The sequence below is a fragment of the Ahaetulla prasina genome, chromosome 7 (genome assembly GCF_028640845.1).
Source record: "Ahaetulla prasina isolate Xishuangbanna chromosome 7, ASM2864084v1, whole genome shotgun sequence".
Taxonomy (NCBI): Eukaryota; Metazoa; Chordata; class Lepidosauria; order Squamata; family Colubridae; genus Ahaetulla; species Ahaetulla prasina.
In genome coordinates this window covers 56331825-56403913 of record NC_080545.1, presented here as the reverse complement: position 1 = coordinate 56403913, position 72089 = coordinate 56331825, and the positions used below count along the sequence as shown (strand labels likewise).

The 72089-nt window shown below is 38.2% G+C and overlaps 1 protein-coding gene across 1 annotated transcript; it reads right to left on the bottom strand.

The window, feature by feature from the left end:
- Positions 1–36570: 36570 nt before the first annotated feature.
- On the bottom strand, positions 36571–71161 carry ALX1 (ALX homeobox 1). Its single transcript, XM_058190956.1, has 4 exons — positions 70713–71161; positions 64739–65043; positions 46309–46437; positions 36571–37124 (listed from the first exon to the last, which is right to left on the bottom strand). Exons 1-4 carry the CDS (start codon positions 70933–70935, stop codon positions 36810–36812), a joined length of 972 nt encoding a protein of 323 aa, XP_058046939.1. The 5' UTR covers positions 70936–71161; the 3' UTR covers positions 36571–36809.
- Positions 71162–72089: the final 928 nt, after the last annotated feature.

The following is a 72089-nucleotide window of genomic DNA, read 5'->3' as shown; positions in this document are numbered from 1 at the left end:
AATAAAATCTGAAACACAATTGCATTCAAGACTTTCCTCCAAGAAAAAAACTTTGCTTTGGATATACTTATCATTAAATATTGCGTTATTAGTATGCAGCCCAACACACTAACATTTGCTTATCGTTCTTTCTATAAGAACTTATGGAGAGTAAGTAACCATGAATGCTAAAATTGTCTCTTTCATGATGTGAAACTGCTCAGAATATACTTTTTGTTCATTAACTGGACAAAATGTGTAAGTTTAAGAAAGTAGACAGAACATGTCTAAAGATTGGGGCAATATTAAAACTTATAAAATAAATAAGTTCCTTACTATAAAGTAGCATGAATCTTGCACGGATGTTATAATGGTTTATAATTAATGGTTAATCATTAAATGTTCCAGGATCATCCTCAGATGCATTGATCAATGAGGTTTAAAACAGTTTAAGGTTTATTATCTGGACTGAATTAACTCAAGATTGCTTTTCATAAGATTGACAGTAAACAGTACTCATCTGTGTTACTTTTGAAAATATTAAATGAAGAACACTATCTCTTTTTCATGAAATGGACTCACATTTTGTCCTGTTGTCCTGTTGCCAAATACTGAATGCTGTTACACATACATACACAAATCACATATGGTGTGTGTATGTATACACACATACAAACATACACTCACAGATAGAAAGATTTTAGCTGAGAGTGATGTCATGCATTGGCTTAAAAATATTTTCCTTTATAAACTGTATTTCACATTGCCCCTGGTAAACAATAAAGTTTTCCATCTTTTGTGAAGGGCGCTGTAGGTTTCAAAGAGCTGTTCATAAGCCACACTTCATCTATCATGTTCAGCTACAACATGATATATATTAAAAATGCAACCTGATAGTAGACAGAACTGCTAGTTTCTCAGCCATAGCTGTACTGATGCTGGCACAAAAATTCAGACTGATAAGGTATTATGTATTACAGAAAAAAAAAACATTAAGCAAGACTGTTAACTGGCTTTCTCATTGATTTAAACTGTGTCACAGAGAATGAAATGCCATTGCATATATTATAACAAAACTAGAAACTTGAACACAGATAGATCAAGAGGTAGAGTGACACTTTTTCCACCATTAGATGTTCTCTTAGATCCGGGATATCAAACTCAAGGCCTGGGGGGCAGGCCCAGACCGCGGGGTGCTTAGATATGGCCCGTGGGGCTGCCCTGGAAACTGTGAAGGACCAGTCTGCACTGCCTCTGCCAGTGAAACAGAGCTCAGGAGGGCCATGGGCTGCCCTCCTGAGCTCTGTTTTCACTGCCAGAGAGTTGCAGGAGGCCATTGCAGCCAAAAAATGGAGCTCAGGGGCCCATTTTCACTGGCAGAGTGCTTGGGCCACCACAGGTGTCCCCGAAATGAGTGACATCAAGCTGCCCATGCTCACCTTGCCCACGCTGACCTCAGCTCCCATGCGGCCCTCAATGAAATCAAGTTTGACACCCCTGTCTTTCATGAACAAATATAAAGTTGTTTCTAAAATGACTGAGTCAGCACTTTTGAAATGATAGCTTTATGAAACATCTTTGTTTCTTTTTTTATATTTATTAAACATCTCTCAAAGTCTTCAGAAATAAAGCATTTTCAAATGCAACCATTGGACTGTCCAGATATCTAGTAAAAGAAAGCAGAATCTACTTAAAAAGTCTTAGAAATTGTGACAAGATTGTGGCCAAAAACTGCAGGTGCATTGAAGAGGTAATCAAAAGACCGATCTTGAATAAATGAAATTAATTTTCTTCTATATGCACTTCCACCAGGAGAGTTGAATATACGCTAGGAGTGAAATCCAGCATCCTTTTTCATCCTTTTTAAGGAAATGTAAGAAATTATGAACTCAGTGAATCCTTGCATCATGGAGTTGTAAAGTCATGAATCCTTGAATCGTGGAGTCGGGTAGCAAGAAAACAACCACGCTCAGAGAGCACAAGGACTCCACAATTCAAACCTGAGCTACATACATTTTCTTCTAGTAAGCCTTGAATCCTCAGGCACTAACAAGGTTTTTCACAGCAGATGGATTCATATAACCCTTCTATTTTATCTTTAAATTGCTATTAATGCTTTAAATTTATAATCTGCCTAGAAAATGCAGGTTATTGGGTAGGTCAATACAGTGCAATACACTGAATACAAGAAAACAGCTTAATATTCATGAAAACATGTAATATTATATTCTTAATATTCTTTCATCATATCTATAACCATGATTAAGGAGCTGGTTTAGACATTTTAGACCACTTTGCCAACTAGTTTCATTTCCTTCAAATGCATCAAAATTATTTGAATTATTCTTAGCTGGTAGGCAGCTGGTAGGAAAGAAGGCAAATATTAGCATCAATTAATATATATTGTATCAGTTTAACAAGATATATTATGGAGCCATGGACATTATTTGTTAAATCAGCTACAATTTTGTATCCTAGGATCTTCTTCATCAACCAAATGAGACTGTTGAAGTGGTGTAACATCTTTCATATTATCTATGGCCAGTCTGCTTAAGTACTCACATTTATTTCTACTTAAACCTTCAGTGAGTTTTTAAAAGAACTGTTGTAATCTCTAGTTTTTGACTGAGTGATGCAATATCCAGTCCAGTCGCTGTGTGTGTATAGACTTTTTATTGCTATGTTAAGACAGAACCATTGTGCAGGTAGTCAAACGTATCTTTTTATGGAAAAAAGATAAAATACAAGTATCATCCAAAATATGACATATGCTAAATAAATAAAGCTTACTAAGAAGACAAGTTGCAAATCAGTTTTTAAATGTGTGAACAGCCTTTCCCTATTTCCCCGAATAAAATTTATACTTTGATTCTGCTTATGCAAAATATGATTGCAGAGATAAAGAACAAATTGGCTGTTAAATTTCTGCATGTTGCCTTGGGCTGAACATGCTTATAGCTCAGATTTCCTAAAAATGCAGAATATGGATCACTTTAAAAAAATCATCCCAGAATGCAAAGCTAGAAAAGAAGTTGCCATTTACACACAAGCTTCTGTTCACAAAATATCCTTCATATCCATTTGAGAATTATTTACACATCTTCTCTGCTCAAAACTGGCTCCATTTTGTTGACCATATTGTCTCCTACAATGTCAGTTATCTAAGATTTGATAATGGTGGGGAGAGAGATCATTCCCCTCTGCCTTTTGCAGCAGCAGCCAGAAAGAGATGGAAAATTGAAAGGCAACAACTTAGAAGATATTAAAGACTACTTCAGCTTTAATTGCAATAATACAAGAGCAACCAACAGATTTAAACTTCATGTTAACCGCTTTAATCTAGATTGCAGAAAATACGACTTCTGTAACAGAATCATCAGTGCTTGGAATACTTTACCTGACTCTGTGGTCTCTTCCCATAATCCTAAAAGCTTTAACCAAAAACTTTCTACTATTGACCTCACCCCATTCCTAAGAAGACCATAAGGGGCGTGCATAAGCGCACAAACGTGCCTACCGTTCCTGTCGTTTTTCTTTTCTTCTTCATATATATATATATATATATATATATATATATATATATATATATATATATATATATATATATATATATATATATACACCTCCTAATTACTCATATATATGTTTATATTCTATATAATCTTTTTATATGATGTTGTTACAAAATAAATAAATTAATAAATAAAATAAATAAGATGTTGGTGCATAACAGCAATGAGGAATCATGGGTAGTATGGGAGATCAAGTTCAAAGGCTCTGAAAAAAGCAACATTTAACTAAGAAAAAGGAAGGGAGGGAGGGAGGGAGGGAGGGAGGGAGGGAGAGAAGGAAGGAGGGAGGGAGGGAGAGAAGGAAGGAAGGAAGGAAGGAAGGAAGGAAGGAAGGAAGGAAGGAAGTATTGCTTTATTGGGAGTGAGGATCATATAATGACACAAAAGAGTAAAAATAGCCATTAAAACATCTGCAAACAGCTCTGGGGAAGAGACAAAGGAAGGAGTAAAAGCAAGGAAGCCTCCTCCTCCTCCTCCACATGCCAGATGACCTATCCTCTGAAATGTTCATTTATATGTGTACTGCTCTTTCATTGACTCTTGACCACTAAAGTAGAGATAACCAGATTCCAGCCCATCTCTTTTTAAAACAAAGATATGTTGAAAACTATGATTCTGATGAAGTTTTGTGTCTCCAATTACTTCAACCCCTACTATTAATTATTTGGTTTGTTTTTTTCTTAACTAGTACTATAAAATATCCATCTCCTGGATCATAGCATTGAAGCATTTGCTTTAGTTTGAAGACTTTTTTGTCTGTGTTTCTGTATGTGTGTGTGTATGAAATAGGGAAAGTCACACTTAGTCCTTATTTAAATCCTAAACTGCAGAATCAAGCAGTACATATTCATCCATTAAGGTTATGAGTCTGTATGTATGGTTCCTTAAGCAAATAAACACTTAATGTTTCAAGCCAACCAAAGCATTTCGAAGTTAGCTTGAAATGTTCTGACTAGAGAATTTCAGCAGCCAACCTCTGAAATCTACCTAGGAACTTCTTGCCAATTGAAGAAGAGGGAAACATAGAGAAGTTTCAATAAAGGACAATATTTGTAGCTCAGGGTTGAAATGAAGGGTTCTTGGAGCTCTCTGAGCTTGCTCGTTTTCTTGGAGACATTTCATTCGAGACAATGATGAATCCGCATATAGACGAGAGGTCGAACGACTAGCCTTGTGGTGCAACCAAAACAATCTGGAACTGAACACACTCAAAACCGTAGAAATGGTGGTAGACTTTAGGAAAAACCCTTCCATACTTCCACCTCTCACAATACTTGACAACACAGTATCAACAGTAGAAACCTTCAAATTTCTAGGTTCTATCATATCGCAAGATCTCAAATGGACAGCTAACATCAAAAACATCATTAAAAAAGGACAACAAAGAATGTTCTTTCTGCGCCAACTCAGTAAGCTCAAACTGCCCAAGGAGCTGCTGATCCAATTCTACAGAGGAATTATTGAGTCTGTCATTTGCACCTCTATAACTGTCTGGTTCGGTTCTGCAACCCAACAAGAAAAACACAGACTTCAGAGGATAATTAGAACTGCAGAAAAAATAATTGCTACCAACTTGCCTTCCATTGAGGACCTGTATACTGCACGAATCAAGAAGAGGGCCGTGAAAATATTTGCAGATCCCTCGCATCCTGGACATAAACTGTTTCAACTCCTACCCTCAAAACGACGCTATAGAGCACTGCACACCAGAACAACTAGACACAAGAACAGTTTTTTCCCAAAGGCCATCACTCTGCTAAACAAATAATTCCCTCAACACTGTCAGACTATTTACTGAATCTGCACTACTATTAATCGTCTCATAGTTTCCATCACCAATCTCTTTCCACTTATGACTGTATGACTATAACTTGTTGCTGGCAATCCTTATGATTTATATTGATATATTGATTATCAATTGTGTTGTAAATGTTGTACCTTGATGAACGTATCTTTTCTTTTATGTACACTGAGAGCATATGCACCAAGACAAATTCCTTGTGTGTCCAATCACACTTGGCCAATAAAATTCTATTCTATTCTATTCTATTCTATTCTATTCTATTCTATTCTATTCTATTCTATTCTATTCTATTCTATTCTATTACCCTAACTAGGTAACATCATCAGTGCTTGTAAGGAGTGCTGTTTGCTGTCAGTTTATGTTCTGGTGTTTTACCTGGCTGTATGAGTGGGTGTGGTCTTGGATATTCTTTGGTTGGCTTGTTTACTGATGGTTCTCTGGCAGTTTCTTGATCTGGGTATTGTTTACTTGATTGTTGGTCTGAGGTTAACCTTGGAGTTAATCTGTGTTGATCTGGGTGCTGATTACTGGTAGAGAGATGCAGGAGTCATTTTGTTCCCTTTTGAGCTGGTTGGTGGTCTCTTTTGAGTAGTCTATAGATGTTGTTAATGTCTATGTATCTACTGGTGGCTGATTTGCCAGAGTGCCAGGCTTCTAGAAATTCCCTGGCATTTTTGGACCTGGCCTGGTCTACAATTGTCACATTTCCCCAATTGAAACTATGGGATATGTTGTGAAATTAAATAATTTTTGTCATGTCTTCTGACTGCCAGTTGGTGTTCATGGATGCCTTCTGCCAGTCTTCTGCCTGTTTGTCCTACATAGTGGTTGTTGCAGTTCTTACACTGTATTTTATAGATGACTCCTGGGTTTTTTTTCTGGGGTTGCTGGGTCTTTTGATTTGCTTAGGATGTTTTGAAGGGCTTTCATTGGCTTGTGTGCTATGCTGATTCCATGTGGTCATAGTAGTCTGTTGGTGGTTTCTGAGATATTCTTGATGTACGGCAGTGAAATTCTTTTTAGAGTTTGTGTTGGTTGTGCTATATTGGGTTGAGTGCAGTGGTGGGTTACTGACCAGTTCTTAAGAACCGCTGGCAAAAATCTGGCCAAGTTCGCAGAACCGGTAACGATGCCCAGCTGGCCACGCCCCCAAACCGGTTCCCTTGGCTGAAGAGGTTGTTAAAAACAAAAGGTTTTAAAAGGCTCCTCTGGCGATCCCAGCTGAATTGCCTCATCACCAGAACCTTTAAAAAACATGTTTTCTACAAGCTCTTCAGCCGAAGAGCTTGTAGAAAAAATCTTTTTAAGAGGTTCTGGGCAAGCCTCATGGGATCATCAGAGGAGCCTTTTAAAATCTTTTTTCCCTCTGGCGATCCCAGATGACTTTCCTGATCCTCACAGACTTTTAAAATCACTTTTTTACAACCTCTTACAACAGTCCCCACCCATGCCCACCCAATCTCCCCCACTTACCTAATTACTGTTCCTTTCAGGCTGCAAAGTCATGCTTTCCTTCAGCTTCTGCAATCAGTTGCATCAGCTAGCAACTGAATCTGCCTGCCTGCAATCCATCTCATCGGTAAGCAACTCAATCTGCCTGTCTCAATTGGGTAAGTAAACTATTAAAAATAGTTAATTGGGTTTTTTTTAAGGAGTTGGGTTTTTAGACAGCAATTAAAAGTTAAGGAAGTTTTAAATTTAGCTGCTTTTATCTAAAATGAGTCTCCAACCTCAATAACTTTAAGGCTTGTGGACTTAAACTCCCAGAGTTCCTCAGGCAGCTTTCCTGGCTGAGGAACTCTGGGAGTTGAAGTCCACAAACCTTAAAGTTACTAAAGTTGAAGACTTCTGATCTAAAAAATATAAATAAAATAAAATAATAAAATGAAATGAAATATTTGTGAAGCTTTCTGAGTTTTGGTGTGTTTCTGTAGTGTTTCACTCTAACTATACAAACACACAATATTTCACAAAGCTGTATGTGGCATTTTGTGTGTATGTATGACTTAGTTGTATTGTGTTGTGTGTGTGTGTAAAGTGTGAAAGTTTGTTTTTGAGCTTTTTGTGGCTGTGTGAGGTTCCTGCTTGTTGCAGGGGCTATTTTGGGTGAAGTGCAACTGCTTTTACATTGTGTATGAGTTAGATGTGTTGTGTTGTGTGGGTGTAAAGTGTGAAAGTTGGTTTTTGGTACCTCTTATTGTTTTGTATACTTTGTTTATTATTTTTATTATTTATTGTTATTGGTCACGCCCACCCAGTCACATGACTGCCAAGCCACTCTCACCCAGTCACATGACCATTAAGCCACACCCAGGGTCACATGACCATCAAGCCACACCCACAGAACCGGTAGTAAAAAAAATTAGAACCCACCCCTGGTTGAGCAATCAGGAATTTTTGATAAACTTGTGTGGGTATCAGTTTTGTTGGATAAACTGAGTAAGCTGGACAGGCATCTAGTAAAGTTACTAAAATTGCATCATATACTTTTAGGTTTTACATGGAGCAAGGAGTTGCACTACAGAGTTTCATTCTTTTTTCTAACTCCATTAGTATGTGAGTTCATTAAAATGCAGTCATTGTATGGCTTAAATTTTAAATTTTAAATTTTAAATTACATAAATTTTATCGATTTTAAATTTTTTACTAATTTTAAATGGGGTTTTGGTTTTTATAAATTTTTAAAGTTCTAGGCTAATTATAATAAGTTTTTTAACTTGCATTTTAAATTGTATACTGTAGTGTCTGTATTTTATTGTTGCCTGTACACTGCCCTGAGTCCTTCGGGAGAAGGGCGGTATAAAAATCAAATAAATAATAATAATTTAAAAAAAAAATTGTCTCTAAGAGACTTGACAATGTAAGTATGGCAGAATGAAGAAGGCTAGAATTATTAATTATTATAACTAATTGCATATTCATATCCAAAAGTGGAATACTCCAGTGGTGAAATTCTTCTTTTTTACTATTGGTTCTGTGGGCGTGGCTTGGTGGGCATGGCTTGGTGGGCGTGGCAGGGGAAGGATATTGCAAAATCTCCATTCCCATCCCACTCTGGGGCTAGCCAGAAGTGGTATTTGCCGGTTCTCTGAACTACTCAAAATTTTCACTACCAGTTCTCCAGAAGCTGTCAGAACCTGCTGAACTTCACCCCTGGTATACTCAAAGATATGCTATTTGGAGGGCATGAAAATGGTAGATATAACAGGACGTCACTTGAGCTTGTGACTTCTATTGGCATCCAATTTAGCTGCTGATGGAACCACTGTGTTGTATTAAGTACAACTTTATTTTGATCTAACAAGGCCAATACTGTAATGGTAAAGTCTGAATATTTTTGCTTTAAACTGCTTAGCATACTTATGAATCTATGAGTCATAATGCAGCAATGTAGATCTGCAGCAGATATTTTCCCCACAGCCTTTTTGTCTTAGTGGGACTGCCCTTGATAATGTGACCCATTAATGAATTAAAACATAAATCTGCTGAAGAGCTATGAACAGTTGCAGTGTGGTCCTTTTGTAACTGCTTGAGAAATTCTCTTTTGGTCATGTTCCAGCCCTAATTGTTGACGGAGAGTCAATAATCTCATTTTGTGGTCACACAGCAGAGTTCATAGTCTATCTTTTCTACAGACTTCACAGATGGTCTACTGTACATAAGACTTTCTGAAGTTTGACATTAGAGTGGGCTGCTTATTTACAACATACCAGCAACAAAGAATTAGGATCACTTCCTTCTACTGCTACCCTCTACACTGAGCCTGGTATTTTAAAAATCAATGAATATATAACATTCCTATGGAATAACTGAAGGTCAAACTCCACCCTACAGCAAAATTTTCATTTTTTATTAAAGTACTTATGATTATGATGTTACCTGTGTTAGAATTCTACTTTAGTTTTCTTTTGTAGAGGGAAAACCTAGGTTCAAGATCTATATTTCACATATTGTGGCTCAATTTTAAAATATAAGAAAGATAATCAAGGAATAAGTATACTCAAAATCTTAGATCAATGACAAATTGCAGATTAATACTGGCAGATTCTTCAGCTAGGACAACAGTTCTTCAACCCTGGATTAATCATTAAGAAAAAACAGGCACCTGCTTAGAGAACCAAGAAAATAAAGGGTTTCACAATGTTTCCTTGCCCCCTCCCCAGCTATCATGTCCTTAACTCTTTCATTGCCACACTCCATTTTACTTGAACATTTTCTAATTGTTCTTATCTGCCATGTTTGACTTTAATCTGCAGTGTTAAAAAATTATTTTATTTGGAATGGCAAGAGAGTAAAATTTTAAAAGTTGGATTGAAAATGATGTCAGATATAATAATACAGTTGCTTTCATCTCATGGTGTGAGATTTTCATTTCTATTGAGGGACACCATTACTGGCTGCTCATAGGTCATCATTTGGCATTCATTTGTTCCTGGATATCTTGTCCATAAATAGAATTATTTTCATGTAACATATAAATTCAATCCATTTTTTACTTTTCCTGCTATGGACATGGGGTGAAGGAGAAAACCATAATCTTTGGTACATAATCTTTGATACTCATTAGTAAAGTAAAAAAATTGCAGCAATAAGTAAAAATATATAAATATTTATATACAAATATATAACTATTAAGGATTATGTCAGGCATTAGCTGGGAACAAGATGCATTGAATAGCAGTAGCATTCAAATTTAGCCCACAAGTCCCATGCACTTCAGCATTCCTGCAATGCCCCTATTGGCATTCCAACTATTTGCAATTTGTCATTCTGAATATTTCTTTAACAATGCAATAAAACAATTTAATATTATGTATTTCGAGCAGTTATTTACTTGCATAATGATTAACTAAGATACAAGAATAAACCATTTTAAATGTATGAGAATTAAGTTAATTGTATTGAAGTAGTTATAATTAACTTAAATCCCATACATTTAAAATGGAAGTACATTGAGTTCAACAAGCCTACCCTAAAACAGAATAGCAGCTGGATACAACCCAATGCAAGGTAGCTACAGACATTACTATTTCTCTTCTAACTTAGTACTTAATAGAAAGTATCCCCCCTCCCCAAAAAAAGAGTTTATTTATAAATTGCTTTGGTCCACTTGACAAGGTCAAATCCATTCTTTTAATGATGAATCTCATCTGTTCTGGTGCAGAAAGAAATGTTTTCTTTCACTTCTACGTGTTGTAAGAGCTCATTCATCTCTGTATGTCCTATAAGAAAATCTAGCTACATCAGAGGGAAAAAGGAGTAACCAAAAGGGCAACTGATGGCCAGGAAGATATATTAAATTCACTTTCCTGAGACAGACAGTCAAATGGTAACAAGTGATAGAAAACAGGGCTATATTTCAGCATGATGTGTGTTCTCTCCCTTATAATTAACCCCCCTTGTGGGCCATCTGCATTTAATGAGTCCAAACTACTTTGTAACTGCAGATTTTGTTCCCTTCTTCTCCTTCTTCTTCACAGCCCTTATTTATTTGAGAGGAGGCCCAGTGACACCCTCAAAACATACAGCCCTGCCAAAGGAATTTGAAAGAAAGAGCAAATGAATGAGCCAGTGTTGTTTTAAACATTTAGTAGTATAAATAGGAAGTGTGGATAAATACAGAGGTTTAAGTGGCTCTCTGAGTAGCTTTGTTATATCCTTTGCTGACAGTCCAGAGGAGAATTAGGTCAATTAATGTATATAATATTTCATGCTGACTTTCAACCCAAAGACTCAGGGGATATAGAAATTGATTATTTGAAAAACTGATATTCTTCATTGAAATAGTTTTTTGGGTATGTTTGTTTTTTAATTTGGAGATTCTACCTCCGGTAAATGCATACTAATTAATAAACAATAACAGGAATAGAAAATATGGCTGTAAATTTCAATTAAGTTGCAAGATTTAATTCAACAATTTAGTAAGTTATATGATTGAATGATTAGAATTTAAAAAAGCAAGAGAGGAACAATATTGATGCTTTTAAACTTTGATTTTTTATGAAGATTCCTGAAATCTTGTATATAGCCAAGAAAACAAACAGATGTATCATCAAATAAATCAGCCCAGGCACAAATGACGTGACTCAAAGTATCCTGCTTTGGACAAATTATAGAAAGACCTACCGATCTGGAGAATGCTGTAATGCTGGGAAAGGTAGAAGGAAAGAGAAGAAAAGGACAACTAGCAGCAAGATGGATTTAGTTACAATGATGAGGTGAGTATCATTGGAAGACCTGAACAACCAGGTTATGGATAGATTGTCATGAAGAAAATCTATCTATGTGGTCCCTAATTTGATAGCAAATAAACTATCAATCAAATGATTGAATTATATGAGAATAAATGGATTATTCCATTTATTCTCATATTTATTATGATAAATAATAAATATACATTTATTATGGGCGTGCATAAGAGCACAAACGTGCCTACTGTTCCTGTCCTATTATTTCCTTTCATTATATCCAATTAATATAGTTATTACATACTTATGCTTATATATATGCTTATATATTGTATAGTTATTTCATGCTTATGCTTATATATACTTTGTGACAAAATAAATAAAATAAATAGATTATAACAATGCTATACTAAAATATATATTTTATGCTAATCCTGACTATTAAATGTGTTATAGCAGGCTTTCACCCAAGCCTTGTATAACATTTATATTTCATACAATGCTGCACTCTGATTTGTAAAGTTGTTATTTGCCCAGTTCAGTGAATCTATATTTTTAGGACATGATTTTTATTGCTTTATTAATACTATTGGGAAGATATCCTATTCAATAATGTCCTCTTTACACCATGAATTGTGTTGAGAATGAGGAAAAAACCAGTATTCAATCTGCAAAAATCTTAAGTTTCTACACAGGAGATAACAGTCATACTTCATTATACAGATAGAATATATAAAAGGCAGTACAGTAATTGAAATTACAAACCTCTGAGCTGACAGATGCTAAAACATTCACATAATTGATTGCAGAGCAATACTTTCTGTAAATTTTATAACATCATCACCTACAAAAAAATACCATGGTGGTTGGACAATCAAGGAAATACCAACAGTATCAAGACCTGAGGTTTCTAATTAGATGTCCAATTAACTTTTCACCATTAGGATATATGCAGTGAACCAGCGAGGCACCAAGAAAATCTAAATTCAAAATTCTCATAGAGAAAGCTCAGTCTATGACTTAGTTCACACAGTGCATCATCATTATTATTATTATTATTATTATTTAAATTTGTATACCGCCCTTCTCCCGAAGGACTCAGGGCAGTTCACAGCCAAGTAAAAAATGAATACATTGTAGATACAATTAAAATACTAATAAAAAACTTATTTGAATTGGCCACAATTAAAATTTAAAGGTAAAACCCATTAAAAACCCATAACTTAAGAAAACTAACCCAGTCCAGCGCAGATAAATAAGTAAGTTTTGAGCTCGCGGCGAAAGGTTCAGAGGTCCGGAAGTTGACGAAGTCCTGGGGGGAGTTCGTTCCAGAGGGCGGGAGCCCCCACAGAGAAGGCCCTTCCCCTGGGTGTCGCCAGACGACACTGTCGCGCCGACGGCACCCTGAGGAGTCCCTCTCTGTGAGAGCGCACGGGTCGGTGAGAGGTATTCGGTCGCAGCAGGCGGTCCCGTAAGTAACCCGGCCCTATGCCATGGAGCGCTTTAAAGACGTTCACCAACACCTTGAAGCGCACCCGGAAGGCCACAGGTAGCCAGTGCAGCCTGCGCAGGATAGGTGTCACTCGGGAGCCACGAGGGGCTCCCTCTATCACCAATCATTGTAGTTCGGTTTAGGCTTCCTATATCGTGTGAATTTGGATTATCATTTTTAAATTATAGTTTAATATGTAGTCTATTGAGTACACTCAGCTTTCTGCAGTTTTCAGTAAAGTATGGTTAACGTTCATTTTTTTATAATGAAACTAAGCCCAAATTTCACGTATCTCATCAAATTGTAGTACATACGTTCCCTTGAGCTCCTAGAGAAATGCAGGATACAAATACAAGAAGCTTCTTTACCTATCCCAGTCTTTTTGTCTCCGTTTGTGTTGTTCCTAAATTATAGATTAACTTCTGCAGTTGAAATGTTACTTCTCATGTTCTGACTAACTACATTTTGAAGCTTAGTTACTAGTAGAAAATTCTACAGGAGTCTGGAACATCTGGCCACAGCAGATATAAAGGACAATGTGCTTTCCAAGGAGTAATTAGTTCTACTCTAACAGGCAGAAACAATTGAACAGAATGTCCTTCATCAAGGCAAAACTTTATGTGTTTCTTTTTCAAAGTCAAAGGGAAAGATTTCCATTATCATCTCAGCTTTCCTCCCATAAAGTACATACTCAATTGATGTTTCCTAAAAGGCCAGTGAAAGTAATATAGGCATATGCTTTATGTGTGAGCAAATTGGAGGAAAGGAAGGTCAAACTGCATACTTGTTTTGCAAATCTAACAGGATTTTGGCATTGCAATTGGCATTCCTGGCCCCAAGTGATGGCTTTCATGAGAAATGTGTGGGCCAAACTGTCATCAGTGTAGCTCTATGGCTGCTCACATTTTTCACCCGCTTCAGTTATCAGAATATTGTATCTTTATAGAAAGTAGCATCCTGGATTATGCAGTATTAACAATGCATTAAAAGTCAGTCTCATTTGCTTTCTGCTGGAAAATACAAGCCTTAAACTGCTATCTTCCAAAACATATTTAGCTAAATGTCACAAACCATCCAGACATTTACAATTTTAATTCTATCATCACTACCGTCAAAAGAATGGAAGAAAATCATATTTTTACAAGTCAATCATCACTATTTAAATAGATATCCTGAAACAAGCAAGCACTGCAAAATTGATGAAATTGTGTTATTTATTCTAGTTAAAAATCATGAAATCCTCATCTCTTTTACTGTATTTTTTTTTTTAAAAATCGTCACTGGAGGACCTTGTGATAGATTTGTTAGTATTGCTTGCATTATATTCTGATTTATAGGAAATTTGTTTTGAAGAGTAAAATATTTTTAAATAAATGTATTTTGTTAAAATGCCACTAGATGCATTGGCTGCATTATTTTAAAGTGTAAACAGCCACCATTACATTCAAACAAGATGAGGTTGGTCTCATGATGAAAAAAATATCACTGTTCTTGCAGTCAGGCAAGTGTAAGGAGACTGATAAAATTGGGTTGTTTTGCAGGAGAATATTTTAGCAAAATTGTTTTGCTCTATTTTCTTGGGGTTGATGAAAATTAACAGTGGGAATGAGTCCAGTCCAAGTCCGTCTTTCATGGGTTTTGCAATCCCATTTATTTCTGTAACACAAACATGAAAAAAATGTGCTACTAAAATTTAGCCATTTGATTGCTAAATTTTGGCAACCTGTTCTGGAGTGCTTTGAAAACCAAAACTAGGTTTTACAAAGACTCCACTTTGACTTTGGGAAATAAGTTGCCTATCCTCATTCACAGAAATGAAAATTTTTTGAATAAATGAATAAATGTTGTTCCCTTTTCCCATTTTCTCTTAGCAACTGCCTGTGAGGTAGATCAGGATGAGAGATGCTGACTGGCCCAAAGTTATTCAGGGACCATCTCTGGCTAAGCTTGGACTATTTATTTATTTATTTATTTGTCACAACAGTATGTATAAGCATAAGCATGAAATAACTATACGATATATAAGCATATATATAAGTATAAGCAGTGGTGGGATTCAGCCAGTTCGCACCATTTCGGGAGAACCGGTTGTTAACTGTCTGAGCAGTTTGGCAAACTGGTTGTTGGAAGAAATCATTAGGCCAGAGAACCGGCTGTTAAACTACTTGAATCCCATCACTGAGTATAAGCATGTAATAACTATACGAATTGGATACAATCATAGGGAACATTAGGACAGGAATGGTAGGCATGCTGGTGCTCTTATGCATGCCCCTTACAGACCTCTTAGGAATGGGGTGAGGTCAATAGTAGATAGTCTTTGGTTAAAGCTTTGGGGATTTTGGGAAGAGACTACAGAGTCAGGTAGTGCATTCCAGGCATTAAAAACTCTGTTACTGAAGTCATATGTTCTGCAATCAAGATTGGAATGGTTAACATTAAACTTTAATTTTTGGTTCACATTAATCTATTGTGTGCTCGTGTATCGTTGTGATTGAAGCTGAAGTAGTCTTCGACAGGAAGGACATTGTAACAGATGATTCTATGAGTTAAACTCAGGTCATGTCGAAGGTGGCGTAGTTCTGAATTTTCTAAACCCAGGATTTCAAGTCTGGTGGCATAAGGTATTTTGTTGTATTCAGAGGAGTGGAGAATTCTTCTTGTAAAATATTTCTGGACACGTTCAATTGTATTGATGTCAGAGATGTGGTATGAGTTCCAGACAGTCGAGCTGTATTCAAGAATTGGTCTAGCAAATGTTTTATATGCTCTGGTTAGTAGTGTAGTGTTTTTGGAGAAGAAGCTACACAAGATTAGGTTTACAAGTCTTAAAGCCTTTTTTGCGATGTAGTTGCAGTGGGCTTTGGCACTTAGATCATTTGATATGAAAACTCAAAGGTCTTTAATGGGGTGAGGGTCATCTACAAGGTAATGTCCATCGAGCTTGTATTTAGTGTTCTGATTCTTTTTTCCAATGTGTAAGACAGCATTTGCTGGTTGAGTTTTGGAATTGCCAAATTTTTTACCATTCCGACACAAAGTCAAGGTCTTTTTGAAGGGTAGCCGTATTGTTGGTAGTGTTAAATAGTTTAACATCATCAGCGAAGAGAACACAATTATAATATGGTCACAGAGGTCGTTAATCTATAATATGAAGAGTGTTGGTCCTAGAATGCTGCCTTGGGGGATACCGCTATTGACAGGAAAAGGATTTGATAGGGCACTACCTATTTTGACCATTTGTTGTCTGTTTGACAGGAACGCTGTTATCCAATTATGGAGGGGTCCGGAAATGCCGTAGGATTTTAGTTTTAGAAGAAGCTTGTCATGTACCACTGAGTCAAAAGCTTTACAGAAGTCTATGTAAATTGCATCTATTGCTTTGCCCTGATCAAGATTTGTAGTCCATATGTTTTTGCAGTGAAGAAGTTGTAAATTTCATAATATTTTTTTTCTGAAACCAAATTGTTTATTAGAGAGTAGGTGGTTTGTTTCTAGGTGGAGGGTAATGGATTGGTTGATGAGTCACCTGGATCCTAATTGAACATCTAAACCATATTACTATATAGGCACCATAATGGGAGGGTGGGAGGAAAAAATCAAGTGTACAATGTTTTCAGTGTTTATGGGGAAGTAAGAGCCAATGAAATGGTAGGGTTTATATTTGACACAGAACAAACAAGGTTTTATTTCAGACTGAAAATCTCTACACACTTATCTAAATAGCTTATCTTTAAATAGATCTAAATAGGATTACACAATAATAGTGTGATTTATCATCATCCTCATCCTGAAAAAGCAGAAGTCCCATCCTGAATCAATGGGATTATACATTATATTAACTGTCAACTTTAGGCAAAACTTTAATGTTTTCCAGTGGGCTTTGCTATAGCCTAAACATCTTTCATATATTCAGCGTCCTGGTAACAAGCACTTTGAAACAAAAATCCAGCAGTGCAAATTAGGCCTTGCCATTATAACAAGGATCATTATTGCATTCCTATCTGAGATGACAGGCAGGCTAGCAATTGACAGAAAATGAGCATGTAAGCACTTTGTGACCTGATTCACACAAGCAGCTATTCACATGAAATAACCCTTCAGTGATTGCATGGTAAATTATCACCCTATGATTTTGCATTTAAGAATTGACCATTTTCAGGTTTGGAACAGGCTTGGACAGCCAGGAACTTCTGAGCCTTTTTTTCTGCAGTCCCTGGAGCTCTCCTGACCATAATCGTTTCCCTTGCTTCAAATGCGTTTTGAAGCAAGGGAAACACAAAAATAGGGATGTAAACCCAAGAATATATTCTATGTAGCAGAATAAAACAAAGAAAGTCTTCCCCAAGAAAAACAGAATAAAGAAGCCCTGTTGTTTTACACCATTTGCTCACCATGTCCCTCAGAATCTTCCAAATTACTTATTTGTTTCCTGATTGCTTATTTGTACCCTATGACTATCATTAAATGTTGTACCTTATGATTCTTGATGAATGTATCTTTTCTTTTATATAAACTGAGAGCATATGCACCAAGACAAATTCCTTGTGTGTCCAATCACAGTTGGCCAATAAAAAAATCTATTCTATTTTATCAAAGTCTTCAACCACATAAAAATTCCCCCATCCTGAATGAGGCCCGCTTTCAATATCAAAGTTCCCAGATAATGAACAAGACTTAAGCACATATTGTATCAGTGATTTGATTCAAAAAATGTGATTCTTGTCTTATGACTCTTTAAGGTCATAAAGACTAATCTAACATAACTCTGCAATCTAATGGCTTCAAATTGACATGGGTTATCTGGTTCCCCATTCATCATGTGGAAAGCTGCCTTGATAGACTTTCATTCATTGCAGCTATGGAGCTGTGTGCAGAGGCATGACAACTTTAAAGCGGTGTCTGCATCTCATCACGCTTCTGCTCCAGCAAGATCGTGAATACCTGCTTGTCTAACTGCATGAGGGTATGCCTGCAATATGTAACCAGAATAATTTCCACCATAAACATAGTGAGGGAAAGTTTAATTTAAACACAGTCTTTCCAATTAGTTAGAAATGGCAGGAAATTTGCATCTACACCCTCTTCCCCTCAGATGAAGTAATTTTACACAATGGTTGATTAACTGCAAAATCTCCATTACTGCTGTATATTGGTAGGAATTTTGCTGTTTAGAGCTTATCAAGATTGCTTTGTACTTCATCATCGTAAATAATACTAACAATAAGTAACATTTTCTGGGAATGACCAGAGGGTATTCTGTCTTTAAAACACTAGAGGCATTGGGAAAGAAATCTTGCCCTCCTGTTAATAGTACTGATAAAAATTATCTGAAAATATACTTTGAACAAGATTCTGTGGAAATTTTCAAAAAAAATGAAAAACATTTGCTAATTAAGTGCAAAATGCTTGTATTTTCTTTTATTTCCCTCAATGCAGGAGAAAATTCTCACCCATGAATTCATAGAAATATTTGGATTTATAACTCAGTAGCACCACTTTATAGTAATAATTTACTCCCTTGTAATATGAAAACATAATCATTACTAAATTCTGACTTTACTATTTTTTTTAAAAAGTAATTTTATCTGCTACTAATCTTGAAGGGCTTTTTTTCAACCCCCACCTTTTTCAAAGTAATTGTAGACATGCTTTGGGAAGAAATAAGATGGCAATTAGCAAATGATTTCAAAAAGAATGCCAATATTGAATTTAAAATGGCAAGTAAGGACAGTACATTTTTCCTCATAAATAAGTGATTGTATAAAAACTCATTTAAAGTGCATTATCAGTAAGTAATTTTTAATATTATTTTGAACTTTTTCTTCATGAAGAAGATGACTGAATAATCAGTAATTCTTTAGACAGAACATAACTTTCAAGTTCCCAGTTGGAATACCAATTTAAGAAGCACATTTTTCTGCCCATGGTAAATATTTATAAGCTCACATTTGAACAACTTCCAGTATATAAATGGGACCTGAAATATTAAATATTAATCATATAATAATTAAATATGAATATAGTCCTCAAAGGTCTATCACAACACTTAAGAAGTTTTTGGAGTCCTTGCTCTTAAAAACACAGCATATGGATATTTTTTCCAAGTCAGTTTTAAGGGTTCCATACATGATTCTGACTGCCCATTTATTCCCTCAGTCCTCCAGCCCTAAGCCATTCTAAAGCTTCAACCAAATTTCATTTCATTTCATTTCATTTCATTTCATTTCCTTTCCTTTCCTTTCCTTTTCTTTCCTTTCCTTTCCCTTCCCTTTCTTTCCCTTCCCTTCCTTTCCCATCTCCCTTTCTCTTCAGTAGGAATAAAAGCATACATCAAAGAAGATAAGGAAATTCTTTGTTTTGCTCGGTATAGCCATCATTCTGAGGAGAATTCTCTGACTGAAAGGTTCATTACTAGGTTTTGAAGAAGAAACCTCATAGAAATTTCTAAAGGCAATGTAATCTATAAATTGCCCAAATCAAATCAAATCAAACCTTTATTGTCAATGCACAACATGTGTACAATGAAATTGAACGAGCCTCCCTTGGTGCACACACACACACCCGAAACACGAAATACATCTCAATAACTCAATAAATGAAAGAAATAGAATCCCTAAACCCAAATAACACACATTCCCATATACCTATATGTATGTAACATTATATTATATTACATCGGTATGAATGTGTTGCATGTTGCACTGGCCCTGCAAGTCTATCATATTAAACCTAATTGTGGTGTTATGTTGCATTCAGAAGTCTGACAGCCCATGGATAAAAGCTATTTTTCAGCCTGTTCGCTATGCTTCTATATTTTTTTATTTATTTTTATTTTGTCGTATCAGTATATATAGGCATTAACATGAAATGTTAATATAATATATAAGCATATATATGAGCATAAGTATGTAATAACTATATTAATTGGATATTTAATGCGTTGGTTCCGTCCCAGGCACCTGATGGACCCGGAGAGGTTCCGGACGGAGCTTGGGCCGTTTCCTGAGGATCTGGCCCACGGCACGACTGAAGAACTAGTTGCGGCCTGGGAACGGGCCGCAACTGGGGCTTTGGACCGTGTCGTGCCTTTGCGGCCTCTGACCCGGCATAGATCTCAATTGGCTCCCTGGTTTTCCGAGGAGCTGAGGGAGATGAAATGCCGGAGAAGACGCCTAGAGAGTGCCTGGAGATCCAGCCGTTCTGAGTCTGACCGGACACTAGTTAGGTCCTTTATCAGGACCTACCCAGTGGCATTGAGGGAGGCGAAACGTTCTTACGTTTCCACCCTCATTGCATCGGCAGATAACCGCCCGGCCGCCTTGTTTCGGGTGACCCGTTCCCTCCTTCATCAGGAGGTTCGGGATGACCCTTTGCAAGGACGTGCTGAGGAGTTTAACGGTTATCTATACGATAAAATCGTTCAGCTTCGGAATAGTTTGGACCAAGACTGCGATGATCCAACCGAGATGACGGAGACGCGTCTTGTTGAGGTTACTTGGGATGAGTTTGATTCTGTGGCTCCCGAGGACGTGGACAGGTTGCTGGGGAGGTTACATGCAACTACATGTTTACTGGATCCGTGCCCTTCCTGGTTAGTGCTGGCTGCTCAGGAAGTGACACGAGGCTGGCTCCAGGGGATTATAAATGCTTCTTTGTTGGAAGGGGTTTTCCCCGCCGCCTTGAAAGAGGCGGTGGTGAGACCCCTCCTTAAGAAGTCTTCCCTGGACCCAGCTATTTTGGGGAATTACCGGCCAGTCTCCAACCTTCGCTTTGTGGCGAAGGTTGTAGAGAGTGTGGTTGCATGGCAGCTCCCTCGGCACCTGGACGAAGCTGTCTATCTAGACCCGTTCCAGTCCGGCTTCCAACCCGGTTATAACACAGAGATGGCTTTGGTTGCGTTGGTGGATGACCTCTGGAGGGCCAGGGATAGGGGTTGCTCCTCTGCCTTGGTCCTATTAGATCTCTCAGCGGCTTTTGATACCATCGACCATGGTATCCTGCTGCGCCGGTTGGAAGGGATTGGGAGTGGGAGGCACCGCTTATCGATGGTTCTCCTCCTATCTCTCTGACCGGTCGCAGACGATGTTGACAGGAGGGCAGAGGTCGTCCGTGAGGCGCCTCACTTGTGGGGTGCCTCAGGGGTCGATTCTCTCGCCTACCCTGTTCAACATCTATATGAAGCCGCTGGGCGAGGTCATCAGTGGTTTCGGGGTGAGTTATCATCTGTACGCTGACGACACTCAGCTGTACTTTTCCACCCTGGACCACCCCAATGAAGCTATCGAAGTGCTGTCCCGAAGTGCTGCACCCGCAGCTGACTGTTGGGGGCGAGTTAGTGGCCCCAAAGGAGGTGGTTCGCAACTTGGGCGTCCTCTTGGATGGACAGCTGTCCTTTGATGAACATCTGGCGGCCGTCTCCAGGAGGGCCTTTTATCAAGTTCGCTTGGTCCGCCAGTTGCGTCCCTTCCTTGATCGGGATGCCTTATGCATAGTCACTCACGCTCTGGTTACGTCTCGGTTGGATTATTGCAATGCTCTCTACATGGGGCTGCCCTTGAGGTGCACCCGGAGGCTACAGTTAGTCCAGAATGCGGCTGTGCGAGTTGTAACGGGAGCCGCTCGTGGCTCCCATGTAACATCACTGCTCCGCAGTCTGCACTGGCTTCCTGTGGTCTTTCGGATGCGCTTTAAGATTTTGGTTACCACCTTTAAAGCGCTCCATGGCTTAGGACCCAGGTACTTACGGGACCGCCTGGTGTTACCTTATGCCTCCCACCGACCGGTACGCTCTCACAGAGAAGGTCTCCTCAGGGTGCCGTCCGCCAAACAATGTCGGCTGGCGGCCCCCAGGAGTAGGGCCTTCTCTGTTGGAGCAGCGACGCTCTGGAATGAACTTCCCCCTGGCCTACGCCAAGTGCCTGATCTTCGGACCTTTCGCCGTGAGCTAAAAACATACTTATTTATTCAAGCTGGACTGGCATAATGGTTTTTTAACATTTTAAATTGGGTTTTATTGTGGTGGGGTTTTAAATTTTTTAAATTTTAAATTTAAACTTTTATACATTGGCCTTTTTGTAATATGCTTTATTTTAATTGGGATTTTAATTGTATATATATTGTGTTTTATTTAGGCTGTACACCGCCCTGAGTCATTCGGAAGAAGGGCGGTATAAAAATTTGAAAAATAAATAAATAAATAAATAAATATAATGAAAAGAAACAATAGGACAGGAACGGTAGGCACTTTTGTGCTCTTATGCACACCCCTTGTATCTCCTTATATCTCCTGCTCGATGGTAGGAGAGTAAAGAAGTGCTGACCAGGGTGTGAATCATCCCTGAGGATTTTCCTCACTCTGTTGAGGTGGGGGTCCTGGCAATTTTGTCTAGTGGTGTCAGGGGACTGCCGTTAATTTTTTGTGAAACATATATATACTACTGCAGTGAATTAGGATGAACCATTCTCAATGCAAATCTACCACCTGAAACAATTTATGTGCTTCTCAACAATATTCTTCCCTAGTATACTGTATTATACAGCACTTCTCTGACCATATGTTCAGTTCTTCAAGCCAATGGACATAGATAAGGTTCACTGCAATCATTGATTCATCAAAGCACTATCCTTATTATTTATGGTCTTGGGCTAATTGTTTCAAAAACATTTTATTTATTTATTTATTTATTATTTAGATTTTTATACCGCCCTTCTCCCAAAGGACTCAGGGCGGTGTACAGCCAGATTAAAACAATTCAATATACAAAATTAAAACAACAGTTAAAATACATATTCTATAAGTGGCCGAGAATTAAAACCGTTGAATTGACCCATACTAAAATACCCCCATTAAAATTATTAAAAATTTAAAAATTTAAAAATCAAGCCAGTCCCACTTAGATAAACAGATACGTTTTCAGTTCACGGCGAAAGGTCCGAAGGTCAGGTAATTGGCGCAAACCAGGGGGAAGTTCGTTCCAGAGGGTAGGTGCTCCAACAGAGAAGGTGTTGTGACCCAGGTTCCTGGACCTGGACTCCTGGACTCGGATGATTCAGAAAGTGAGGGAGAAGACCTGGCCAGCCCTGCTTCTCTTGAGCCCTTTCCCTCCCTGGCACCCATTCAAAGGGAGGAGGAGGGGCCGGCAAAGCCTGATTCCCTGGAGCCTTCTTCTGATTTGGCAACGCCCCAAGAACAGTTTTGGAGTGATGCAAGACTACGCAGGCGTGAATGGCGTGCGCAGCAGCGGAAGAGTTGGGACAAAGCCAAGTCATAATTGTCATGCAGTGACATCTGCAGAGACTATAAATAGGAGGCGGGACTTCCTGGTTTTTTGTCTTGGACAAAGCAATGAATTGGCGCGAGCTAACTGTCTCAATGGAGGGAAGAATATATTCGTGAGTAATTCTGGCCTTATCTATAATTTCCTCGTTATCTCCAGAAACTTGGCAGGCCCGTGGGTAGACGTGGCCAGGACATGTATCTATGTAAATAAAAGGAGAAAAGAAGGCCTCTGACTGACTCTTTGCTGGGAGTATTAGGGGGAGGGAAACAGAACAGAAGGCCCTTCCCCTAGGGGCCGCCAGCCGACATTGCTTGGCGGACGGCACCCTGAGAAGACCCTCTCTGTGTGAGCGTACGGGTCGGTGGGAGGCATAAGGTAACAGCAGGCGGTCCCATAAGTACCCGGGCCCTAATTATGAATGATAAATACTATAACTTAGCCAATTTCTACTGAAGTAAGTTGTTTTGAGATAGCTCTATAGGTTTTTGTAATTTTTAACCAACTATAGGCAAGAAAGACTATCTCAATGTGTTGAACATGGTAGTGATAGTATGCCTTCGAAATGAGCAAATATGCTTCAAGCTTGACTATTTTAATTCAGACAAGAGCCATTCTAACATTAAGATCTGCACCATAAGCATGCAGATTTTCTTTAGATTTGCAGTATAGTGAATTGTATAGTTTATTCTGTTTTTAGAAAAACAAATTTCTCTCTAAAGAGTGAGCTTCTCCCCACAAAAATCCTTCAATAAAACAAGTTCACCATATTTTAATCTGTTTTTGTTTTTTATATATATTGTTTTTATTATATATAGTGTACAGTATATGTATGTATGTACTGCAACATTCATAAGGCCTTCTTTAAAGTTTAGAATGTCTTTAAATTATTGTGAATGCTGTGCATTAGCGTTTTCTAAAATGCAGTAGCAAATGACAGATAAATATTTAAAGAAAAATGAAAATTATTGACCATTATTTTTAGGTGGAAATGACTTTTCTGATATTTGCTTACTTGGAAATGATTATTTTTATTTATTTATTTATTTATTGTTTATATTTATATACCGCCCTATCTCCCAAAGGACTCAGGGCGGTTTACAGGCATTTAAAAGCAAATAAATACAATCTAAAAACAATTAAAAAACTTATTCAAAAAGCCTAATAATTAAAAATATAAAAAATAAAACCCAAGTTAAAACCCATAAATTAAAATCTAGCTCAGTCCTGCGCAATTAAATAAGTATGTTTTAAGCTCGCGGCGGAAGGTCCGAAGGTCCGGAAGCTGACGAAGTCCTGGGGGCAGTTCATTCCAGAGGGTGGGAGCCCCCACAGAGAAGGCCCTTCCCCTGGGCGTCGCCAGGCGACATTGCCTCGCTGGCGGGACCCTGAGGGGTCCCCCTCTGTGAGGCGCACGGGTTGGTGAGAGGTATTCGGTAGCAGTAGGCGGTCCCGTAGATAACCCGGCCCTATGCCATGGGCGCTTTAAAGGTGGTCACCAAAACCTTGAAGCGCACCGGAAGGCCACAGGTAGCCAGTGCAGTCTCGCAGGATGGGTGTTATCACGGGAGCCACGAGGGCTCCCTCTATCACCAGCGCAGCCGCATTCTGGACTAACTGCAGCCTCCGGATGCCCTTCAAGGAGCCCCATGTGAGAGCATTGCAGTAATCCAGGCGAGGCGTCACGAGTGCGTGGTGACTGTGCACAGGGCATCCCGGTCCAGAAAGGCGCAACTGGCGCACCAGGCGAACCTGGTAGAACGCTCTCCTGGAGGCGGCCGTCAAATGATCTTCAAAGACAGCCGTTCATCCAGGAGGACGCCTAAGTTGCGCACCCCCTCCGCCGGGGCCAATGACTCGCCACCGATGGTCAGCCGCGGATTTAGCTGACTGTGCGGGATGCCGGCATCCACAGCCACTCTGTCTTGGAGGATTGAGCTTGAGCCTGTTTCTCCCCATCCAGACCCGTCGGCCTCCAGACACCGGGACAGCACTTGATAACCGTTGGGGTGGTCCAGCGTGGAAAGGTACAGCTGGGTGTCATCCGCATACAGCTGGTACCCCACGCCGAAACCACTGATGATCTCACCCAGCGGCTTCATGTAGATGTTAAACAGAAGGGGCGAGAGGATCGACCCCTGCGGCACCCCACAAGTGAGGCGCCTCGGGGCCGACCTCTGCCCCTGTCAACACCGACTGCGACGGTCGGAGAGATAGGAGGAGAACCACCGATAAGCGGTGCCTCCCACTCCCAATCCTCCAGCCAGCGCAGCAGGATACCATGGTCGATGGTATCGAAAGCCGCTGAGAGGTCTAATAGGACCAGGGCAGAGGAACAACCCCTATCCTGGCCCTCCAGAGATCATCCACCAGCGACCAAAGCCGTCTCCGTGCTGTAGCCGGGCGGAAACCGGACTGGAGCAGGTCTAGATAGATGGTTTCATCCAGGTGTAGGGAAACTGATATGCCACCATACTCTCTACAACCTTCGCCGAGCGGGTTGGAGACCGGACGATAATTACCTAAAACAGCGGGTCAGGAAGGCTTCTTAAGGAGGGTCTCACCACCGCCTCTTTCAAGGCGGCGGAAGACACCCTCCACCAAAGAAGCGATCGTAATCGCCTGGAGCCAGCCTCGTGTCACCTCCTGAGTGGCCAGCACCAGCCAGGAGGGGCACGGGTCCAGTAAACACGTGGTGGCATTCAGTCTACCCAACAACCTGTCCATGTCCTCGGGAGCCACAGGGTCAAACTCATCCCAGACAATGTCACCAAGACCACCCTCGGACGCCTCACCTGAGTCACCGCAATTTTGGTCCAACCCGTCCCGAAGCTGAACGATTTTATCGTATAGATAACCGTTAAACTCCTCAGCACGTCCCTGCAGCGGGTCATCCCGCTCCCCCTGGTGAAGAAGGGAACGAGTCACCCGGAACAGGGCGGCTGGGCGGTTATCTGCCGACGCAATGAGGGAGGAGGCGTAGCAACGCCTCGCTTCCCTCAATGCCACTAGGTAAGTCCTAGTATAGGACTTCACTAGTGTCCGATCAGCCTCTGAACGGCTAGACCTCCAGGAACTCTCTAGGCGTCTTCTCCGGCGCTTCATCCCCCTCAGCTCCTCGGAGAACCAAGGAGCCGGTTGGGACCTGCGCCGGGTCAGAGGCCGCAAAGGCACGACACGATCTAAGGCCCCCGCCGCGGCCCGTTCCCAGGCTGCAACAAGTTCCTCAGACGTGCCGTGAGCCAGACCCTCAGGGAATGGCCCAAGCTCCGTCCGGAACCTCTCTGGGTCCATCAGGCGCCTGGGACGGAACCAACGCATCGGCTCCGTCTCCCTGCGGTGTTGGGTGGCGGTCAGAAAGTCTAGGCGAAGAAGAGTGATCTGACCATGATAAAGGTTCGATGACTATTTCCTTTAAGTCCAGATCTCTCAACCACTGACCAGAGACAAAAATCAAATCGAGTGTACCACCCCCAGTGTGGGTAGGGCCATCAACTACTTGAGTCAGGTCCAAGGCCGTCATGGAAGCCGTGAACTCCCGAGCTGCTGTCGATGACGAGCTGGAAGATGGCAAGTTAAAGTCCCCCATGACTAAAAGTCTGGGGGTTTCAACTGCCACCCCAGCAAGCACCTCCAGGAGCTCGGGCAGGGCAGCTGTCACGTAGCAAGGAGCCAGGTACGCGACCAGCAAGCCCATCTGACATCTATGGCCCCACTTCACAAGGAGGGATTCACACCCGACAATCTGAGGTACAGTGGTCTCCCTCGGCTCCAGACTCTCTCTAATCACAACCGCCACCCCCCCACCCCTACCCTGGGCTCTCGGCTGATGAAATGCACGGAAACCTGGTGGGCACATCTGTACCAGGGGCACGCCCCCTTCTGCGCCCAACCAGGTCTCCGTAATGCCTATAAAGTCCGCGGCACCCCCCTGAATAAGGTCGTAAATTAGGGGGGCCTTATTGGCCACGGACCGTGCATTACACAACATCAGCCGAAGGCCCAGGCTCTGAGGGTCTTGACTATCCGGGGAACGGGAGAAGTCTGGGGGCTCGGGGCGCGCGATCGCCTGCAAGTATCGAGCGCGCGCCCCCTTAACACGATCCGAGCCCCCGCTTCCGCCAAATCTGCCCCTCCCCCAAACCGTGCAAATAGCACCACCCTCCACCAATGGAACCTGAAATCCCCCCATAACCTTTGGACCTATTAGCTCACCGCCACGAGCATGCGCAGGAACTGATACCCCACCCGGCGGGTTTCCCCCAACACCCGCCCTACCCCTCCCACCCCTTAAAAATGCCCTATCTAAAAACCCCCAAAGGCTCTTCCTCTTCGCATGCCACCTCTGTGGATCCCAAGATCCGTCATTGAGGCCGGCCCTTGGTAATAAAACGGGCCATTCCTGCGAGGCGGGGGCACCTCGCAGGCGCAAGAGTTCCTGTACCGAATAACATAGGCGAATCGTGAAAATAATACTACTTCGCTAGGGGATAACAGTCGCCGGGAGATGATCATTGTCCAGGATGGCAGAATATTAGTCCATAGTACTTCACACGGATACCCATCATCCGATGGTGGCTGATAATGTTGATAAATAGGCTAAAGATGGAAAGGTGGAAAAAATAGCCCAGTCCAAAAATCCATGGGGGAAAACGAGGTGGGTGGGTAGATCTTCTACCACCCTCGGCACTGTCTACAGCTGTTCTTGGGTACATCCACCGGTAGATCTCAAATCGGTCTCCAAGTCTCTTCCACCATAATTCCAAAGAGCAATCCTGGCCAAAGATCCCAAAAGGCCAGATAAGTGCAGATGACAGTGCACAAATAATAGTGGGAGAAACGGGCCCCCAAAGGCCGGGACACCTCCCATAGTCACCACGCCAATTCCCTTCGTTAAGATGGTTCCCTTCGTTCAGATGGTTCAAAGATAAAAATCCTCCAGGCAAGCCCCAGGCAAGCCCCACATTCCAAAGGCCTGGCCACTCCTCAGATCCAGGGCCTTTCCCAAAAACCGGGCCAGGCACCTCTGAGGAAGGCCGGTCAGATGTAATAGGCCGTAGATCCCAGATACGGCATAAGTGGGGTAAAACGTCCTCAGAGCCCCTCCCTGCAGGGAAGGCAGTGGAAAAGCCGGTAATGGAAAAGCCGGCAGTGGAAAAGCCGGTAAGCTCACAACCCCCTTCGTCCCGAGAGAGCCAGGCTGGGGGGAGGAAAACGTACCCAAAGTAGTCCAGCGCTCAACAATCACAGTCCACAGTCCACAGGCCATGATGGGCTGACAAGCCTATGATCCGCGGCTGCGGCCTCGCCCCGCACCACGCACCCAGGAAATGGCCGCCGTTCGCCGCTCTCCCTCACCCGGCCTCGCTCTCGGCAGCCGTGTCACCGAAAAGGCCCGCAGACCTCTCCCACGGCTGCCGAGAAGCTGATAAAGCGGGCTGGGGGGTACAGGCGGCTCGGCTAGCCGTCTGGGTGATGCCATCCCGCATCGATCATCCCGTCGGCGGCTCCGTTCACCTAGCGAGCCATCTTGCGCATGCGCAGAGCCTTTTTATCTCACCCACTAGAATTTTTTATTATATTGTGAAGTGTAATGGATGTTGAGTTCTAAATTTCTGTGAGTGACCAAAAATTCTCAATGTTTGTGCTTAGTTATCAGCATACATAAGTCATCACTTTGTTTCATATGTTTGCATATGTTTAACACATCCCCAGAATATCCCCAGCTCTCTGGAAAAGGGTGTAAAGTTGAGAAAGGCAGAAAGAAAGAGAATAAAGGGACAACCAAGCTACAAGGTGGATGGGTTTAGTTACAGTGGAAGACTTCAAAGATCTGGTTAAGGATGGGTAAGGAAGATAGGAAAAATCTATCTATGCATTCATTAGAAGTTGAAAACAAAAGGTTCTTTTTTATTTTGTTTTCAATAGCTACTGCATGTATGGGGGGGAAGGGAGGTAGTCATGATAATCACTCAGTACATTCAGTACAGAATTATTCTTCTTCTAGATTTAATATGGCATCCCCCACTGAAACATGATACTTAATGAATTGACTTTTGGTCAGTTGTCATTTTTTAATATCATTTGTCCCATGCGGTTGCTTATTGAAATAGGGGGATTTGGAGGAAAGGCAACAAATAAATGTAATCAACAAATCAACTGTAGAATAGATCTGCAGGATTTGAATCCCAAGGACCCCTCATGTTCCCTCACATTTAAAAGTTGTCATCAACCTTAATGTGACAGAAGAATAATATTATAGGCATGAGATTGAATAATCAAATTAGCTATATTGAATTTTATTACTTTTAGGTGCTAATGTAATCTAGTCAATATTTTTCACTACATTTTTAACTGTGGCCCCAGTATGTGTGTGTGTGTGTGTGTGTGTGTGTGTGTGTGTGTGTGTGTGTGTGTGTGTGTTTTCTGGCTGGCTTCACAACTCTTGCTAAAATGTCTCTGGTTTCTATGCTTGTTGTGGTTAAGATTCCCTGGCAATGATAATATATGCTTTGATCACTACTGCAATCCAGTCTACATGGGGTAGCTTTTGGAGATAATTTGGAAATTGCAATCTAGAATGCAATACCAATACCAGTTAGATGGCAGAGCAATCTCACCAGTTCAGGTTAATCCCATGTTGAAGTCACTGTGCTGCTTACCAAGAGTTTCCAGAAGTAAAAACAGTCAGTTTGAACATACAGTACCATATCCAATCAAAGGCAGTAAAGGCATCATTATGAGATATTCATGGCAATCAGGGAGAAATAATGTGTGTCCTCATTGGCTGCATTGACTGCATTCAGGAGAACCATCCAAAAAAGTTTTTGAGGGTTGTGTGGAAGATGATTTAGCCTGCTATAATTCTAGCCAGATTTTCTTATCATTGAGCACCACTGCAAACAGTTTAGACAGATATTTACAGACAAAACATTTTAAGCTTATGTGGGGTTTCTGTCACTTTGGGAAGTACCATACCTAGTTTGGACCCCTTTCATTAAACCTAAGCCCTTGTTTGGCAATTTGTTAAAGAAGTGATGGTTTTGCATCAGAAGTTCTGAGATGAAGTGGATTGTTTTTATCCTTTCCAGTCTTGGTTCATACTTGAATTTGGCAAGGAGATATTGTGAAATAGATTACTGTATAGTGGGAGGAGGCGGGAGAGTACACCTTGTTGATAATCTGTTTTCAAAAGCCCTCAAGTATTGCGATTCATCTTATGAAATTAAGTGTCTTTGGAGTTGAAACAAATCTATCTTTAAAAAATTAATTTTGTTATTATTTTAGTTTTATGTTTTATACATGACATGCTTTTAATGTTGCTTTTATGACTGTTTTTACTGTATTTTTGCAAGCCACTCAGAACTAACAAGCGGTGGGCGCCATATCAATTTTTCTATAGGTAAAGTCAATGTGGCTATATATGCCACCTTAGTAGGAAGCATGCAAATGGCAATTTAAAGACCCAAGGCTTGGTTGACAGTATATTAATAGTAGAAGGAACTACTGAACCATAATGTGGTAGTCAGCAGTCTTTGATGCAGTATCTCCTCTTGTCCTCTTGTAATTTTATTTCCTAGACTTTCTTTCTGCAAAGAGATTGTCTTCCCTTCCTGTCTGAAGTTCAGGGGTTGTGAGAAAAAAAGCAAGAATGAGCAAAGGCTGGCCTGTATCCTGTTCTACTCAAGGCCCAATCTCAAGTATTCCTTTATTTCAATTAAGTTGTATTTGCCTTTCTGAACTTGGGAGAATGTTTCTTTCAAAGAAGCGAATATTTCGTTCATCTGAAGGAGTCCGGAATGTGACAGGGGAAAGGGAGGAGAAGTAAATCAAAGCAGATAGCAATTCACCAGATGTAAAGTATTTTTCTTCAATGCCCCCTCCCTCTTCCATCTTCCCTCCCTTCATCCCAACACACACATGCCTTGTTTTTTTTCTCTCCTACCAGAAGTTTCAGAATGTTTGCTGACAATTTAATTCCTTCATATAACAGAGGCACTGACATTCTGTAAAGGAGCAGAAGTTTTGTCTCGCTCCTGATGAAGAGCCAGAGGGAGTTTTGCCTTGAATCATCTGCAACTCAACACACCACAGACAAACCTTGACTAAGATGGACTGCAGTCAGTTTGAAAGTTCAACTCAAGTTTGAACTATTATAGCTCTTCTTCCAACTTTGTAAATTCATTTTTCAGCTTTGTAAAAGTTTGGAATTGGCAACATTGCCTGTATTTTCTTACCTTGCCTTAGAATGCAGAAGAAAAAGGGATTCCTGAGAGCTTTGAGTCACTTCATCAAGATGCCTTTAGTATTGAAGAATGGCTCCCAAGTATGAAATATATAGTCAAGGGTTAGTAAATAGTAAATGATGAACTGGACTTAGAGAGCCTTTGAGCAGAATTTTACTCACAGAGACTCCCTCCATCCCTTATGCCCCCCATCCCATACAAACAATAGTGTGGACATGATACAGGAGGCTGCCGGGAATAGAAGAGTGGATGAAACTCCCCTGTCCTTTACTGGCTTTCATGGGTTGTGACCTGCAAAATTCTTTAAGGGGAGAAGCATACAAAAAAAGACTACCTTGGATTTAGATTCAATGAGAGAGAGAGAGAGAGAGAGAGAGAGAGAGAGAGAGAGAGAGAGAGAGAGAGAGAGAGAGAACAGGTCTCTTTAAAATGTGAATGGGGAGAAATCAAATATTTAGTCAATTACTATGGACATGTATTATGGATGGGGAAAAAAACACAACTTCTACAGATACTGAGAATATTCATTATGTGCAGTATAAAATCCAGAAGCTTTAAAAATGAGGGAACCACCAAAAGTGAATTAGAAGTGTTAGGAGAGGAAAGAGTGGGAAATGAGTAATAGTTGGCAAAAGTAGGAAAGAAGGAATCAGAAATTCATGAATCATTTAATCATTTCATTTTTGTCTTTCTCCTAATTTATAATCTTATCCCAATAACAGGACAGACACAATCCTTGACAACAAAATAAATATCCATTAAATATTTTTTGAAAGTATATTAAAATTTTAAGAGAACCTGCTTATTTATTGTTTTCAAGATCCCATTGAAAAAAGGTATAGGAAATCTTTTTCTAAACTTTCTTTAAAAAACATGTCCCACAATTGCAGAATAGCTTTTAATGGCTATTGTACTTAAGATGTTGCTTAAAGATGTTGCCATGTTGCTTAAAGATAAATCCTTTACCAGCATATTTGTAAATATGTTTGTCAGATTTATGCGTAGTGTCAGAAAGATATTCTCTTGCATATTTATTTTTCTACTAATTGTCATATTTTTAGAAAATTAATTAAGATAAGAATTTTTTTAAAAAAATCTCTGATAGACTCATATTTACAAATGGTAGCCAAGGAATATGTATGAATATATCATATTTCATTACATAATCATCCACATAATGCAAATAAGTGATGTCTTGGAAAATTCTTTTTTGTCCCTCTTTTATATTGATACTATTGGTGTTTTAATAGAGGTATCCTGATGTTGAGAAATAGTTGGAAAATTTCTTCTTCCTATAAGAAAATCAAAGCAATTTTTCTGTCTATACCAAGGTGTCAAACTCGCGGCATCACGTGGTTGTCATGTGATGTATCGTGACTTTTTTCCCCTTTGCTAAATGGCAAGTGGGCATGGCCAGCACGTGACGCATATGGCCAGCAAAGGCCGTGAGTTTCACACCCCTGGTCTATATTATTAATAGAAAATTTGTCAAAAACCATTTGTGTCCAAATCCATTTGGACTTTGCATTTTCATACTACCAGTACCAAAATAAGTTATAAGTTTACCATATGTAAATGTACCATACCTTTCAGCTGTTATTAACATATTACAAGTGAATGGATTGTTATAAAAAAAAATTCTGGTTTTGACTGCTATTAAATATTATATTGAAACTCAATTATAGTGCTTTAGACAACTGTCCTCAAACATCTTATGAATGCGCGGATTATTTTGGAGACTATCAATCTCTCCTGATTGTCATTAAATAACTGTAGAAAAATTGTATGTTTGTCTTATTTATTATTTATTTATTATTCATATTTATATACTGCCCTATCTCCCGAAGGACTCAGGGCGGTTCACAGGCATATAAAACACTTATATACAATTTAAAATAAACATTAAAAAACTTATTCTAATGCCCAATTATTAAAACTAGAAATATAAATATTAAGACCAATTTAAAACCCCTATAAAATTTAAAATCTACACCAGTCCTGCACAGATGAATAAATGTGTCTTGAGCTCACGACGGAAGGTCCGGAGGTCCGGAAGTTGACGGAGTCCTGGGGGGAGTTCGTTCCAGAGGGTGGGAGCCCCCACAGAGAAGGCCCTTCCCCTGGGCGTCGCCAGACGACACTGCCTAGCTGGCGGCACCCTGAGGAGTCCCTCTCTGTGAGAGCGCACGGGTCGGTGAGAGGTATCCGGTAGCAGTAGGCGGTCCCGTAAATAACCCGGCCCTATGCCATGGAGCGCTTTGAAGGTGGTTACCAAAACCTTGAAGCGCACCCGGAAGGCCACAGGTAGCCAGTGCAGCCTGCGCAGGATTGGTGTCATACGGGAGCCACGAGGGGCTCCCTCTATAACCTTCCTATAACCATTAAAATTAGCAGAACCTAGATTCAATGGTATTTTTAAAAAATCAATCGTATCTTTATATGTTGAAGTACAGGTTCATTTAGAAGACCTATTAAGGAAAAAAATCTGTTGTAGATAAGTTTGCCATAGATACTACCACTTCCTAATTCCTCATTACTCACAAGATGCTCAATATAACCATATCAGTAATAATATTTGATAAATTTAATCAGTAACTTGGACCAACGGGGAAGAATGCAATTCCAGTATTAAAAAACATCTAATCTTTCTTCTTTGCTCAGTCTAGTCTTCACACTAAAATAACAAAGCCAGTAAATATGTAATTTTGCTTCTGCACCTATTTGTTGTGCCTCTAACACTTCCTTTTTTCCTGTGGGTGTCTTCCCTTTGTCATAACTGAGATGCTTTCTCAATGGAGCTATACCATTTTTTCCACTATGTTAATAGTAACTTTGCCTGGGTATATTTTTTGTAACTTAGATAGAGTCTTCTATTCACAATCTAAAAAAATATTCAAAAATAAAATTTATTGGGAGGACTGCAAGGAGTGGCAGGGGGAATTCAACAGCCAAATGATTTAAGTGTGAAGGCTAAGACACTGTGTTAAAATGCTATCCATTATTCCTCTGCAGGCATAAAAGTACACCAGCATAAAATTTGCCTGAGATGTATCCAGCATCAACAGCAGCAGCAGGTTCTGCCTTAAAATTTGAATGTGGACCAGGTAAGTAAAGCAACTGATGCTTTGTTTCTCTCCTACTAGACATTATATGCCAGCAGGAAACCACAGCCAACTGTTCTTCCTAACTTAACTGGGTCAAGTGGAGATAGAGATTGGAGTGGTGCATTCAGCACCATGCCAATTTGCCCAGAAAAAAAAAGATCAGAGGTATTCTGTGCCTGTGACCTGTCAACTGGTCAATGTCTCAGCACTAGCCTGTTTTCTTTTTCTTTTCTTTCTTTTTTTTTAAACACAGGCTCGGAAATTCCTCTGAAAGAGCTCTAAACCTGTGTCTAAAAATAGCCTGGCTGACAAGCCACAGATGGAGGAGCAGAACAGGGTGAAGCAAGAGGCAGTAACTGATGAGTGTGCTTTATTTGCATCTACCGCAGCAAGAGAATGATAGCAAGTCCTCATGCTCAACAGCTTCTGAAAGGAGCCCCTGAATAGCAAACTGACATAAAGTGGTGACACCCCCCCCAATAATAATCAGAAGTTAGAGTCACACCATACTTTCCTTTTTAGCAGAAGCAGTCAAAAACATGTAAACCAATCAACTGTGACAGAACTAGCAACACCCACCTGACAGAACCAACCTTATTTCCAGGTTTTAAATCAGCCTTTTGTGAAGCACAGGACAAGCATTCTGTCAAGAGAGTCCTGCTTTTTAAGCTTACGTCTACGGTTCTTCCCAATGTCCACTGAAACCATATTTTTGAAAACAAACAAACTGAGGTAATATTCTTTCAAAAGGTCGCTAAATTTATGTGCCTAAGGCTCCTGATTTGGAAAGGACTTTGGAAAGCCCTGATCAGGCATCATGTGTATAGCTGCCTCTTTGGAAGCCAATTTCCCATCTCTTCTCAACCCAGACCAACTGGTCATGGAAGGCTGCTTGCAGTAACCAACATGGCCAATAGGAGCTAGGCAAATTCTGGCACTTAAGCGGGGCATCATTAAAATCAAGGAGATTGATTGTAGATCATATCAAGGCCTCCAAATAAGCAAATACCTCATCTGTTTAGTGGAGATGAAACAAAAGCAGCGTCACAAAGACGAGCCATATAAAAAACAGTTTGCAGGACATAGTTTGTGCCACTATGGGCCCTTGCTGTTAGATAGAGGAAGGAACCTGGATATCCTAAAAGAAAGCATGGCTGCCTGGTAAGGCAGCCAAATACAAGATTCTGCTCACTGAAACATGTTGCTTCATATTTTATGTTCATATGCAAAATTATACCTACACATGAAGTTTGATATACCGGTACTTCCTTTATATGTAGATACGTTTTATGTGAAGCATTTCATGGAGATCTATGTTTATTTACCTGTTGTGGTGCACAAACATTCTTAATGTCATGCAGCAAATGTAGACTTTTTACAGCAAATAAGGAGTTAACATTATAAGTTGTAGCTGTTCAGGAGTGCAGAGAATTAGCTCACCTGAAAGAATAAGATGGCAAATTTGAAGAAACAGTAAGAAATTGCCCTGGTGGTGCTTAGTGGTACTATATGCCAACAAACCTGAAATGGCACACATTGTAAAGCAGACAGTTACCAAAGTTCCAGAAAAACTCATCATGTTCATGGGAAGCAATTTTTAAGAAGGATGCATTATCAAATGAATAAATGCATAACTCCTTTTTTGTTAAACAGAAAGGGAAAAACATTTCATTCAACACACCACTTATTAAAAGGTTTCCTTTAGAAAGAAAACCTTTCTAAAATTTCTTGTAACAATTTTTTTCTCTGTCAAGCCCTGCTTATGAATAAGCCATCTACCTTGACATTACACTTGCATCAAACAATATGCAGCACACTTACTTGTTTAATAGGTTTATTATTTTTTTGTAGATTTTACAATTATATTTCATCAACTGATACAACAAAACATATCTGGCTATTTTAAGAGGGCTTTTGGAGATTGGCATGTGGTGGTTCCATTCATATACATTGATGCTTAAATGCTAAATAGCATATTGGATATTTATTCAAGCAGGCTTCTTTGTACATCCTGATCACAAGCAATTCTTCACACAGCAGCTTATTGTTGAGTCCTTTAATTATAGAAACAAGAATGGTGGTGGAGGAGGAGGACAGCTTTTTTTTTAATGTCTGACCTTGAAATGGAAAGAGATTCTGTTATATTACATAGCCCAGGAAATATTAGCAGTATGTTCCTTGGCTTTCATTCGTAAAACTGCAATACTGGAAGACCTCCGTTCAAATTCTGGCTTCGTTTCAAATGCATGTCCATTAGTTCCGGAAAGTAAAGAGTCAGTAAAGAAGTTATTAAGGGGAACATGGCTGAACTGGCTCTGATGATTTGAAAAGCCAGAGTACCCAGAATCTGTCCGAGGAGAATGGGAATAAGGGGTCATACAAGAGGAAGTATCCCGTGGAAGCATGCAGGAAGTCACCGAACTGCTAGCTGCATTTCCTGCCCACAAATTATTCTGAATCTGGAACATATAAACAAGACAAAATTAAATGTATATTTCAAACATCTTTTTCTTCCTCTAGTTTCATTTTTCATTGAATCTATTGTCAATACAGCTGGCAATAGGATAATATTAAGTTTATGCAAATGAAAAATAGAAATTCAAATGAGAACTGTAATTTTCTGAAGGAGTTGACAAAGTAACAAAGCTGATCTTGAATATTCTGTCTTTCACTAGGGAACTATCATTTGCTGACTTGTCTTAGGCTAGAAAATAGCTTTGGCCATGTTTGGTCATAACCAACTTCCCCAAAGTAAAATTCGACAGTGAATGCAACACTAAAAAGTTTGACAAAATACTTGGTAGCCATTCATGGAACGTAGAAGCACTTGTTTTATTGCCCCTAATATTAGGGCCTGTGTTTTCTGAGGAAATTAATATCTTGCTTACAGTCCCTTCACAATAGATTGAGGTAGAGTTTTAACAGAAACTCTCAGTCAATGTCATGAGCAACTTTGTGCTTCATTTTTGCAGGAAGACTGATACCAACGTGATGATTCTCCTGCAGAAACACATGCATATAATGAAATATTTTCTGGGCACAGAGTTTATAAGTCTGACTTGTACAACAATGAAACTTATATATTTAATGAAAAAGAAGGATACCTCTGCATTTCATTTCAACCTTGAAAATAAAGTTGTATCTAGTGTATTTAGAACTTTTATTTATTTTGGTAATTTCTCACAACTATTGATATATTTATTTCCTATTGATAGGATAGCTCAGTGATGCCTTCTGAAATTTTTCATTAGCCACTGGAAGATGGCATAAATTCGAGAGGGTTTTTTCCCCCCTACACTATAAAGAATGGCTGCCACATACTCCAAACATATCTGGATCTACATAATGGTCTGAAAGCCAACAGTTACTATTAATAGTACCTTTGGGTACAATAAGTGTCACTCTCAAAAAATATTTTAGAAAATTTCTTCTCTCCCTAGAGAAATGTAGTCAATGATCACTTAATTCGTCTGCCCATGGAAAGTGTAAAAGATTTGTAGGAGACATTTGTACACAGCTGTAGGTTCATTCCTTAACTTGAAATTAGCTTTGTATACAGCAGCAAACATGTACAACTATTCTGAAAATCACTGCAGAAATGGAAGCAATCTATAAAGCTAAACATCATTATGTAGGGAGAATTTAACCCTGTCCTCTGACCTTGGATCTGGACCAAAGAAAGAATCAGAATATCAACTACTATTGTCTGACAACAAAAGGACAGATTCATTTCAGCTGTAGTGGGGAAATAATGCCATACTTGGAAACCTTTGTTCATAAGATATTTTCAAACAACTGCAAGCCGGAGCCAAAGTAACTGAGAAAAAGTCAATTTTCTTTATCCTAATCTTCCCTATTAAATTCTTAGGTGATTAAATGAATAAACTGGAAATAGGATTGCATTCTGTTTGAGAATGTCTTCTGCACATATAAAACTGAATATGCACAGGAGCTGTAGGAATAAATAGAAAATCCCAGCAAGGGCTACAAAAGTGATTGTACATATGGTTGTATATTTACTGATGTCTGACATATATTTCTGTTCTCTTTTCTGATTATTTCATAGCAACATTTGAATGGCAAGAATGAGAATACAAAGTGCTCCTTACTCACATGATTCTTAGCATCCTTCCCTCTTTTCATATATTCCATTTCTCAAAAATCCTCTTGTACAGATGTTCCAACATCCAATGGAGCACTTCTGGAATGTCAGAGAAGTCATACTGGCATTCCTTATGTCTAGCAAGGACCACTTTTATGGTCTCTAAGAGATCACCATATCATCTCAACTTACTAACCCATGGTTGGGCCACATTTAGGATTATATTAATGTGGCTGAAGGTATGCTGCCCCACTTGCCCCAAGAATTCCCATCCCAGACCCACTCATATCTGTCGACACATCCCCAAAAGTCAAATACTGCCAATTGTGTGTGCTTATTTGTGGGATATATTTAAATCAAAGCAGAACCACAAACACTTCTGCTGTTAATATATTTTAGAACATTGATATTATTTACAGTAATCAAATTCATAAAGTTATGGTTCCAAATAGCTCAAAAATTCTAGAAAAGTCTAACCCTTCATCCTTTTTCTTTTGAGGGGGGGAGATTAGGCCCCGATTAGGTTTCAATTTAATTTTGTTCAAAATAAATTTATAACATTCCATATGGCAATTGTTATGTCAATAATTATCTTACACTTTCATTAAGCAAATAATTATTAATATCAGTATAATCCAAAATTTTTCAAAAAACTGGCACAGAAAAAAAATGCAAGAATCTTGCTTGCAACACCCAGTTCTAATTAAACCATGCAAACCAATTTCCACACAAGTGACAAACTCTGAACAACTAAGTTCCTTTTTGCTTTAGCATAGGTAGCAAATTTTAGATTAGAGTGCCATCCAAACTTTCTTAGCATCTAATGGATTTTGGCTTTAACATTTGCCATTTGATCTTACATTTTATCAGGGTATGTATCTGAACTCCCAAAGAACATTAAAAGGATGTTAAAAATACATGGGAAATGGACAAAAACAGAATTCATGGCTGATTTCCATGACAAAACCAAGCCTATGTCTTATTCAAATAAAAGAAGTCAAATTAAGAAGTCAACTTCACCAACCGTTCCTCCATAGCGAATAGTATAAAATCTTTCCATCTCTGTGAATATAAGCCTAACCTAACCACAATAATCATATACTGAAATTAACTTCCGTGACTTCTTTTAACTGGTTATCCATTAACAACAAAAGAAAAGGTTATGGATCAGGGGTGAAATCCAGCAGGTTCTGACAGGTTCTGGAGAACCGGTAGTGAAAATTTTGAGTAGTTCGGAGAACCGGTAGTGGAAATTTTGAGTAGTTCGGAAAAACCGGCAAATGCCACCTCTGGCTGGCCCCAGAGTGGGGTGGGAATGGAGATTTTGCAGTAGCCTTCCCCAGGAGTGGGGTGGGAATGGAGATTTTGCAGTAGCCTTCCCCTGCCACGCCCACCAAGCCACGCCCACAGGACCGGTAGGGAAAAATTTTAGATTTCACCCCTGTTCTGGATGCAATTGAATATTGAGTGTTTATTGATAATTAAAATACCCTGTATTAAAATATGTATTTGAATCCATTTTTTTACCTTTTTATATGTCTATCAAGTATGATAAAATGTCCCTTCATGTTGTTCACATTTCCAACATACATTTAAAATACATTCTCCATGCTTTCTCTAGTGTCATGTACCAACAATACTTTTTTTATATAAAAATTGTCTTTCAGATGATAACACACGGGTGTCAAACTTGCACCCTGCGGACCAGATGCGACACACACTAGCTACACCCACATCTGGTTTAGCGAAGGGGGGGAAGTCATGATATATCACGTGACAATGCTGTGATGGCACAAGTTTGACATCCCTATGATAACACAATGTAAATTTCAACCCTTTTAAACACAGAAAAAAGCCATGGGAGATTATTTCAATATATGATTACTATTGCAAGATTATTGTATGGACAGAAATAGAAAGATTTGACACTAAAGATTTGACATCTAGCAGTGAAACTGCTAGATTTTGATGAATTCCTTTGATTAAAGAATATTTATTGATGACAGGTTTTTGCATAAAAATGAAAAATGTGAACTTGTGATTATGGTTTTGATGATTACATAGGATTATAGAAAGTAGAGTACTATGATGTAACTTTAGAGAGAAGGGTTAAAATATATCTGTATTCATAGTTACCATGAAGAATATCGGTTGCTGCTACTTTATAACTTTTTTATTTCTTTTCTATTTTTCTTCAACTTTTTTCTTCCTTTGCACTTTTTGCTTTTTCTTTTATTTCTTTTTCTTTATTCCTCTTTACATTGTATTAATTTGTCATAGTTTTTATCTTCTTGTTTAAAGGTTTTAGATACAGAGCCAATAATCCCTCTTGCAACACATGGTTTAAGAGGAAGTGGCAAATGTTTTCTATGTTTTATTGCAAACTGATTGTACACTTATCATTTTAATTTGCTGTAAATCTGAAAATTTAACCACAAATGTTATGTCAGACAAAGACTTTTAAGAATTTATAAAGCTGGCAAACAACTGTGAAAAGTTTTCTTAGTGGAGAGAATATAAATTGGATAACATGAGCACAACACTTACTGCTTGGCTCATGAATCTAGTTGAACCTTAAAAGTTAGGTACTATGACTTTTATCTGTTCCACTTCTTTTAAGTAAAAGAATACATGCTGAAGACTCATTACTTAGCAAGTTATATAGTGTAAGTGTCGCCAAACAAAATTCTAAACCTAAAAATTATATTGGAATTCAAATAAATAAAATACTTTACAATAAGTAGAAAACTCTGGTATATGGGAGAGCAAACAGTGCTTGAATATAATTATTCTTGTTTAAATTTTCTGTAATCCGTGCAATATATAAAAGGTAATTCAGGGAGTTTCTGAATAAGCCTACACATAGATCTCACCTCTGGTTTCTGTTACATCACAAACATTTTAAGTTTTTCTCTTGTGGTTAACATAAAATCACCAAAGTATCCTTTAGTGTGTTTGTGCATGTGTGTGTTTATGTCTGAGTATGTTACATAGGATCTGTAAAATTTTAACAGTTTAACTCATCTGTGCAATTTTAGCCAATTAATAGGTAAAGATAACTTTAATCTATGGGACCTTGCAGAAAATATATAATTTGGCTCTAGTATGTTACCCTGCTTTAAAAAAATCAAACTAAAGGCTATGTCCTTTACAATCTTAAAGAAAAGCAATAAATATACATTCACATTTATATTTAAATGCACTTAGTTACAACCAGTGCAAATGCAGATTATTAAGCCGTTTCAAATATTCTTTAATTAACTAGCAACCTCACTGTCTATGGAGATTATCGGTCATCCAGGTCACAGTTGTCTCAAAGGTGCTTTTTCAAAAGGTAACTGGACTGAGTTAATTTTTTTTTCCTTGAGGAAGAAGAAGGAAATGATTTGCTTCTCATCCAAAAAGCTCAACTGATGAAACTTCTTGGATGAGGAGCAAAAACTTTTCTTCTTCTTCTTCTTCAAGGAAAATAAAACAGTTCAGCTGCCTTCTGAAAAAGCATCTTTGAGATAGCAGCCCCCACTATTTGCTAGATAGAAATACCAAGCCCTGCCCTCCAAATGATTTCTGGACTGTTTAATTTTCTCACCGTACCAGTGTACAGCAATGTAAGTTTGAAGAACAGGTAAAAGGAAAGTGAAATATATAACTACAAATAATAGATGCCCTACAAACTATGAGATTCTAGACATATTTCAAGAACTTCAAATTAAATGGCAGAGGAAAGAAAAGGTATATCATGCCAGCTGATATCAAAAACTAAATCAAAAGAACAATAACTGTCTTCAGTCTTATAGAAAATAAAAAGCTATAGGCAATATTGTGTCACCCGACATTATATTAGATTGGGATGGTCCAAATACCATCCTAATCTAATGTAATGTTCTTTTACAATTTTTATAATTTCAATGGACATCTATTGTGAAATTATAAAATTGCAAAAAATAAAGAGAATCTACTAATTGTACACCGAATTAGTAGATTCTCTTTATTTTTTGCAATTTTATAATTTCACAATAGATGTCCATTGAAATTATAAAAATTGTAAAATAATTATAAACAACCTAACCTTGAAAATGAAAAAATGAGCCTCAGTAATTTATCACTGAATGTCAATCTATGCTACTTAGTCAAACTGATTACCATTTTATACTGATAATGAAAAAAGTTAGAAAGGTATCAAGCTTAAAGTATCATAGCTTGGCACTTAAACCAAAACTTCAAGATGATGACAATTAAAGCTGTGTGTTAGTCTTTCAGAGATTTAGAAAAAAAATCAGACTCTCAAATTTGCACTTTGTGAAGATCCCCAGACAACTACAAAAGAGAGATGACATGCATTGTTTTTCACAAAGTGATTTTTTTCTCAATGTGAATAAATCCATCTTTACCCCTAGATTTTTCAAAATGCTAAAAAACAGAGTTGATCAGAGCAAGAACCTGATAATTTGGAATTGTGTGCCTTACTATATTCTATTGTTTGTCTGTCACCATTACCAAGGAGAGACTCTTGTATCACTCCAATTACCCCCCACATCCACAACTGACCCCACTTCAACCATTGCCTTTATGTCTTCCTGTCTTCTTCATCCATCCCCATTGTATCTGTTTTCTGGACAACAACCCTGCTCATTATTTTTATATCCAGTTTCACTTTCCATGACTTCTGGCCTGCAATTTTATAGGAATCAAGAATCAGACACAAATTTAAAACACAAATTTAATAACCCAAATAGCAAGGCAGAGGTGGGTTTCAGCAGGTTCTGACCAGTTCTGGAGAACCGGTAGCGGAAATTTTGAGTAGTTCGGAGAGCCAGTAAATACCACCTCTGACTGGCCCTGCCCCCATCTATTCTCTGCCTCCAGAGTCTCAGCTGATCGCGAAGAAACGGGGATTTTTCAGTAACCTTCCCCTGGAGTGGGGTGGAAATGGAGATTTTACAGTATCCTTTCCCTGCCACGCCTACCAAGCCATGCCACGCCCACCAAACCATGCCCAGAGAACTGGTAGTAAAAAATTTTGAAACCCACCAATGCAGCAAAAGAATCTAAGCTATTTTTTTTAATAATTGCTAAATTATTAAACTGATATCAATTATTTTTAAGTTGCAGTTTTTGATTTATTCATAATAATAAACCAAAACTTGGGTGTGATGAAACTAAAGAAAAACTCCAAACAACTCAAAACACACTGACCATGTCTCCTCAAATGATGATGAAAGATTTGCAACCAAATTGCCAAGCTCAGAGCTCAAACCAACAGTCTAACTACCAACCCGAGCTACTAATATTCAAACCAGTGGTGGGTTTCAAAATTTTTTACTACCGGTTCTGTGGGCGTGGCTTGGTGGCATGGCTTGGTGGGTGTGGCAGGGGAAGGAGACTGTAAAGTCTCCATTCCCACCCCAATTCAGGGAAAGGATACTATAAAATCCTCATTTCCTCCAGATCAACTGGGACTTGGGAGGCAGATGGGGGTGGGGGTGGGGCCAGTCAGAATTTTTACTACCGATTCTCCGAACTACTCAAAAATTCCACTACCGATTCTCCAGAACTGGTCAAAACCTGCTGAAACCCACTTCTGATTCAAATACATTTCAACTCAAGACAAGTAACTTCACCTAACATCCAAAGGACACCAATAATGCCTCTCCTGAAAAAGTTATCCACTAAGTCCCACTTCAAAGCTCTGAGCAGGCTACTTCAGAAAGACTTTAGGTATTCTCCTTCCATCATTACATGATTGCAGGGGCATCTGTGGGAGTGCACAATCAAAGCCCTGTCCTTTTAAACATATGTCGATCACAGAGTACGATCTTGATTTTTTTTTTTCTTGTTCAAATTTCGGATGCTCCTTTATCAATGTAATGTTGGCAAGAATGATATTACATAATATGATGGAAGTTAACATTATTGTTAGTTATTTGCTTTTGTACTGTATTATTTATTGCTTTAACATTTTTACTCCATTGGAATGTGCACTGTTTAGAGTCATTCATGAATGAAGTAGATTATTAGCCTAAATAAATAAAATACTGAAAGTGGCTCATGACTCATAAATAGTCTTTACTCTGTAACCATAGAAGATTTCACTATATATGTTTATTGAAATCACAGGACGGAAAGAGTTACACATGCATGAATTATCTGTATGGTCACTCAGATTTTCTAGTTCTCCTTTCTAATTCAGAATACGCAAGTACTGGTTTCATGCTATAACTTTCATATGCTCCAATCATCATAACCAATGATGAGGGATGATACACTCCAGAGAGTTGGTAGGCACTATTGTGAGGAAGACTGCAGCAAAGATATTACAAAATCAATCAATTCAATCTCTAACCATACCTAGGCAAGAAGTAAATTTTTGATAGGATAAAAACAATATGAGCAACTGTTTTACCTTTTTGCATTGTAATCTCCATTCTAAATAGTTTTACTTGGAAGTTCATCCCATGCTTTTTCTACTTGCAGAGAAATGGAGATTCTAAAGCACCTATGTTAGTTTTATTAGGACACAATATTGACAAAGAAAAGATGTTGTATTAGCATAATTACAGCTGGTTTTATAATATGTGAGATGACTCTAAATCATCTACAAGACTCCACCAGACTGTCAAAACAGAAAAAAGATGTAAAATTTCCAGACAAAAGGTCAATGCCTGAGATTTTGCTAGCAAGCCAGCTTTGGGACTTTGGAAAGAGTTGAAAGAAGTTTTCTCTGACTCTCTTTTCTTGTAATATTCCAACAGCTAATTATTTATCTCTGTAAACACTTCAGTTGTTCTGATTACAATGCTTCCTGACATTTATGAAAGGTAAAAGGGAGAAAAAAATTCCAAAATGTGTCTGAAGGAAAATAAAATTATCCAATTAACAATTCACAGAATGTAATAAAAAGAAAACAGATGGTTGGCTTCGTTACTGTTTTTATAAAATTCTTGTTCGAGCAGCTTATAGATTGCCAAAAAAGAGCCCCCAAGCATTGTGCTATCATGCTACACAAGGGCAGATTTCTTTTAATAATTAACAACTGCACTGAATTGAAAGAGCAAAATTGATCGTAATTTGGTCAAAACTTTTTATGTTTTTATGAGCTTATGGGTTTCATCTTGACTTCTACTTAAAATGTCTTCCATGCATCATAGCTAGACCACATCTACTGGGAAGCAGACATCCTGGTGCTGAAACATCTCACAACTGAAGGAACTGCCATCTTTTCCCTGAGTGAGTATTCCCTGGTTAACTCTGCTGCCTGCATCTGAGTTCCAGAGGAAGCAGAAGAGGTTTTCTTGTACTGAGAGTTTTGATTCTTCACTCAGAATGAAATAGTTCCAGACAAGTGTTCCATGTGACATACAAAACCCCCAATTTAGATTCAAATAATGTAGGAAAAATGAATTTACAGTATAGCAATTACACAGTAATTTGCCACTTGGGGGGGTGTGTGTGAGAGAGAGAGAGAGAGAGATAAATAAATATACATAAATATACATTTTTGTCTTCCATAGAAAAGCAACAAAACAATAAATATTTAATACCTGGGGGTAGCTATCTGTCCGTGGTAAAACAGATATATCATAGGTGGCGGCAAAATGACTTTTTGCTTGTTGGATTTGCCCATAACGTTCTCTCTTTCTCCATTTTGCTCTTCGGTTTTGGAACCAGACCTAGGTCAAATAAGAACATTGTTAGATTGTCCAAAAGACCATTTCTGCTGCCCTCCCTCTTAATTGTTTTGCCAGCCCATAGATCAGTGATAAATTACTTAAGTCCCAGAATTGCAGCTGACCCCTGAATGTCCTGCATGCATCCCCCAGACACCTGGAAAAATTATGTCCACATCATAAATATTAATTGACAAAAAGATAAAGTGTTATGTTACAATCAAATAGTAATATCAACTGTGTTACATTTTAATTTCAGTCAATAAAAGTGTATTAAATTTTAATATGTAAAGGTAGAGTTTCTTAGTTTACCCATTACTTTCTGGACTACGGGCCCACATGTTGTTTGTGCTAGTCCTAGAAAGAGTTTTGCTTGAAATTTCTTTAAGTAAGACAGAACTTTATCAAGAAAATGTGATTATAGCCATAGGATTTCTTCTTCTGATTCTTCAAAGAAAATCCATGTCTTAACACACCTTAGAAATGTCATGAGAAGATACTTTCCTCTGGAATGATAGAGACCTTGTAAATAATCTGACTTGCAATGTCTATTACTGAATATTTATTTATCCCATTTATCCCAATATATTTATTTCATTATTACCATCTGCAAAATTTTGGTTCTCTGTAAATGCTAAATTCAAAATGGGAGATAGAATGTTTCTATAGATTAGAAAATATACTAAGAGTTGATCTACCAAGAAAGAGGGGAATCCTGGAAACTGAAATAAAAACAGAAAGAAGAAACAGTAGAAATCCTTTGTCACATTAAGTGATTAATTCCAAAGAAAAGATTAAGACCGGCTTAGCTACTGATGCTGAATTCATTTTCTTTTCTTTTTCCTCTTTCAGTTTCAAACTTTGATAGTCACTTTTAGTTTAAACATTTCCTTTTGGTTATAAGATAAAATACAAAATATAAAAGTAAATAGGAAGACACAGTGAGGTGGGGGAAGAGGGAGAAAAAGGTGAGGAGGGACTGGGGAAAAGAAAAGAAGAAACGTTGACTTCTGACACCCTCTGTTGCAGTAAAATAAAGCATTAACATCAAACCACAACTTTTTGTTTTTCCATAATAATATAAACTAGTCATTTCTATAAAAACATATCAATCTAATCAGAAAAACCCAAAATCAAAGTTTCATTTTTTTTCCACTTCAGGCACAAAATTCAGAAGTGGTCTCCACGTGACCAAACAGTCAATTAAACCAAAACAGTCAATTTAGCCATTTCTACCAAATCCATCCACTTCTGTAGCCATTCGTCCATAGTGGGGATCAAAATGTCCTTCCGTTTTTGAGTGTACAATAGTCTCGCTGCTGTCACCATATATCAGATCAAAGTTCTAAATTTTTTCTCCAAGTCTTTTTTCATTAATCCCCCCAAAAAAGTTTCTGGTTTCATTTTTATTTTTGTTTTAATAATTTTTTTGTATTATAATATGAACCTTACTCCAAAATTTCTCTGCTTTATCACATGTCCACCATAAATGATAAAAAATTCCTTCTTTGCTTTTACACTTCTAACGTTCATTTGAAATACCTTTATACATTCTAGATAACCTATCCGGTGTTAAATACCAGTCATCATCTTATAAAGATTTTATTTTAAATTATAATTTAGTGTAAATTTTAAATCTTTCAGCCATATATTTTCCCCATTGTTCAAGCATCACATTGTATCCAAAATTCCTTGCCCACTGAATTATACGTTTTACATGTTCCCTGAATTATATGTTTTCCAAATTTAATTTCAATAACATTTTATAAATCTTAACAATAATAAGCTCATCACTGCACCAGTAAGATTTCCAATTCATTTTTAGCAAAACCAAACCCATAAATCTTTTTATCTGATTTAAATTGTTCTTTCAATTGTTAATATATAAACCAATGGCCAACATAACCTTCTGATTCAAATTCTTCCCTTGGCTTTAGTGTAGGGTCACCAGAGTATAAAGATAATATTTTACCATATGTCCACCAGTCTGTCTTTGCCACCATTTCTTTTCTTTTTCCTGGGGGGACACCCAAAGAGGCAACTTCATAGAGAACCTTGTTTTACATTTATTCCAAACTCTTAGTATGGCATGTCTAGCAAAGTGATTATTAAAATCAACATTAACTTTAACTTTATCATACCATAAATAATTGTGCCATCCAAACTTTAATTTGTGCCCCTCTAATTCAAGTAGTATCACTTTGATAGTCACTTTAATATTATATGTGTGATGATACAATCAACAGAAACCAGCGCAGCCAACTTCCATTAAGTATTGTACAGGATTACTGTTGGAAGAAAAGATCCTGCATGTCTGCACACTTTAATCAAGCTGAATCTGTCAAATTAACTCCAATTATCAGACTTAGGGTACTCTATTCCCTCTTAAATTCTTTTTTGAAATGTGAGCCTTATTAATTTAGTACAAATGATTTGTAGCTGTTTGTTCCCCAATGAAACTACTGGAAATATACTATTTCTGTTTCCTTTACCTGGCGCAGGTATACAAATGGATGGAATAAGCAGCAGCGGGGGAGGGGAGGGCCACCCAGGGCCACCCACAGAAAAGGACTTTATGTGTATCAGTGGCTGTGGTGATCACCACTCATGGTTGGTATCTAACTATAGAGAAATCAACTATGATATTACAATAAGACATCAAGAAATTATTTAAAATAGAGTTTTTCTTATTTTGTCCAAATAAATACCAGGAATAAAAGTCACATAACAAATAGCTGCCATTTTAATATGGACATAAATATACAGTACAATCACAAGAGCAACTGTAGTTTTACTTCCATTCTTTAGAATAGAATAGAATAGAATAGAATAGAATAGAATAGAATAGAATAGAATAGAATAGAATAGAATAGAATAGAATAGAATTTTTTTATTGGCCAAGTGTGATTGGACACACAAGGAATTTGTCTTGTCTTTATGCCTTGAAATAAAGTAATAATAGACTCCAACAATTGTTGAAGTAAATATCTCACTTCCAGTGATTTCTAGGAGCTTTAGATCATATTCAGTCTTGAAGGAAGTCCAATTGAGTTTTACCAATATTTTCATGAGTTGAATACTCTTTCAGTAGATTAAAAAGAAAAAAGAAAGAAATGAATGCTACCAAATTATGATTAATGGAAATAAGGGAAACTTGAATCTATACATACTATTGGGGAAACAAACTTAGATTTCTTATGAAAAATAAGCAGAAATGCTGAGAGGTGAATAAATTCAGTTTTACTAAGCCACTCCAAACAGAATTTCAAGCGTTTTAATTAGTTAATTCTAATCTAAAATCATATAGTCTAATAGGAAAAAAGCTTATTGGAATAGCCTCTTCTTATTCCAGCAAATGCTTAACAAGTTATAGTTCCTGTTTTATAAAACTGAAAGAAAAATAGATTTTGCCAGAACTTTCTAAATTGGCACCAGAATGGTGTACGCCAGTATTTGTTCAGTCGTTTACATATATAAATACTGTCAACAGTACTACTCTTTCAGGCTGGAAATGGAATACAGTTGTTCCAACACATTAAAAGGCAATAAAAATGAAATGATATCTTTTATTAGATACAGCATTTAAAACTGTATATAAAATAAATAAATAGGGAAAAGGGAAGAAGCAAATTTTTTTCTGAAAGAACAAGCTATAACTGTGCTCCTTGAAGAGTTTTGATATAAGAATCACCAGTATATTCTATATAGACCTAAAGACTGCTATGGATTTTTTTTAATCCATATTAAATAGAGCAACAATGAGATCCAAATTGTTCTGGCCAAAAAAATGCTGAATGAACTGTAAAAATTGCAATGTGACAACTGAATTGGGATTAAATTGGAACCAGGACCAAGGACATAAAATATTAAGATTAAAAATGAACATACTTTGATTTAGGTTTTTTCATATGTTTTTTGTATCAAAACTTAGCTTACTTTTTTCACTAACAATATAAAGTCCGAAAATTCTACTTCTTGTGTGAGCAGAGGATTTTTCCCCCTCTTATAAAGTTAGATCTGAAAACTTTCAAGTGTATTGCCAGTAAAAGAAATTAATAACAAGCTATTCAAAGCCAGATCTTTGGTATAAGTTTAAAAGTCTATAAATATCTATGGAGATTCTCAGTCATTCAGGTCATGGTTGTCCCAAAGGTGCTTTTTCAAGAGGCAACTGGACTTTCTGTTTTTTCTTTGAAGACTAGAGCTAAAGATGCTTCTTGGATGAGAAGCAAAATGTCTTCAAGGAAAAATCAGAAAGTCCAGTTGCCTCTTGAAAAAGCACCTTTGGGACAAGTCTATAAATGATTTATAGACATTTATTGACAAGACAAAAATTCCCCTCTAAGTGAGCAATATGAATTTGCTACAGGTACACCCAATTTGCTACAGGTACAACCGCCCTGAGTCCTTAGGGAGATAGGGCGGTATATAAATTTGAAAAATAAAATAAATAAATAAAATAAGTACAATTGGAACCAGAATTTAGGGCACTAACCAATGCAGTTGTTAAGCAAGTAATGAAATGATCAGACCCAGTTTTAGGACTATTTTTATCACAATCATTAAGTGAATGATTGATTGATTTGATTACATGTTTATGCTGCCCATTTAGCTAAAGCGAACTTCATGGTGGTTGAGTGAATCATGTGGTCATTGAATGAATCTGGCTTCCCCTATTGATTTTGCTTGTTGGAAGCCAACTGGAAAGGTTGCTAATTCTGATCACATGACCATAAATTGCTGAAACCATCATAAATACAAGCCAATTGCCACATGCTTAAATTGCAATCACTTGCCTTCAGGGGATAATGCAACAATCTAACTTCTAGGGTGAGTTATATGTTACTTTTTTCAACACCATTGCAACTTGGAACAGTTTTTAAATGAATGGCCATAAGTTGAGGACTACCTGTACAGAATGGCAAAGAAGCAACTGGCAATTCCAAAGTGAGAATTGGCCGATTCCTATCAATTTCACATAATGTAGATTCTTCCCTATCACTAACAGGAAAAGTCAACTTGCGGGTTCATTTTTATAATTATAACTTAATACAAACATAGAAATAATTAACTGCTTTCAAGTAGATGATGTTTCTCATTTAAAAATCATAACAGAATTAACTGACTTGCAAACTGGGTGACCATAAAAATCATTTACTAATACATTAATTTTCCCATGTGTTAGGACTGCAGTTAATGCCCTCAGCAATCATTGATTAAAATTATTTTTTAAAATACTCTGAATCTTGTATTTGTGAAATCATAATTTAGACAGTTCTGGAAGCCCTTTGGGTGGCACATATGACAGTGCTGTTACGTGATGTCCACTGACGGCCACTTTGTTTCCAGATCCAATTCAAGTATTGGTCTCACCTTTAAAACTCCTATATGAGAATCTAAGGAACCATCTTATCCTGATGGAATTAACACAACCCACTCATTCCAGTGAAAAAGTCTACTTCAGATTCCATTAGCCAAAGAATTTTCGCTGGTGGGGTGTAGGAAAAGACACTTTTCAGCTGTGACATCCACCTTCTGGAATATTCTGACATCTGAGGTGAGATCTACCCCCATATTCCTTGGCCTTCTAGAAGAGCCTAAAAACATGGTTCTGCCGTTGAGCTGGGGTCCTGATAGGAGCCTGCTATACTGGGAGCAGCTAATGGTATAGAGACGTTTCTCACCCCCAGGCTGCCCACCAACTTGGTTTTTAATTTTTAATCTTTTTAATCCTACTTTTAATTATTTTTAGCATTTTTTGACTTTTTATTATATGATAAGCTATCCAGAGCTGCTGTGTTAGCGAGATGGGTGACATAGAAATTCAATAAATAAAATAAAAATAAATAAACTTCTGGTTAAATATACTTTGCATTATTTAACCTAATTTTCTCTGTGCATCAGACCGGAATAGTTACAGGATAATATTTTAGTATAGCAGTTGGAACTCAACATTTTGGCTTTTTTTATTTTATTTATTTATTTTGTCATACAGTATATATAAGCATAAGCATGAAATAACTATACAATATATAAGCATATATATAAGCATAAGTATGTAATAACTATATTAATTGGATATAATGAAAGGAAACAATACGGTAGGCACGCTTGTGCTCTTATGCATGCCCCTTACAGGCCTCTTAGGAATGGGGTGAGGTCAATAGTAGACAGTTTTTGATTGAAGCTTTTTCACTTATCAAATTGTCCAAGTTGCTGTTTCAGTAATAAACTTACATGGTCCCTCTTTGAACAAATTGCAAGTGTTCTGAAATAAGGATTATAATCAGATAGGGGCTGTTTTCTTAAATGTGTGTGGGATATATACTTTCACTTTTTTAAAAATGTTGGTCTTTGGTCTTTATTGTTTATAAAGCATTGTTTTACTCCTGTGTGATTGCTTATCTATTGCTTTTGCTACAAGCAATAAAAATGGTAATTCATAATACTCAATATGCTTAATGTGACAAGTGGGTCATATTAAATTCATTGGCGTATAATCATATCAACTATGTTTAATCAATTTGGTTTAAAAGAAATGTTTTCTTCTGGTCCTGCCTATTTCCTTTTATGGAGTCAGAATAAGAAAGAACAAGGATGGCTAAACTATGGTCCAAGCCCAAATCCGTAAAACTCCTTTTTACAGACTAAAGTTTTGACCGCCAATGAGTTTTGGGTTTCATGCAGCTTTTAGTTTAATATCATGCCACCCTCAGGATAATTTCAAAAGTCCTTTTCAAAAAATCAGGCTGGAGCTCAGACAGGAAGGGTTTCCATTACAAACATTATCTACTTGAATGTTTGATAGAATGTAGGCATATGCTACGATGACAATTCCCTACTCCATACCTCAATTCAAGTGTCATTTTCTGAAATAGCATATGATGCATCTCTCTTCCACCATGCATTCTTGATACAACAGGATATTTGAAAGACTTATCATCATCTTACGACCCCATGAATCTCTTGAACTCATGTTTTAGAAATTGTCTCACAGCAATGAAGACATCTCTTATTTTATTGCATTTTGCTTTGTTGCATTTCACAGATACCGCTTTTTGTACAAATTGAAGGTTTGTGAAAACGCTGCATCGAACAAGTCTATTGACACTGTTTTTCTAATAGCATTTGCTCACTTTGTGTCTCTGTGACACATTTTTCTGATGCACTGATGATATTACCTAGTTTGGTAATGAAACATCTGCAAGAAAATCTTCAAGCTCAGGGAGCAACCAAAGGCCCCGCATTTTCATAATTCTCACAATATGTCACACTTTTTCATCATTATTAATCAAATGATCCTTAGCATTTTTAACAATACAATGTTTTTAATTAAACTGTGTGCAGTGATTTTTTAGATATGACATTATTACATACTTGATAGACTACAATATATAGTACGTACTTTCAACTTTTTCTTCATCTTTACTTTCCCTTTTACCATTTCAAGTTTCAAGGGAGTATATATTTTATATGCATATAACTTTTACATTAAATGGGAAAGCAAAAAAAAAATGTGTGACTCACTTTATTTTCAATATTCACTTCATTGCAATATAGTTCAATGATGTATTCTGAATATCTAAAGTTTCCTAACTTTAAGTCATTATATATTGTTGCCTACACCTTTCATCAAGCCAATGTAAAGAGATTTTGTCATGTTTAGGACCTGATGATTAGGCTCCCATAATATGTTCTCTGGAGAAGTGGAGTGTGGAACTTTCATAGGCTTTGGCAAAATAGAAATAGTAGTATAGAATAACAGAGTTGGGAGGGACCTTGAACTCCAACCCTCTGCTTAGGCAGGAAACCCTATAGCATTTCAGAAAAATGGTTGTCCAACCTCTTCTTTAAAACTTCCAGTGTTGGAGCATTCACAACTTCTGGAGGCAAGTTGTTCCACTGATTAATTGTTTTAAGTGTCAGGATATTTTTTCTTAGTTCTAGGTTGCTTCTCTCCTTGATTAGTTTTTATCCATTGCTCCTTGTCCTGCCCTCAGGTGCTTTGGAGAATAGGTGTCTCTTCTTTATGGCAGCCCCTGAGATATTGGAACACTGCTATCATGCCACCCTAGTCATTCTTTTCATTAAATACAAATATACAAAATACAAATATATCCTTAAGGATATGACCCTACAACCAATAGACTTCCAATATCTGAGAATATTTTGTTCTGCACAATCATTTGTAACTAGACCTCTACCATTTTCAGCCATTTTTATTTTAAATATGCTAAATATGGCAAGCAAAATAAAAAATGCAGGATCCAATCTGAGTCAGTCCTAGACCAGAGGTTTAGTCATCCAAGCTTTGAGACTCATGCTGGAGCCCAGCCTCAGGAAACTTCTGTCTATCAGAATGTGTGCTTTGGGCTATTGTATGTATAGTATTTAGATAGATGATAGATAGATAGATAGATAGATAGATAGATAGATAGATAGATAGATAGATAGATAGATAGATAGATAGAAAGAAAGAAAGAAAGAAAGAAAGAAAGAAAGAAAGAAAGAAAGAATTAATTCTTCAAGTGTTTTTGGACACAAAAGGAATTTGTTTTTGGTGCATATGCTCTCAGTGTACATGAAAAAAAAGATACATTTGTTAAAAATCATAAGGTTCAACACTTAATGATAGTCATAGGGTACAAATAAGCAATCAAATCATTCTAGGAAACAATCAATATAAATTGTAAGGATACAGCAACAAATTACAGTCATACAGTCATAAGTGGGAGAAGATGGGTAATAGGAACAATGAGAAGATTAATAGCAATAGTAATGCAGACTTAGTGAATAGTTTGACAGTGTTGAGGAAATTATTTGTTTAGCAGAGTGATGGCGTTCAGGGAAAAAATTGTTCTTGTGTCTAGTTGTTCTGGTGTGCAGTGCTCTATAGCTTTGCTGGCTGAGGGACTCTGGGAGTTGAAGTCCACAAGTCTTAAAGGGACCAAGGTTGGAGACCCCTGCTCTATAGTGTTGTTTTGAGGATAGGAGTTGAAACAATATGTGTCCAGGATGCTAGGGGTCTGTTAATATTTTCACATCTATTTATTTATTTAGTATTAGTATTTATGAGGACTTGGCAGCACAAAGAAATAATAGCTAAACTAATGTCTTATTAGCTGGCCATCAGCATCCCAATTAACCAATAAGAAGCCACACCCAACCAGGGACCACATAAATACTGTGAATAGAATAGCCCAAAGTACATATTCTTGTAGAGAGAGAAATTCCCTGAGGATGGGCTCCAGCACAAGTCTGAAAGGTCAGAAGACTAAACCTCTGGCCTCAGTGACTGACCCAGATTGATCCTGCAACATTATCCTGTCTCACATATATTTGCCTTCATTCATGAAAACCAAAAGTACCAATTACCATTTAAACCAGTATTCTTCAGAAGTGACTATTTTAAGATAAGTCCATAAAACCTAAATTTGCAAAGTTTGAGAAGCACTGATTACACTAAGGACAGAGAGGATATGTTTTTGGACAAGTGGTGTGTTATGCAATATCTGTTTACCAGAGGCAAACTAGCGAAGTTGTTCCCTATCACTCTTTCTAACTCCAAAAGTAAAAGGAAGACATATTTCCAAACAGATCTGAGGGCTGTCTTCATCCACCATCTTTAAGAACACTTGTGGACTGGTTTAGGGCTCCAGAAGCAGTCTTGAAAATAAAGATGATGTCAGAGACTATTTTACACTATCCAGCTTTCAATTTTTAAAACAATTAAAATATTATTATTTTTTAAAAAAAATAAAGTCAGGCAAGTCAAGGAGCCCAGGGGCACTAACAAGTCTCCATAAACACACTGGTGAAGAAGATCCAGTATTGTCTGCTCCTGGTCTAAAACATTAACACAATCAAAAAATTGTGCTTTGAAATATATCATTTAAATATAGTTCCATAAGTAAAAGGCATTTGTAAAAGCAAACTTTACAGCAAAACGCCATGTGTACCAAAAGGCAGCCAGAAATGAAGTTACACAGAAGAAGATTCTATCCCTTAAAGGGAAAATGCAAAGAAAGAGAGCAGAACAAGACACTTCAAATGGAGTAAAGATGAAAGCCACTTAATTTATTTATTTTATTTGTCAAGCATATGCAGTATAAGATAACAGGTAAAGTATAACATAATTTGATTACATGAAAAGAGTAAGTAAAAAAGGAATATTAGGACAGGGACAGTAGGCATGCTGGTGCGCTTATGCATGCCCCTTACTGACGTCTTAGGAATGGGGTGAGGTCAACAGTAGACAGTTTAAGGTTAAAGTTTTGGGGGTTTGGGGAAGAAACTACAGAGTCAGGTAGCGCATTCCAGGCATTGACCACTCTGTTACTGAAGTCATGTTTTCTGCAATCGAGTTTGGGGCGGTTTACCTTGAGTTTGTATCTATTATTTGCTCATGTATTGTTGTGGTTGAAGCTGAAGTAGTCATTGACAGGTAGGACATTGTGGCAGATAATTTTATGTACTACACTTAGGTCAGACCAAAGTCGGCGTAGTTCTAAGTTGTCTAAGCCCAAGATTTGAAGTCTGGTGGCATAAAGTATTTTATTGCAGGTAGAGGAATGGAGGACTCTTCTCATAAAGTATCTCTGGACTCTCAATTGTATTTATGTTCGATATGCAGTGCAAGTTCCAGACAGATGAGCTGTATTCGAGAATTGATCTAGCAAATGTTTAGTATGCTCTAGTTAGTAGTACAACATTACCAGAGAAGAAGCTATGCAAGATTAGGTTAATAACTCTTAATGCCTTTTTGGCAATGTTGTTACAGTGGGCTTTGGCACTTAGATCTTTAGAAATGAATACTCCAAGGTCCTTGACAGAGTGAGGGTCATCTACAAGGTCATGTCCATCTAATTTGTATTTTATGTTTTGATTTATTTATTTTTTTGCCAATGCGCAAGACAGAGCATTTGTTATTTGAGATTTGAAGTTGCCACTTGTTAGACCAATCTGACACATAGTCAAGATCTTTTTGAAGGGTAATTGCATTGTCGGTGGTGTTGAATAGTTTAACATCATCAGCAAAGAGAACACAGTTGCTTTTAATATGATCATAAATGTCATTTATGTAAAGTATGAAGAGTGTTGGACCTAAAACACTGCCTTGGGGAACACCACTATTAACAGGTACAGGATTTGATAGAGCGCTTCCTATTTTGACCACTTGTTGTCTGTTTGATAGGAAGGCAGCTATCCATTCATATAGGAGTCCAGAAATGCCATAGGATTTTAGTTTTAGAAGTAATTTGTTGTGTACCACTGAATCAAAAGCCTTACAGAAGTCTATGTAAATTGCGTCTTTTGCTTTGCCCTGATCAAGATGTGTAGTCCATATGTTTTTGCAATGTAGTAGTTGTAGATTACAGGATAATTTTTTTCTGAAACCAAATTGTTTGTTAGAGAGTAGGTTGTTTGTCTCCAGGTGAAATGTAATAGATTGGTTAATGACTGATTGCATGACTTTGCAGGTGATGCAACATAAAGAAATTGGTCTATAATTTTCAATTAGGCTAGGGTCTCCCTTTTTGAAGATAGGGATGACCGTGTATTGCGACCATTGGTAGGACAAGGAGCTGGTACTGAAAGATTTTTCAAAAATTATGCCTAGAGGTTCTGTGCTTGCAGTGGAAAGTTTTTTTAAGACGTATACACATAGTCCATCGGGTCCAATAGATAGAGATGGTTTTAGATTACATAGTGCTTTTTCAACATTGTCTTCTGTAAAATCGATATGTAAAAGATCATTGTAATCGTTGTAATTGTCTGTATTATGACTGGGAAATATTGGGTATGTGTTGTTGCTGTTTACAAATACTGAGCTGAAGAACATGGTAAAGAGATTGGCTTTAACAGTTTTGTCAATAGAGTCTTTGTTGTTGTTTGGTCCTTTTAGGGGGGGACTGGGATGGATCTCAAGTCTTTAAGTTTGTTGTTTACAAAATTATAGAAGACGGGTGGATTTTGTGTATAGAAGGTTTTTCTTCTGTGGTTTTGTGTTGTTGTTATTTTGTTCTCTCTCTCTTCGCTTTGCTTCAGAGTAAGCTATAAAAGGTGTTTGAAGTGTACATTTTATATTAAAATAAACATTGAATGAAATATAACATTGGAATTACTAAGAGTAGATTATGTTCATCTCAGTGGCATTAGAAATCTCTTCTGCTCAGTCTCTTTCTTTCTCTTTCTCTTACCCCCTCACAATAGTAATTGAAACCTGGCAAGCTGTTGGATAAAAATTCCTGATCCTACTATCTTCTTTATTTATGCAATCTCATCTGAAACAATAATGGCAGGCTGTGGTACAAAATGGCAATGGCAGAGAACATCCAAAGAAACTAGAGGAAGTTTTAAGGGAATGAGAAGTCCTTGTCCATGCCCAAGACATGCCTATTTATTTTCTTTCACAGAGATGTACCTTTTCTATTGTTTCTTTTACCATGTTTACATTTTTGACCTGCGGGTCATGTATGCAATGTAGGCTGCTTTCCTTCTTTTTATTGACTTTGTTTTGATTGCATGTGGGTTTTAATCTGGGGTGTCTTTCTATGCATCTTTGAATATATGTGTTTCTCTATTTTCCAGTTTACTTATTGTGACATGGGTATTCTGATGTTCTTTGGAGGTGGGGGACACACTGCAATTTTGGATCTGGGACATAATCCTTACTCTTACTTTTATTTAGTACCTTGGACAAATTCTTGTCTCTGGTTTGAATTAGTTAGCTTTCTGGAATTAAGTACTGGCTTGCAAAGAATGGTGGTATGTTTTGCAATTCAATCCTCACCTTGGCCATTTTCATATAATTCTGTTTTGTTTTATTTTTACTTTTTAAAATAAAAAAACAGCCCAATATTAGTAAGAATATCAACAGTTAAGAAGTAGAGAAAAGCTGGGAAACAAAAATAGGAAACTTAAATTAAAAAAATCATATTGAAGAAAAACAATTGGCCAAAAAAATTGGACAGAATACAATGTCTTTGCTATATTTTATGCAATCTCAATTTTTCCCTTCTTCCATCCTGATTCTAAAAACTTGCTGATCCAGTTAGTTATTCAGCTACACTAAATAAATAAAAGAAGCATAGTATTTTTTTTGAACCAACTGAAGTTTCTAAAGGCAGTCTAACCACTCCCCCACATCAAGCATATTGTAACTAGCTGATAAGAAGCAGATGGAATTTATGTTCTTAAGGTTTGCTACTTTTGTGTTCTCCAGTATCAGTACAAAGGCTTATCTGCAGTTCTCAAAGAAATATAAGCTGGAATAGTTGTTTTATTGGAGCTGCTATACCCAAGTCATGACAGGACAGAAATTTCATGAAAACTAGTAGCTGCATGTGACCTTCCGAAGTTATTGTTGCAAGATGCATGGCAAATTGCACAAATAATTTATTTCATATTTGTTCCTTTTCAACTGAATGACTGAATATATTCTAGTGTTACCAATATTCCACTACATTCATAGTTAGCATTATATAATAACAGATATGCTGCAAATAGAACATTCCTTCAGGGCAGTTAAAGATTAGCCAATTAAGAAACAACTAAACCATTTGAAATTACTTTCACTGAATAAGGTGACTGCCATGCTGAAAAACCAGCATGAGAATTAATTTTCCACAGACTCTCTTGCAAATTTAATAGAACAATTTTGAAAAGTGCCCTGAAACCATTGAAAAGAGAAACACGGCTAATAAACATGTTATGACCATATATATATAGCCACCACTAATAATAAAATTTACCCAACTGCATAATCAATTGCAGGAAATATTTTTTTTTTGTTGACAATTGTGCTGTATGAAGGCTCTGGGAAACATTTTTTTCCTCTCTTTTGTGTCTGCACTAAGAGCAAATAATCCATAATATTTAATATTTAGGCCCCTGTTGCTGTAAATGTCTTGACCATCTCCTTAGGCTGGGTGCCAGTTACTTCTCTGACATGCAACAGAAAAAGAAATTCACTTCAATAAATTAGATTCAGGCAGGCTCTTTCGGCATGTAAGCAGGATGAAACTTAAATTGGATCGTGATGGAATACTAGCAAAATGCGATGTGCATTGCATACATTCAGCCAATCGTTTGGTTAATTTAAATCAAACAATTTGCTTGAATTTTAGGAAGGAACTCATGGGGGAAGAAACCCACATTTTTTAACCCTGACACTCCCCCAAAATGTTTCTGTTTATATCGATTTACTCAAAACCGACTCTTGGCAAAGATAAAGTAACCATTGCCTATATAAAATGAAGCAACAATCTGCTGCTTGTTATCCCTGCCTAACCAGATGCCGGTCTCTAATGATGTAAAGCCTTTGAAAATTGCTTAATATTATGATGGAATACTGTTGCCGCTCAGTGGAATTATGATCCCCGTTTTCTTACATTGGCCTTTTTCAGTAGACTGATCAGAGATGCAAAAATCTAGGGCATTTACTTCAATAGCACGGAAATCTCTATGTACACAAAGAGTAGAATAAACATTCTCAAGGAAAAAAAAAACGAAACCAGCAATTTTGTTCCAAGGAGAGAATATAATATATACAAGCCATAACATCTCTCTCTCTCTCTCTCTGGCTCTGCCACTCTTTTATCTGTCCATAATGACTTGAGAAGCCTTAGCAAAACCTAAGCAAGCTGCCTGCTGAATTAGACCAAACCTTGCTATTCCTTCAAATAGTAAGATACGATGTTAACCAGAACGGTACCTTGACACAGCAGTTGCTTCGAATGCAAAACCAAAACCATAATCTGTAATGCTGAAAATTGTGTCCAGCAAATTTTGAATTGGATACACAGTTTTCAAAAATATTTGTTATTAACACTATTGTTTTTTAAATTTGAGAAATAGGACACTTTGGATGTTAAGTAACTGCTAAATATTCTGGATTTAGTAAGATTAAAAAAGTATAGTTTTAGCTTGCTTAAATAAGTCAGTATTTAATTATACAGCCAGAAGACTGTGAATTTTAAACCTACCTAAGGAATAAAAGCCATCTGAGTGAATTTGTGCCAGTCATCCTCTCATAGCTGAACCCACCTCACAGGGTTGTTGTTGTAGGAAAAATAGGAGGGGCGGAAGTGTTATGTATGTTCACTCCCTTGCATTATTTATAAAAATAATAAAGACCGGATACAAATAAATAAATAAAGGCGTTCTGTAAAAGACAAATACCCATCCCTCTCCAATCACTGCAGAATATATAGTCTTAATGATATTTAGAATAGATTAATTCAGATTAGTGCAATTACTCCAATACTCCAGATTTAAGTGAATTTATGGTTAACCTTATTGAAACAGGAAGGATTAAATTCAGTAGTTTTTTTAAAGCATGATTAAGTCTGGATCCAAGGTACCGTATTTCTTTATAGGAGTTCTCTATAGTTTAAGGTATAATTTTGGATTTGTTGATATAGCCATTATCAGCTATTTCCAGTGTACTAACGACTTTACCATTTTAAACCTATTGCATTAAATGGAATTTGCTTCACTTAGCAGGATTTTTTATGAGTTTGTATCAGAGATATTTAATTCATAAGAAAATACATTTAGGATTGCAATATAGATAGTTCTTGATTTACGACCACAACTGAGCTCAAAATTTGACTTTGCTTATCATAAAGTCACAAAAGGCGATCACATGACCCCAGGACACTGCAGCCATCATAAATATGAGTCAATTGCTAAGCATCTAAATTTTGATCATGTGACCATGAAGATGCTGCAATAGTCATAAGTGTGAAATATGGTCATAAATCACTTTTTAAGGTACTGTGGTAACTTTGAACAGTCACTAAGCAAACCGTTGTAAATCGAGGACTATCTATATTAATACCTACATCCAACAAGTCTCTGTTAGCACCCCATAAGTGTTACATGATTTGACCGAATATATGAATTAATGCAGCCTCAATTAATGCAACAACCCTTTCAGATGTATTAGATTATAAATCCCATAATCTCTAATCTGGTGGATGGCAATGATAATTGTAGTCTGACATCTGGAAGATATCAACTGAAGAAAAAAAAAAGTTCTGTTTGGGACAGAATATATATAAGGAAATAATTCCAAAACACACCCTAATTTCTTCTAAACCATCACAAAATGTAGGAGGTTTTCAAGCTTCTAGTGGCCCAACCTAGATGCATTAGTAGTTCTAAGTGAGGTACATGCACTTCCAAATACAAATATGCCATACATTTGCTGTTCACCATATATATGTTTAAGTATATGCTTAACACATCATAAAAATCATGCTTATAATAATAAAGAGGAGGATATTATATATACAATAATCTGAAACAGCCTTAACTGATAGCTTACACTTGCATTTGAAGAAGCACAAGAATACTAATTAGCAGAACATTGTTACTTGACCATTTGCTACATTAATCTTGACAGTTTAATGCAGCAGATCCTATAAACAGAATTCCGGTGTTTTTAGTGGAAGATCCAGAATTCTGTACTTTTCAAAATCTGTCACTGATGATGCTATTGATTCATTGAGCATGCAATAAAATCTTCGCATTACACTTCAATAGAAAGCCAGCTAATGTTCCTGGAATTATATAGATTTCCAGATCATAGAAGAGTCACGTGTGAACTTCAGGGCCAAAGTCCAAGATTTCTCTGCTCTGGAGGAGCCAGTTGGGTGATGATAGTGGTATTCAAAAGATCTCAACTGCTGTGAGTATGCCAGGGGCTAAAACTCTTGACATTGTTCAATATAACATGTTCTTTCTTTATTCTTCTCTTTAAACACATTTCAGGATCAACAATAATAAAAATTAAAATAATACAATGACTCTCTATAATGAATCTAATCAATTCACTACAGAGAGTCATTTTATTATTATTATTTTATTTTTATTATTGTTTAAGCAAGTTATCATTTTTCTGAATAGAATATGGTTATTCCTAATTTCAGAATGCAGATACATTCCTTTAACTACCTGCACAACTTGGCATTCCTTAATCATTACGTTAAAATAATTTTACCATATTTACATCAGTTTTATATTCCCAGAGTCCCTAATGTGAATAAATTACATAGGAATAGGACTATGTAATTATTTTTATTGAAAACATGGCTTCTTCTGTTCTATGTCCCTCATTAACAAAATTTAGCTCCAAAATGCAGCTTATGCAAGGAAGGCACCTTATTGAAGCATAGTTAAAGCTATCCAACAGAACCATTTGCTGCCACAGATAGGGGGATCCAGGGAAAGCAGAGCATATGATAAAACATGTGTTGTGACATCATGATGCAACCCACATGACTTACAATGCGGAGATGCAAGCACAGAAAAAAAGCAAGGATCCAGTTGTGATTGTCCAGGTTCCAACTAATGAACCCAACCAATTCAGTACTCCAAGGGTTGCAACTTTGTCAAAGAATTGTTTTCATCCATGATAAAATGATGTACTCAATAAAACAATTCTTTGAGAAAGCTGCAAGTCTTGGAGTGCTGAATTGGTTGGGTTCATCAGTCGGAACCTTGAGAGTGATATCATACTGTACTTTTCCTCATTTTTTCGTGATTGCTGTTAGCAGCGGGGCTTTAGGCTGTCACAGCTCTGGTTGGGTCTGAGGACCCAAAAGTCCTCAGTCCATAATCCAGTATGATATCAGATGTCCTAAAACAAGACACTAAACTTTTGCCATTTCTGGTTGAATGGAATATAAAACCTTCTTGCCTTACCTTACCAAGACCATTAGAGAAACTCTTGAGATCACGAAGTGAAAAACTGGGGAGGGAGGGGATGGCAGCTAGGGAAGTTACTCGGTGTTAACGAGATGGCATGCCTTGCTAGCAAATAGTAAAGGCACAGCATCCGTTCTAAATAACCTATTTTATTTTGTCTGACTGATAATTTATACCAGTGGTTCCCAACCTTTTCTTGTTTGAGGCACAACCTTTTCTTGTTTGAGGCACCCTTGGAAAGCCTTTCAAAAGTTCCCGGCACCCTTATAAGGAAATAGATATTTAAAATCTCCGTAGCTCAAAAGTTCCCGGCACCCTCAAAAGATCTCACGGCACCCCTTAGTGCCGCGGCACACTGGTTGGGAACCACTGATTTATACCTTGGTTTTTGCAGGATCCTACTGCTTCAACTGTTTCTTTTAGTAATTCAGTAATTCAGTGTTTCTCAAACTTGGCAACTTTAAGATTTGTGGACTTCAACTCCCAGAATTCCCCAGGTAGCACAAAGCCACACATTTTAAAGTTGCCACATTTGAGAAAGACTGAGTAGATTATGTTGTTCTGTTTTGGATGGAATTGAGGCACCTACCTGAACTCGAGCTTCAGTGAGTTCCGTTCTCAGAGCCAACTGCTCTCTGACATAAACATCGGGGTAGTGTGTCTTCTGGAACACTTTCTCCAGTTCTTCCAGCTGTAAACTGGTAAAAGTGGTCCGGTGTCTTCTCTTCTTACTGCTGGAAACATTGCTGTCACACTTATCACCAAGTTCATCCAATTCTCTTTTCTCTGGAATCCCTTTCACGGGAGACATTCGGAGATTGCTGCAAGTGTCCAGTGGTCTGCCCATCTCAGAGTGCAATGGTTGACTCTCAACTTTCGTAATCCCAAAATTCACTGCAGAAAAAAATAAATGAGGTTGGCCTGCATTCATGTTAAGTTTAGCATCATTCAAAAAATGTGAAAAATCATAAATTGCTTGTAAGAATAATGTGTGAAATGTTTATAGGTACATGGTCTACTCGTGGGTGAGTAGTTGTTATGCCCAGATTTCCTTTTATGTGAGTATCTAGAAATTAGTGGACGAGATAAAGTATTATTGTGGATTTTGAATTTAGTCTCATCAAGATCTGTCTGATTTTTTTTTCAAAATAAGATGCATTTTTTTCACCAGTGCTATTTCTTTTCCTACTAAAGATAAATTGATGCATACTTAGAATGGAAAATCAGATCAATGTAATAGTACAAACATATGGCACAGTACTAGGCATAGCTTCTTAATAATAAATCTTGTATTCCTGGGGAGTTAACTTTGTATCAAGTCTATTCATTTAGAACAAGCCTTATTCTCTTCATTAGGGCTTATTCTCCATGAAATATCTCTGAAAGGTCAGCTATACTGCGAAGCCTATGTCTACTTTTCATTTACAATGTAGTCAAAGGGGTTTATTCTCAGGTAGATGAGCAATACTATCAAATATAATCCTAACCAAATTTACTTAGGAGTAAGATCAATTGGGGATAATGAAACTTATTGCTGAACAGAGAATATGCAGAGAAATAATCTGAACATATTCCATTTGAGGAAAAAATCAGCTAAAGTTTTAAAATGCTTTCCTTTGGATGAATGATGTTCAGGTATTTTATTTTGCAAATTATTTAATAATGAAAATTATTAGGGGTGCATATATTATAAGGATTCATCGAAGAATGCAACATACTGAGTCAAGGTTAGTAAGAAATGGAAATATTTCACAAAAAATAATGTTCTTAGATCTTAGTTGAGTGGCTTTGCTTCCAATCAGTTTCTTTATTACTGCAAACTGGGAGGGGGGGCTCTTTAAAATCATAACTCAGTCAAACTGGTTATTTCCTATATTTTGCACTGGTCCTACAAGAACTATTTATCTTCTCAGAAATACTCACTGTCCAAGATAAAGCTTAAAGTATTCCCCCGCTCCCACTTAGCTTCTGAACAAATTCCCATGATTCCACATCCCCTCTTAAAAATGTCATATTTCTAAGATAATTGATGTTACATGTTGGGATGGAATCACAAGTTTAGGAGGAAAGTCATTCCATCTACCCATAACAGTAAGCATTACAATGAAAGAAATTTAACTTGCTATTTTGAATTTGTTTTTAGTGTTCTCTGTTCCTCCCAGTAATTCTACTGCACTGGTCTGTTCATTGAATATGGTTTTAACTAGGTATGGCTTACAATTTATACTTTTGCCTAGGTGAGATTCCAAGCAAATTCAATGAAAAGTTCTATTGATCAAATATATCTATGCATTTACTTATCTGCTACAATGTCCTACCTGTCAATGACTACTTCAGCTTCAACCACAACAATACACGAGCACACAGTAGATACAAACTTAAAGTGAACCGCTCCAAACTCGATTGCAGAAAATACGACTTCAGCAACAGAGTGGTCAATGCCTGAAATACACTACCTGACTCTATGGTCTCATCCCAAAACCCCCAAAATTTTAACCTTAGACTGGCTACTGTTGACCTCACCTCATTCCTAAGAGGTCTGTAAGGGATGTGCATAAGAGCACCAGCGTGCCTATCACCCCTGTCTTAATGTTACCTTTTAGTTGTATTCATTTTATGTATTCAATTCATGCTTATATTTATATATATTATCTAAATATGTACTTGACAAATAAATAAAAATAAATTAGGATTGGAGTTGCTCTTCTTTCTCTCTCTTTCTCTCTCTCTCTCTCTCTCACACACACACACACAGAGAGAGAGAGAGAGAGAGAGAGAGAGAGAGAGAGGGAGAGAGAGAGGGAGAGAGCTGCACACATAAAATAAAACTATATATAAAAATTAAATAATTTAAGCGAGATGAGAAACAATTATTTAAATTCTGCCAACAATGTACTTTTTTTCCTGGTAAAACTTTGATGCCATCTTCTATGAATGCAAACAATAACTAAATATGTATAAATACTGGTCAAATATTAGGCATTAACAAATAGGAAACTAATTAATACTTTTATGAAATTGGTAGATTCCTTAGATATTTCCTGCATTTGTCCGTATGTATTTGGGGATGTGTGAGTGTGTGCTGAGAAGTGAGTCTTTTTGAAATCATTTGAACCTTTTTCTTAGCACACTGAACACTGAGAACATTACAAATGGAAGGATAAATTCTTAATTCTAATAAAAAGGGAAACGATTCAAAGTTAAATTTACCAGAAAATAATAATCATTGAACATAGATGCTTTATTTGACATGGTTGGGATGTAAATGTCTCTCACCATAATGCATTAAATACCTCCCTGTGCTGTTTTAATTGCAAAATTTCTAAGAAACTTTTCACAGATTCAAAGTCTTTATAAACCCCTTTGCTTAGAATAGATTATCAGTTAGAAATTGGGTGTTTGTTTCTGTTCAGCTATAAAAAGGTCGCATTTTTCATTCTATATTCTTTTTAAAAAATTACAAATACAGCGCCTGTAACCAGTTGGCTGAGTCTAAAATTAGAGAGCAAATCATCTTTCTGTTGTGAATTATGTGGCAAAGAACACATTGCAAACAAGAAAATAAATATAGCATTTAAAGAACAGAAATGCTAACTAATCCCAGAAAGCGGGGGGGGGGGGGTTACTAGATGTTTTAGGTCAGCCTCGGACTGTTTGTTTTGTTGAGTGATGAGTTTTTGCACTAATTACATGACTAAAGGAACTCCAATCCACTTAAACTGAAGGACTAGGTAACAAAGCATTTCTCCTTGACTTGGTTTGTCAGGTTTATAGCCGGAGATAGATAAGAGGTGAAAGTGGGAGAGTAAGTGGGAAAAACGCTTCCAGGTTTAGAAGGCAAATCTGCAGGTTAGGAAGAGTAAGGTATGCTTTGCTGCTATTTTTGTTACGGAGTTTGGGATGACCCTGAAGCTACTGTGAAATAGTTGGATTTAGTGGAAGATGTGTATAAATCTCAGAAACAGGCTAATTCCAACATCCCCTTATCAGTTAGAAGTGATGAAGTGTGTGACTGTGTGTGTGGTAGCCAAGCTTTTTTGGATGAAAGCAAACATTGTAAGGACAAAAAGCTTCGCAAAGGCAAGATGATTCACGCAAGCAGTCGGCCAAGTTCCAATGACTTCCCAGGCTGGAAAAGTGTTAATAGGCGCGCCTGACTGCCACGAAAGCCTTCCGTGCAATGCACAATTGCTTCGGGAGCCCATTGAAGCCCATTGAATTCTTACTTTTCACTCGCTAAATATGAGCATCTATTGGCAAACCAAGGACTTCATTTCTGCAAGAATCTGCTTGCTGCTACTACTATTACTACCGTAGTAGTAATTGCTTCTGCCACCGTTACTGCTCCTGGGTGAAAGAGAGGGAATAGGCTAAGAGGAACCTGACCCTTTTGATAGTTGTAAATCCTGGCAGGTTTCTGGTTTCCAACATTTCATTTTGCTGGACTGTTTCTTCAACTTCCAGCAAGTAGGCAGAGCAACGAAGCTACGCAGCGCTTCCGGGCAACATAACATTAACCGAAAGGTCAGCTGCTGGTTTGGGAGAGAAAGAGGAAGGAAGTAGCAGGACCACTACTTAACTACGCAACCGTTTATTTTCCCCTTCATTTAATTTATCTTAGGAAGCACACGAAATAAAATATAAAGAAACTATTTCCTAAAGAAAGTAAGTAGAGGAGAAATATGGAGTCGAATCTATCTGTGAAGCAGCAAAGATTTTTTTAAAAACAAATCAATGAAAAAATAATAATTCAATGTAATCGTGTTGACCGATGCCTCTATAAATGCAGAGTTGGTTCGAGTGATGCCTTTTGTACGCTACCGGTAGTTAAAAGAGAGGGAGGAAGGAAGGAAGCTATTCGAAAATAGATTCAGAGCGACTGGCCAGTTGACCATATGCAAAAAGAAACTCAACAGCAGAACAATGTTCCCCCAAACCATAATTAAGCTGTGGTTCAGTCACCGCTTTGTTTCTTTCTGCCTAATAAGTTATCCATCGAGTAGTCTTATTCTCTCTCCATCTAAAAAAATAAAATTAAAATTGTGCTCTTAAAATTGCGCTGGGATCTCCATTCATATATCCAATCGTAAAAGTCGAGCTGACTTATCTACGATTCAGATCACAGCGGCCTGGCGGTTGGCTGAAAAAAAGGAATAAAATGAAAAGTTGCTGCTACACCGGTGTCAAAAGTAAAAAGAAGTTTCGGGGCGTCAGTTGACTACCCCCCCCCCAAACAACTGCTTCTTTCTGCCATCCTTCCCTCCTTCCCCGCACCCCGCCCTCGCCCGATCAATAATTTTAAGTTTAGCATCCCGGATTCTGCCTGCCGAGCCTTTGTGGATTCACTTTCGTTTTGCTAAGAAAGAGGAAGATGAGATGTTGAGGTTTACAAAACAGAAACGGTTGTTTCTTTCTTCCGTGTAAGATCGAGGAGTAGATGAATCCAGAAAACCTACCAGGGCAGAATTTAGACCGTTTGGACCAAGTTATGTGAGTCTGTGTATGTTTAATTTAAAACAGCCTCCACGTTTTCCAAGGATTTCCTAAAGTACGTTCTTCCCAGAGGATCCTAAAGAAAGGGCATTTGGAAATTCGTCTGGAAACAGTCGAGACGTTCAAATATTCCCGGGCGCTTTCCAGACCTTCTGCCTGAGGGAAGACTGCGTGCGTTGTGTGCGTTGTGTGTGCGTGTGTAATGTATGTGTATGTGTAACCAGTGTGCCCAGAACATAACTGCAAGGATGGACCAGAAATTGTCAACTACTTTAAAATGAAACGGCAGACGGAGAAGTATACGCGATACATTTTCTCGAGTTTTAAAGCGCGCGGATTTTCTTTAATTCACAATTATAGCAGCCAGTTGTATATGTATATGTATATGTATATGTATATGTATGTATGTGTGTATATATATATATATATATATATATATATATATATATATATATATATATATATATATGTATGTATGTATGTATGTATGTATGTATGTATGTATGTATGTATGTATATATATATATTGCTTTTCTCCGAAGTCACTGTTGATTTCAAAAATTTTGGAGGTTCTCTGTCCCCTATCCCGTTGCCCATAAATAATGCGAATCTGTGGTAAGGCCCGTCAGACATCCGCCACCCCGCTCCCCACCTCTTCTTCCCTAGGGCTCCTAAAGCGAACCGAAATCTAAAGACATCGGAAAATTTTTAGGTGGATTGAGCCCCCAAAGTGCCAATTTCAGCACCAACCAGAAACTAGCCAGCCGCATTTTTGCCTGGCCTGTTGTGCTCTCTCAACTCTCCTGATGATTTCCGGTTCAGGGATGTTATGCAAACCCCAGTGTATAAATCAGAAGTTAAATTTGCTGGCCGGAGCCCTACTGTTTGTGTACTTAGGGGAGGGAAAAGAATTGACAAAGATCACACACACATACTTCCCGTTTCCCCGTTCCCAAAGTCGAGCTGGGCTCCATTGGCGCGGCTCTTCTTCGGGAAGCAGGACCCCGGCCCGGGTTTCGTGACTGCCATCCTCAACCGTCCCGTTTCCCACCCCGCGTTGCCTTACTTACCGGAGCCGTCCCTAGCCGGGGAAGTCCTCTCCAGCCGGCCGTGAGGAGCGTAGGCAGCCTGACCCACGCATTTGCCTCCGCCTTTGGCGTAGAAGGCTTCGCCGCCGTCCAGCGCTTCCATGACGTGCTCCAAAGGGGCTCCGGGGGCCAGGTAGAAATCGCCGCTTTTGCCCGCCGCCGCCGGGGGGCTCTTGAGGCCGAATTTGTCGCTCAGGAATTCCATAATCCTCGACGGAGCCGCGCTCGACCCAGCTGCTGCCCGCTCAGCTGCCGCGACGGAGGCGCCCCGACGGCGCTTTTTATATCTTGAAGCTCAGCAGGGGCTTCTTGCGGAACCCTCCCTGCGCGCAGCCTCCGCTGGCTCCACCCAGCCTGCTGGCCCCTTCCCCCCCTCCCCTCTTCAAGCCTCGGCCCACAACGGAGGGGATGCCGGCCAAGGGGAGGGGGAGCGGCTGGGAAGAGCCCCTTGTCGACCGCAACCGACTCACATTTCGGGCCGGCTTCTTCCCAGCCCAGAAGAGTCCTGCCCCCTCCCCGCCTCCCCCGCCCCAGCCACGCCGTGTGGACCTGAAGATTTAGCTTCGGCTCGGATAAACGGGAGGAGGAAGACAAAGGGACCGATGAACTGAGGGCGGCAATGTGAGGGTGGCGGCCGCTGAGCTTTTCGCACGCTTTCCCAAAGCCTTGGTTGAGCCGGCAAGACAGCGCCACTCCGAAATCGCCCGAGAAACTTCTCTGGCCGCCTTCGAAGGAAGTGCCTTGGGGAAGCCAGCAAAAAAAATGAGAGCGCTGCCAGGCCAGCATGGAAAACAGCTGCTGTTGCTGCTGCTGCTGCTAGAAATTTGAAAGGACTAGGGGTGACCCGATAGCAGTATTCCAGCATTTGAGGGGCTGCCACAAACAAAAGAGGGTCAACTTATTTTCCAAAGCACCAGATGGAAGGACAAGGAACAATGGATGGAAGCTAATCAAGGAGAGAAGCAACCTGGAATGAAGGAGAAATTTCCTAATAGTGAGGACAATTAACCAGTGGAACAGTTTACCTTCAGAAGTTGTGGGGGGCTTCATCACTGGAGATTTAAAAAAAAAAAAAAAAAGACTGGACAGCCACCTGTCTGAAACGATAGAGGGTCTTCTGTTTGAGTGTAGGGTTGGACTAGAAGACCTCCAAGGTCCCTTGCAGCTCTATTCTGATTGAAATTCTCTGGAAATAATCAGTCCTCTTAATGACTTCTGGCTCTGGCTCCAGATCCGAAACAAATTTAAGACTGAGTAGGATTCTAACCTAGAGCATCTCCAGTTTCAAAGTGCAGCAGCCTTATTTCTGCATTTATTTTCGAGCAACTTTTTTACCGTCAGGAGCAGCTTTGCCCTAAC

Coding starts and splice junctions, on each gene's coding strand:
- ALX1 (XM_058190956.1), bottom strand. CDS start 70,935: ATGGAATTCCTGAGCGACAAATTCGGCCTCAAGAGCCCCCCGGCGGCG. Junction 65,044..70,712: donor CCCGGCTAGGGACGGCTCCG/GTAAGTAAGGCA, acceptor TTTTTTCTGCAG/TGAATTTTGGGATTACGAAA. Junction 37,125..46,308: donor GGACAGATAGCTACCCCCAG/GTATTAAATATT, acceptor TATATGTTCCAG/ATTCAGAATAATTTGTGGGC.